The following is a 72089-nucleotide window of genomic DNA, read 5'->3' as shown; positions in this document are numbered from 1 at the left end:
ACTGTATAGTGTTATATCAGTCATCCGCTATTTCCCATAGATGCAGTATATCAGCACTCTAAGGAAATACTGCCACCTAGTGTTGACATCACATATGCCTTCACTAGACCGTAATTCGGGGGTCACAATTTTTTGTAGGTGAAAAACAAAATGGCAGTTGTGTGCCATCAATTGGAGAGGTCAGCTATTGGGGGTACAGAGGTTGCAGTCACATTTAGACCAAGGTCCACAAAGAATTCTTGACCACATAAGACACGAGTATTTTTAGTACCTCATTGCGAGGCATTTGTCCCAGGCGCAGTTGGCAGAGGGGCATCATTGTGCCGAGATGTCTCCCCAACAGTTGTTTTTTCCGTCCCCTGAGCCGGCTCAGAGAAGGTATAACATGCTAGCTCCTAGCAATCAATTGTACTCTCATCTTACAGGCACAAGTACAATTGAAGCCCTGACAGCTGACACTTCATTGCCAGGATGATATCAGCAGCATGATTAGATCATTTGATCATGCTGCTGACATCATTCTCCGGCGCCACATAAGCAAAAATAAATTTGGTGCGCTAAGCGCTCCTATAAAGCTGAAGACACCAAAGTTTATTGTATATAGGGGAGAGAAATTTGAGGACACAGTATGGGGAGCGAGGGAGGGAATTGAGGACACAATATGGGGCACGAGGGGGTGATGTGTGTGGACAAAGTATGGGAAGCGAGGGGGACGGAATGGATCTGGACACAGTATGAGAAGCGGGAGGGTTGTGTTTGAAGACCGTATGGAGAGCAACTGGGTAAATATGTGAGGAGACATTATAGTAAATAGGGGGTATGTGTAAGGAAACATTATGAGGGGGGAAATGTGTAAAGAGACTTGAGGGGAATGGTGTGATGAGGCAGTGTGGGGGAAGAAAAGTGTGAGGGGTACAGAACAAATAATGGGTAGTAGCACGGCGTGGTGGTATAGAGAGGGGGGAGCATGGAGGGACAGTGTAAGGTGGGCTTTACACGTTGCGACATCACTACCGATATATCGTCGGGGTCACGTCGTTAGTGACGCACATCTTGCGCCGGTAGCGACATCGCAATGTGTAAATACTAGGTGCGACGATGAACGAGCGCAAAAGCGTAAAAAAATCGCTGATCTGTGTCACGTCGTTCATTTCCAAAATGTCGTTACTGCTGCAAATACGATGTTGTTTGTCGTTCCTGCAGCACCACAAATCGCTATGTGTGAAACCGCAGGAATGACAAACATCTCCTTACCTGCGTCCACCGGCAATGCGGAAGGAAGGAGGTGCGCGGGATGTTATGTCCCGCTCATCTCCGCCCCTCCGCTTCTGTTGGCCGGCCGATTAGTGATGTCGCTGTGACGCTGAACGCACCTCCCCCTTGAGGGAGGAATTGTTCGGCGGTCACAGCGACGTCGCAGAGCAGGTATGTGCGTGTAACGCTGCTGTAGCGATAATGTTCGCTACGGCAGCAAGCACCAGATATCGCATGTACGATGGGGGCGGGTGCTATTGCGCTCGACATCGCTAGCAATTGCTAGCAATGTCGCAGCGTGTAAAGCCTGCCTAAGGGCACAGCAAGCCAGGGAGGAGGAGAGTGATAAGTGGGCACAGTATAGGGACCGAACAGTATAGGAAGGACACCATGTGAGAGGACAGTGTGAATAGGTGACCCACTATGGAAAGGAAAGGGCAGTCTGGGGTTCATGTACCATAAGAGGGACAGTGTGTGGGTCATATTTTGTGCATGGAAGAAAGTGAGGGGTAATTATTGAATCAGGAGCACAGTGCAGATATTTTTATTTTGGAGCATTATAATGACACTATCATTTTTAAGGGCATTGTGTTGAAATGTTCTCCAGAAAACTGGAGAAGATGAAAGTCTGCAGAGGCGAGCTGTGGATGTGAAAAGTTATCATGGCATCCGGACAAGACGAAGAAAAGATAAAGGACAACTCCAATCAGAGACCATGTCATCTATAAGGTACCTGATTGTAAATGTTGATTTGTGATACTGACTATATCTCAGTAGTGCTGTGGTTTTGGTATGGTCTGCATTATGATAATGTCTGATAACAACAACTCCCAGCATCTCCTTATCATTGCTAAAAACATACTGGCATTTCATGCGATACAAATGCATATGGGGCAGACCTGACATTACCATTGATGACCAAAAATTGTTTAAAAGAACTGATTGATGAACCAAGCATTGGTGGTGGTTTTGGTGCTGAATTCATGTACGAATAGTGGTCCTGGTGTGGCCCTTAAGATGCATTCCTGTACTGATGGTGGTTCTGGTGATGTATTCCAGTACAGGTGAGACTGGTGATTCTGTGTTTCTGTACTATTGGTTGCTGTAGTGATGTATTTCTGAACTGCTGGTGGTTCTGGTGATGTATTCCTTTAAAGATGGTGATTCTTGTGATGTATTCCTGTATTGATAAGGGTTGTGATGTAGTTTCCATACAGATGGAGGTTCTACTGACGAATTTCTGTACTGATGGTAGTTCTGGTGATGTACTCTTGTGCTGTTATTGGTTCTGATTATGTACACATGTAACAATCCATAATTTGTAAGATTACGTGACACATGGCTATATTAATAAAGTATTGTGCTATTTTACAAGTTAAGGGTTACAATTTTTTTTATTTAAGTTAGGATAATTAAAGGGGTTGTTCAAGTTTGTGACGAAAGTCTGGAGTCACTCTGGTGCCAGCAGCGAGAGTGGGAGATCACAAAACCTCAAGTATGTGATTTGTATACATGCGGTAACGTACCAACTAGACATGTGTGGCCAAGCTCAATACAAGTGAATTGAGCGAGGCTAGCCGGAAATGTGTCCGGAATATGCAAATTGCATACTTGCGCTCGCATGGCCGCCACTCTTCCTGCTGTGCGCGCTGTGATAATTTAGAATTTTATAGTCATCTACAGTGACTGCAGACTTTCAGTACAAACCTGGACAAGTCCTTTAACTATAAAATTATGTACTGTAGCAAGCTCAATCCTAACAGTGTGTAATATACTCACAGTTACTGTAACGCATGAAGAAACAATACAGGACTAATGCAGTGATACTACAGCATAAGAGTAATGCAGGGGGTAATGTGCATATTGTCATCACTATCGCCCCCTTATGTCTGGGAGGAGACGGGCCACATAGCACCTGCCGTACCGGCTATTCTAAAAGTTACATCTGTCCATGCATCTTACAACACAACTGGAAAATCTCAGCTTTAGCACAGGTATCAGGAAACAGCGCAGATGTGCACCAAATGGACAAAAACATAAGACCATGCATGACCCCTATTTACCATCATATTATTTTAATTCTTAATGAACAAAATATTACCGTCCCTCAAAAGAGATATGGGACCTTCCCAAGGGAGTTAATAGTAAAATATATTTTATACATCAGTTCCACACTATTAGAACCCTGCCCCTTTTATATCCGACAGGCAGGAATTGTAAAGAATATGAATGAGAAATGAATGTACAAAATATATTAGAAAGTGTCCCCGATAGCAGCAATTAGATGGTTAACAGCCAGAGGGGTTTCTTGACCCCTATCGGCCCCCCTCACAAGAGGATCGTGGAGTGTCAATGGCTGTCATGTCAGACATTACATGGCCCAGGGGTCTGCCAGGCCCATTGGGCACTGGCAAAGTCTGCGGAGTCTGTCAGGCCAAGTGCCAGTGTAAGGGCTCGTATATATGAGTGTGTAATATGGACGTGTGCGTGAGTAAATATCGGGCAGGACCCCGGACCAATGTTATTTAATAAGGCTGTGCAGATGACAGTTCCTTCATACAGACGAGTATCCGTGTAAAGAAAAAAATATCATAGCATGCAGTATTCTATTTTAAGTCTCGCCAATGCAAGTCTATGAGTGCGCAAAACAGAAGACGGGGATCCCATACAAAACACCCATGTTGCATCTGATTTTTAGACATGTATTGCCATTATTATCCTAGGAAATTGTATTTGATCCCCTAGTGGTGGCTGCAGACAGAACCTTATCATGTATCTCCGTATACAGGGAGCTCCCCCTAGTGGTGACTGCAGACAGAATCTTATCATGTGTCTCTGTATACAGGGAGCTCCCCCTAGTGGTGGCTGCAGACAGAATCTTATCATGTGTCTCTGTATACAGGGAGCTCCCCCTAGTGGTGGCTGCAGACAGGATATTATCTTGTATCTCTGTATACAGGAAACTCCCCCTAGTGGTGGCTGCAGACAGGATCTTATCATGTGTCTCTGTATACAGGGAGCTCCCCCTAGTGGTGGCTGCAGACAGAATCTTATCATGTGTCTCTGTATACAGGGAGCTCCCCCTAGTGGTGGCTGCAGACAGAACCTTATCATGTATCTCCGTATACAGGGAGCTCCCCCTAGTGGTGGCTGCAGACAGAACCTTATCATGTATCTCCGTATACAGGGAGCTCCCCCTAGTGGTGGCTGCAGACAGAACCTTATCATGTATCTCCGTATACAGGGAGCTCCCCCTAGTGGTGGCTGCAGACAGGATATTATCATGTGTCTCTGTATACAGGGAGCTCCCCCTAGTGGTGACTGCAGACAGAATCTTATCATGTGTCTATGTATACAGGGAACTCCACCTAGTGGTGGCTGCAGACAGGATATTATCATGTATCTCTGTATACAGGAATCTCCCCCTAGTGGTGGCTGCAGACAGAATCTTATCATGTGTCTCTGTATACAGGGAGCTCCCCCTAGTGGTGGCTGCAGACAGAATCTTATCATGTGTCTCTGTATACAGGGAGCTCCCCCTAGTGGTGACTGCAGACAGAATCTTATCATGTGTCTCTGTATACAGGGAGCTCCCCCTAGTGGTGGCTGCAGACAGAATCTTATCATGTGTCTCTGTATACAGGGAGCTCCCCCTAGTGGTGACTGCAGACAGAATCTTATCATGTGTCTCTGTATACAGGGAGCTCCCCCTAGTGGTGGCTGCAGACAGAATCTTATCATGTGTCTCTGTATACAGGGAGCTCCCCCTAGTGGTGGCTGCAGACAGGATCTTATCCTGTATCTCTGTATATAGGGAGCTCCCCCTAGTGGTGGCTGCAGACAGAATCTTATCATGTATCTTTGTATACAGGGAGCTCCCCCTAGTGGTGACTGCAGACAGAATCTTATCATGTGTCTATGTATACAGGGAACTCCACCTAGTGGTGGCTGCAGACAGGATATTATCATGTATCTCTGTATACAGGAATCTCCCCCTAGTGGTGGCTGCAGACAGAATCTTATCATGTGTCTCTGTATACAGGGAGCTCCCCCTAGTGGTGGCTGCAGACAGAATCTTATCATGTGTCTCTGTATACAGGGAGCTCCCCCTAGTGGTGACTGCAGACAGAATCTTATCATGTGTCTCTGTATACAGGGAGCTCCCCCTAGTGGTGGCTGCAGACAGAATCTTATCATGTGTCTCTGTATACAGGGAGCTCCCCCTAGTGGTGACTGCAGACAGAATCTTATCATGTGTCTCTGTATACAGGGAGCTCCCCCTAGTGGTGGCTGCAGACAGAATCTTATCATGTGTCTCTGTATACAGGGAGCTCCCCCTAGTGGTGGCTGCAGACAGGATCTTATCCTGTATCTCTGTATATAGGGAGCTCCCCCTAGTGGTGGCTGCAGACAGAATCTTATCATGTATCTTTGTATACAGGGAGCTTCCCCTAGTGTTGGCTGCAGAGAGTAGCTTATCATGCATCTTTGTATACTGGGAGCTCCTGCTAGTGGTAGCTGCAGACAGAATCTTATCATATATCTCTATATACAAGGCGCTCCCCTAGTGGTGGCTGCAGACAGGATTTTGTCTTGTATCTCTATATACTGGAAGCTCCCCCTAGTGATGGCTTCAAATATAATCTTATAATATATCTCTGTACAGGGAGCTGCCACTAGTGGTGGCTGCAGACAGAATATTATCATGTATCTTTATAAACCGAGAGCTCCCCCTAGTGGTGGCTGCAGACAGAATATTATCATGTATTTCTGTATATTGGAAGCCCCTCACCTCTTGGGCACCCAAATGACTGCACAGATTGCACCAATAATATGTCTGCCCCTGCACTGAACCAAAGGAAATATAGAAATTCTAAAGTGTCTAAGAAAAGTCCGGAGTCGATCCCGATCCTGCCGACATTATACGGTTAAGCCGACGTACCTAATATGTATGGGTGTCCTTGATCTCTAACCTGAATGCACCATCACCTGGAAAGGTGCGGCTGCTGGAGCTGCGGAGCACTGAGGGGCCTGGGGCTGAATCCATGATGCTCATCTTCTTTTCTAGATAGGACAGTCAGATAAGGTAAATACCAGCACTTAACAGGTATTATCTCCATACAAAGCGTAAAGCTTCCCCATAGAAACCCATCTGTAAAGAGAGATTTCAAGAACTGGGAACAGTAACGTGAGGATGAATGTGGAGATAAGGAGTGAAAGAGGTGACATAATGGGAAGGCAAAGAAAGGGGAATTGCTGACATTCTTCCCATTCAGCCTTCTGGTTTACCTACTTCTATTCATTTATAGACCTCCAGCTCCGAAGAGCAAACATGGAAACACTAAACTGCAAAAGGAGGATCTTTAAGATACATGACTGTTTCAGGGCGCACTATAGCAAGGAGGTATACATGTTGGCTACTTTCACACATCAGTTTTTTTCCATCAGGCACAATCCGGAAAAAAACGGATAAAACGGATCTGGCTCCGGATCCGTTTTATCCCCATTGATTTCTATTAGCGCCGGATTGTGCCTGATGGCCTTGCGTTGCATCCGGCTTTCGCCGGATCTGGCGTAATTGACTTAGGCTGATTTCACACATCCGGTTTTTGCTGAGCGGCACAATACGGAGCTCTGCAGAAAAAACGCAAACATTTTTTTTTGCCGCCGGTTGCGTTTTTTCCGCATAGACTTGCATTAGTGCCGTATTGTACCGCATGGCCTTGCGTTGCGTCTGGTTTTTGCCGGATGCGGCATATTTAGCCCATGCGGCGGCCGGATGGAACGTTGCCTGGCACGTTTTTTTTGTGCGGCGAAAAAAATGGCGTGATTTACAATACAAGCCTATGGCCGCCGGATGCGGCGTCCTGTGGCAAAAACCCCATCCGGCCGCCGGATGCGTTTTTTTGAACTGCGTATGTTCAGTATCAAGCCGCATCCATCAAAAAACGGACGAGCCGCATGGAAAAACTTATGCAACGGATCCGTTTTTTTCGCCGCATCCGTAGCATAGGTTTTTGAGCCGGATTGAGCAGCACTGCAAAAACCAGATGTGTGAAAGCAGCCTAATGCGGCGGCCGGATGGAACGTCTCTTTAACGTTTTTGTCTCTGACAAAAAAAACGCATTGCGCCGGATCCAGCACGATACGGCGTGATTTACAATGGAAGCCTATGGACGCCGGATCCAGCATAATGCGGCAAAAAATTGGATGCGGTCGCTGGATCCGTTTTTTAAACTGAGCATGCTTCCAATTCATTGAAAAAAAAAACGGATCTAGCAAAAAAATGGACAAAACAAATGCAAAAACGGATGCGCCGGATCCATTTTTTAACGAATCAGGTATACCGGAGCCGTAAAAAAAAAAAAGGATCCGGCGCATGCGTTTTTGAATATTCTGAGCCGGATCCGTTGCATCAGGCACACGCCAGATTGTGCTTAATGCCAAAAAACTGATTTTTTATGCATTCTGAACGTTTTTTTAACGCAAAAACGGATCCAGTGCAAATGTGTTTTCATTTCAATGCATTTGCGTGTGGTTTAGTCAGGATCCAGCGACTTGCAGTTTTTTTTACATTTTTCAAAAACGCTACTTGTAGCGTTTTTGAGCTGTGTCCAAATACTGCAAGTTGCTGGATCCTGACTAAACAGCATGCAAATGCATGTGACCGCTGGCATGCTGATAGACAGGATCCTGTTTGGCCAGGAACCAGCCTGGCGTGATCATAGTCTCTCTCTCTCTCTCTCTCTCTCCCTCTCTCCTCTCCTCTCTCACTCCCCTCTCCTCTCTCACTCCTCTCTTCCCCTCCCCCCTCTCTCCTCCTCTCTTCTCTCTCTCTGCTCTCTCTCCTCTCTGCTCGCTCTCTCCTCTTGCTCTCTCCTCCTCTATCCTCTCTGCTCTCTTCTCTCTCCTCCTCTCTTCTCTCTCCTCTCTTTTCCTCTCTCCTCTCTCTCTCCTCTCTCTTTTGCCCCCAGCTGCGTCTGAATTTCCAGTCTGTCACCTTCATTTTCCCTCACTCCCGATCACTTGACTCCAACGCCCACCCATAAACTTCAAGTGACAGGATCCTGTAAAATAAAGCCCGCTACACACGCTTCAATATATCTCACAATCCGTCGTTGGGGTCAAGTTGTGAGTGACGCACATCCGGCATCGTTTGTGAGGTATCTGCGTGTGACATCTACTTGCGATCAGGATTGAACGCAAAACCGTTGATCGCAAACACATCGTATCTTTGTCTAGAATTGAGCGTTTTGTTGTATGAACCTAGTCAATTGAAACGTGTGACATCCCTCATATGATTTTGATGTCTGAGGCTATGTGCGCAGGTGTACGCTCTGCACCGCAGCTTAAAAAAGGTCCGCTTCAGAGAGCAGCTGAAAAGCTGCGTTCTGAAGCGCCTCACAATGTCTGTCATTCACTAATCTCTGTCAGTCGGTCACTATCTCTGTCCCTCACTCTCTGTCCATGTCAGTCTATCCCTCTTACCCCCTCTCTCATACTCACTGATCCCCGATCTCCGGCGCGGCGCTGCACGGCATTCACACTGCTCCGGCGGCTTTCACTATTTTGAAAAAGCCGGCCGCCCATTAAACAATCTCGTATTCCCTGCTTTCCCCGCCCACCGGCGCCTATGATTGGTTGCAGTGAGACACGCCCCCACGCTGAGTGACAGGTGTCTCACTGCACCCAATCACAGCAGCCGGTGGGCGTGTCTATACTGTGCAGTGAAATAAATAATTAAATAATTAAAAAAACGGCGTGCGGTTCCCCCCCCAATTTTAAAACCAGCCAGATAAAGCCATACGGCTGAAGGCTGGTATTCTCAGGATGGGGAGCTCCACGTTATGGGGAGCCCCCCAGCCTAACAATATCAGCCAAAACCCAAATGGCAAAAACAATTCACATGTCAATTATTTTTGCCATTTGGGTTTTGCACTGCAAAGCTGAGTTTTTGACCAAAGTTCTGCAACAAAAAGGCTGCAGTTTGAACTGCATAGTGCGGGCAAGAAAACCAAATTCCCATAGACTTTGCTTGAAAAGCAGAACACAACCATTTTGGCATTAAACAGCGCAGAAGAAAAAGCAGCAAAAAAGCAGGTAAAAAGCAACGTGCGGACATAGCCTTATGGGGCATGTTAAAAAAAAACGTAGTGTGAAAGCAGCCTAAAGAGTTCACGGAGGCTCAATAAGGAAAGACCTTACATGGGGGCAGTAGAATATGTAGTGCATATTTCTATGGTCTTGGAGGAACCATTCCCTCAAAATGTCCCCTTTTGATAAGATGATCACAAGGTGTTCTGTTGCTGGGATCTTCAGCAATTAAAGCCCCCTTACACATTAGACTAATCTCAGTTGTACCTTCCAATATTGGCGGGTTCGGCCAATGTGTATTGGAAATCTGGACAATTTATTGTCAAGGGAGTTAAGGATCTGCCATGTCTTTTTCGGACCACGAATACTTTTGCTCTCTTGGAGGTAGGCTGCCATCGGGTATGTCTGGAGGTGGTTCTCTGAAAGAGAACACAGGAGCACTTGGCTGAAACAATGAACCTTTGTAAGCGATGGCCAGCTGACGTAGTTGTTGGACAAACGATTGGCCTACGTATCATTCATGAGTGGTGGGTTTAGGAGCAGTTGTACAAATTGATTTCACTGTGCAGTGCTTCAGTTCACCTGTGGGGATGCTGCAGGGAAACCTATCAATTGTCTGTATGAAGACCAGATGATTCAAATGTGACAGCTTTATAAAAACCCAGTCTCCTCTGACCTTGTGCCAAAAAACCGAGGCCATGGATTATTCTAAGCAGCTGTCTAGCACTCTGAAAATTAAAATGATGGAGGCCCACAAAGCAGAAGAAGGCTAGAAGAAAATAGCAAAGCGTTTTCATGTTGCCGTTTCCTCAGTTCAAAATGGAAATAAAAAAAGGTCACTTACCAGCAGCAACAGTGGAGGTCAAGAAAGATTTCTGTGAGAGCTGCTGGTAGGATTGCTAGAGAGGCAAATCAGAAACCCCGCCTGACTGCAAAAGACCTTCTGGAAGATTTCACAGACTTTGGAATTGTGGTGCATTTTTGGATGCCACTGTGTGTGTACTGTATATATATATCTCTTGAGAAGGGTTCCAAAAAAAACAAAACGTTGCCGAACCAAGTGGACTACTAAATAGGTCCCATTTTTGTTTCTTATATTTGAGTGCTGCCTTCTTTTTTGAGATATCTTGCAGAGCATGCAAGACGAGCCAGGAATCTCACAGAACTAGATGACGTCTCCAAGGAAGAGCAGAGCATGCAAGACGAGCCAGGAATCTCACAGAACTAGATGATGTCTCCAAGGAAGAGCAGAGCATGCAAGATGAGCCAGGAATCTCACAGAATTGGAAGACGTCTCCAAGGAAGAACAGTGCACGCAAGACGAGCCAGGAATCTCACAGAACTGGAAAACGTCTCCAAGGAGAGCAGTGCCTGCAAGATGATACAGGAATCTCATAGAAATGGAACCGGAGCCAGAAATCTCACAGAACTGAAAGGCATATCTAAGGAAGACCAGTCTGTGCAAGATGAGCCAGGAATCTCACAGAACTGAAAGGCATCTCTAAGGAACAGCAGTGCGCGCAAGATGAGCCAGAAATCTCATAGAACTGGAACACGAGCCAGGAATCTCACAGAACTAGAAGATATCTCCAAGGAAGAACAGTGCATGCAAGACAAGAGGGAAAACTCACAGAACTGAAAGACGTCTCCAAGAAAGAGCAGTGCCTGCAAGACAAGACAAGAATCTTACAGAACTGGAAGATGAGCCAGGAATCTCACAGAACTTGAATATGAGCCAGGAATCAAAGAAAAGCAGTGCATGCAAGACAAACCAGGAATCTCACAGAACTGGAGGACTTTTCCAAGGAAGAATGGATACAAATCCCTCAAACAAGAATTGAAAGACTCTTGGCTTCTACAAAAAGCTGTGATACTTGCCACAGGGGGGTGGTACTAGGTACTAACCATGCAGGGTGCACAAACTTTTGCATCGGCCCGTTTTCCTTTTTTTTATCATTTTAAAATGTAAAAGATGAAAATACATTTTTTGACATATATTACAGAGAAATAAATCGATGTGACAGCTGCAACCAATCGCTGGCCTCTCTGATGATGATAGAATGTACGGCATCAGAGCCGCATTCAAAGTTCTACTGGTCATTTACTAAACCAGCAGGGAATGCTGGGAGATTTCAGCTGCACAGCCTGCAACATTTCTGAATGCAGCTCTGGACTGGAATACAAACCATAGAAGAGCATGTTATTTCTGGTGACAGGTTCTCTTTAAGTGCAGATTAAATTCCCAAAAAATAAAACCTCATCAGATTACAGATGGCATGGCAGTACACAAAACAGAAAGCTGAACGCCCCGGGCCATGTTATGACCTTGAAAATAAAAATAAAGAAAGAGATGGGAAAAATGACTAAATAAGCACACAGGTAAATTGTTATTACTGGGTCAAAAACATTGTTTCCATGGAAACCCGGCGAGTTACATTGTCACTTTCCACAATAATATCCTCAATGATTCAGACACCACAGGCTGCAATATTTGGAAATGTCTTTATATAGACACACTGAAAAAAAAAATCTATTCTTACATACAAAATATAAAAGCTTCAGAGGAAACACAAATGTCAAAGTTTTCCACCCACGAGAAGAAAGGAGAAGAGACTTAGCGACAAAATATGGAAAGGTGAGAAGGATCCTTGTGTGGGAGACAAATCGCAAATGTATTATGGATGGAGCTAAAAACATTACTTAGTTGTGCTCTACAGGTATATATTCAACGGAGCGTCGAAAATCTGAAACTTTGAACTGTTTGGCTTCTCCAGGATTGCTTACAGTAAAAAAGATGGACATCACCAAAAGGAAGAAACAAAACACTATAATCGGAGAGAAACCCCCCCAAAGGAATGCTCAACCGACAGCGGGATGAAGCAGCCCGAAACATCAGATTTACCCTCGATCATAATCACACCCATGTTCTGATATTCCCAACAGTTGGGTTGCTGGTCGGAAATTATCTAAGTATGAAAAGATACCTGAAAAACAATACAAAGAACAGCTTCATCTCTGGTGGACTCTACTCAAATAATGGCCGCCTGATCCCTGACACTCCGCTCATTACATATCTGCACACTGTCCTTCAAGCCTGGAAACCTGTAACAATGGAAACGTCTTTTAGAAACTCACAAATGGAATTTATCTATTGCCTATTTACCCATTCATCTTCCATCTTCTCTTCCACATCCTCCCATCCTCTCCACCTAGCCATCCATCCTTTCTCTCTTCCACCTATTCACCCATCCTTCCTCTCTCATCTATCCAGCTTCCTTCCCTCTTTCACCTCTCCAGCCTTCCTTCTCTCTTCCACCTTTCCAGCCTTCCTTCTCTCTTCCACCTTTCCAGCCTTCCTTCCCTCTTTCACCTCTCCAGCCTTCCTTCTCTCTTCCACCTTTCCAGCCTTCCTTCTCTCTTCCACCTTTCCAGCCTTCCTTCCCTCTTTCACCTCTCCAGCCTTCCTTCTCTCTTCCACCTCTCCAGCCTTCCTTCTCTCTTCCACCTTTCCAGCTTTCCTTCTCTCTTCCACCTCTCCAGCCTTCCTTCTCTCTTCCACCTTTCCAGCCTTCCTTCTCTCTTCCACCTTTCCAGCCTTCCTTCTCTCTTCCACCTTTCCAGCCTTCCTTCCCTCTTTCACCTCTCCAGCCTTCCTTCTCTCTTCCACCTTTCCAGCTTTCCTTCTCTCTTCCACCTTTCCAGCCTTCCTTCCCTCTTCCACCTTTCCAGCCTTCCTTCCCTCTTTCACCTTTCCAGCCTTCCTTCTCTCTTCCACCTTTCCAGCCTTCCTTCCCTCTTCCACCTTTCCAGCCTTCCTTCCCTCTTTCACCTTTCCAGCCTTCCTTCTCTCTTCCACCTTTCCAGCCTTCCTTCTCTCTTCCACCTTTCCAGCCTTCCTTCTCTCTTCCACCTTTCCAGCTTTCCTTCTCTCTTCCACCTTTCCAGCCTTCCTTCTCTCTTCCATCTTTCCAGCCTTCCTTCTCTCTTCCACCTTTCCAGCTTTCCTTCTCTCTTCCACCTTTCCAGCCTTCCTTCTCTCTTCCACCTTTCCAGCCTTCCTTCTCTCTTCCACCTTTCCAGCCTTCCTTCTCTCTTCCACCTTTCCAGCCTTCCTTCTCTCTTCCACCTATCCATCTATTGTTTATTTTACCTATCCATCCATCCATCCTCCCCTTCTTTCATCCAGGCTTTCTTCCAACTATCCATCTATCTTTCCTCTCTTCAATCTATTAATTCATCTTTCCTCTCTTCCACCGATCCAGGCTTTCTTCTGCTTATCCACCTATCCCCACCCATCTTCCCCTTCAGATCATCCTTCCTTTCATCTTTCCATCCATTCATTCAGCAATCCATCCCAAGTCGCTCTCAAATCGGTTTTCTTAATTTATATTGAGTCATCTTCTCATCTATTTTTCAATGTATCAAAGATTCTGTTACTGTTGAGAATAGGAATTCATTTAGAGATCATGTCTGTTGCAGAACGGTTGCAAACTGAAGCAGGAGAGTCCAATTGACTATAATTAGATCTGTCTAGTTTCAATTTCGCGTCTTTTTTCTTTTTTTTTTTTTAAACCATGCAACACATTTTCTTTAAAATAAGAGACACAAACTGGAAATCAACTGATCCCTTTATATCCTTTGAGAAAATCAGGAAAACATGTTAGTTGGCATGTGACTGCATCAAAGCAAATCACAGACTGCAGACACGACAACCACTTGAGCAATATGCACACTGTCAGGATTGAGCTATCTGCAGCGCATCAGGTGCACTGTAAAGAGTTTTACCCTGAGAAATTACTTTGTTTTATAATAGTTTTTCAATGTGTTACATTTTCATTATTATTTTCATAAATATATAAATAGATGGACTTTCACGAAGGCTGCAGTCACATAAATCAGGACCTCTTTTTTCTTTTTCCTACTGTGGGCCATTTATATGTACATAATGTACCTACAGGTTTTTATCGGTTTTATATGAGCTGCAGCATTTTATGTTACTGCACGTCCTCACTTTTTGCACCATGATTTCTCCATTGACTTTTTAGAGAACCAGTTTTGCACAGCTCCTTTAAGGATGATCATGATGACACATCTGACATGACAGCTCTGACCTCGGCCGTGAAGGACTTTGGATCCTATTCTGAAATACTAGAGTAAAAGTCACCGGCCTCCAGGTGTTTATCAGAAAACTTCACCCTGTTCTGGAACATCCAGTTTTCAGAGTTACATATAAAGGATTATCTGTTAATCTGTTGCAAATTCTCTCTGTTATAGAACCAAGGAGAGTGTCCAGCAAATCCGAGCTCTGAGAGGATGCAACCCTGTAAGTCAATTTCCAACCCTCGTTGCAAGGCTGATCAATGATTTGTGAGGTAGCTTCTTCTACCGTGATTCCCTGAAAATAAGACCTACCCCAAAAATATGCCTTAGCAGGGATTTTTGGCATTTTTGGAATATGCTTACAATATAAATCCTACTAAAGAAATAAGCCCTAGTTGCCATTCTGTCACAGGTGAGAAACAGTCATGTGGTTTCTGGCCATAGAAGGTCACAGCGTTTGGCTGCGCAGAAAACTCCCTGACTTTCCATTGGTCGTGGTGTCAGTATTCATTGGTATAGGTAGCTTTCCTGCTGGGTTCATCTTTCTCCCTTTTTGGACCCAGCAATTGCTCTACTTCCACCCAGCTGCTGATCATCAGTATTCTCTTGGTGATTAAGAATCCCCTCCTTCCCTGGACTGGTGATATTATTCAGTTCCTTCAAGCCGAGGTTGCAAGCAGGTGGCTTGTACTCCTCTGTGGTTTTGTTGCTGAAAACTGTGCTGAACCTCTGAGTCATCTAATGATAAGTAGTTCATGCTGTTACCCGTGTGTCCTCCTTGTGTCTTCTATAGTGTTTAGTGGGGTTGACAAAGAGCTCAACCCATCCATTCCCTATTTAGGGACCAGCACTAGGGATACCTAGGGTCAGGTATCCAGTTTGGCGCATAAGTGCGGAACCTATTTAGGGTGGTGAAGGACCCCAGGGACCAGCAGTAAAGGGGTCAACATCTTCCCTCTCCTTAGACAAAGGGTTTCCCTTCCCTTTTGTTGTGCACTTGGTACTTCCCCGTACCTAGCGTAACAGGTTCAATCATGAAGTGTCCAGGCAGCTTAAAAAGTCAAAGAATACAGCAGGATGTCATTAAAGAAAGCAGACATCCCCCAAAAAGGAAAAAGACACACCCAAAAGAGAGAAGACAGCCCCTAAAGAAATCACACTCACCAGACCCCGAACAACTACAGCTGGCAAGTGCCAATGGTGGATGGGCTCTCACACAGAGATCTGCGTCACTGTCAGGTCCCTCGCCATTCCGCTCACACAAACACACATGGGGTGGCAGCATCGCTCTGCTCTAAATCTGAGTGTGTTATACTGCATCCGGATCTGAGACCATTCACTTGCCAGCTCTACAAGTCTGGAATCTGGTAAGAGCGATTTATGCCTTCTTTTCGGGGTAATCTTAGCAGTACATAGGGAATAGCCCTGTTTTCCCGAAAACAAGACCTAATCCAAAAATAAGCCCTAACGCTTTTTCAGAGCAAAAATAATATAAGACCCTGTCTTTTTGTCGGGGAAACACGGTAGCAGGCGCTTGTTCTTTCTGTGCATGAGATTTCTCTGAATACCATCCACTTTGCTAATACTATAAAACGCAGCATTTTGGGAGAAGCGAAAAGTAACATAAATCGTGAGACTGTACCCCTCTGGGACCCTCAGGGATCACAATAATGAAGATCTGGATCCTAAAAATGGAGTGAAATTGAAGAGCTTCACTCTCTAGTCTGCTGGTGCAGTTACTGTGCACACACAGTATATCACAAAAGTGAGTACACCCCACATTTTTTCTTGTAAATATTTTATTATATACAGTACAGACCAAAAGTTTGGACACACCTTCTCATTCAAAGAGTTTTCTTTATTTTCATGACTCTGAAAATTGTAGATTCACATTGAAGGCATCAAAACTATGAATTAAAACATGTGGAATGAAATACTTAACAAAAAAGTGTGAAACAACTGAAAATATGTCTTATATTCTAGGTTCTTCAAAGTAGCCACCTTTTGCTTTGATTACTGCTTTGCACACTCTTGGCATTCTCTTGATGAGCTTCAAGAGATAGTCACCGGAAATGGTTTCCAACAGTCTTGAAGGAGTTCCCAGAGATGCTTAGCACTTGTTGGCCCTTTTGCCTTCACTCTGCGGTCCAGCTAACCCCAAACCATCTCGATTGGGTTCAGGTCTGGTGACTGTGGAGGCCAGGTCATCTGGCGTATCACCCCATCACTCTCCCTTAGTCAAATAGCCCTTTCACAGCCTGGAGGTGTGTTTGGGGTCATTGTCCTGTTGAAAAATAAATGATGGTCCAACTAAACGCAAACCGGATGGAATAGCACGCCGCTGCAAGACGCTGTGGTAGCCATGCTGGTTCAGTATGCCTTCAATTTTGAATAAATACCTAACAGTGTCACCAGCAAAGCACCCCCACACCACACACCTCCTCCTCCATGCTTCACGGTGGGAACCAGCCATGTAGAGTCCATCCGTTCACCTTTTCTACAAAGACACGGTGGTTGGATCCAAAGATCTCAAATTTGGACTCATCAGACCAAAGCACAGATTTCCACTGGTCTAATGTCTGTTCCTTGTGTTCTTTAGCCCAAACAAGTCTTCTCTGCTTGTTGCCTGTCCTTAGCAGTGGTTTCCTAGCAGCTATTTTACCATGAAGGCCTGCTGCACAAAGTCTCCTCTTAATAGTTGTTCTAGAGATGTGTCTGCTGCTAGAACTCTGTGTGGCATTGACCTGGACTCTAATCTGAGCTGCTGTTAACCTGCGATTTCTGAGGCTGGTGACTTGGATAAACTTATCCTCCGCAGCAGAGGTGACTCTTGGTCTTCCTTTCCTGGGGCGGTCCTCATGTGAGCTAGTTTCTTTGTAGCGTTTGATGGTTTTTGCCACTGCACTTGGTGACACTTTCAAAGTTTTCTCAATTTTTCGGACTGATTGACCTTCATTTCTTAAAGTAATGATGGCCACTCGTTTTTCTTTACTTAGAATTTGTATTATGGCAAGAAACAAGCAGCTAACAGTCTATTCAGTAGGACTATCAGCTGTGTATCCACCAGACGTCTGCACAACACAACTCATGGTCCCAACCCCATTTATAAGGCAAGAAATCCCACTTATTAAACCTGACAGGGCACACCTGTGAAATAAAATCCATTTTCGGTGACTACCACTTAAAGCTCAAGAGAATGCAAAGAGTGTGCAAAGCAGTAATCAAAGCAAAAGGTGGCTACTTTGAAGAACCTAGAATATAAGACATATTTTCAGTTGTTTCACACTTTTTTGTTAAGTATTTCATTTCACATGTGTTAATTCATAGTTTTGATGCCTTCAATGTGAATCTACAATTTTCAGTCATGAAAATAAAGAAAACTCTTTGAATGAGAAGGTGTGTCCAAACTTTGGGTCTGTACTGTATTTTGATGGGACAGCACTGAAGATCTACCCCTGTGATACAATGTACAGTGTCAGTGTGCAGCTTGTATAACAGGGTAAATGGGGAGTCCTCTAAATAACTCAGCACACAGCCATTAATGTTTAAACAGCTGGCAACAAAAGTGAGTACACCCCTAAATGAAAATGAAACAATTGTGCCCTTGGTGTGAATATTTTGTGTGGCCAGCATTATTTTCTAACACTGCCTTACCTTTCTTGGGCCTGGATGTCACTAGAGCTTCACAGGAGCCGCTGGATCAAATTTGATGAGATCACAGAGGTGGTTGATGTTGGAGACCTTGCGCTTCTCCACCTTCCCTTTGAGGAGGCCCCACAGATGCTCCATAGGGTTTAGGTCTGGAGACGGTTGGCCAGTCCAGCACCTTTACCTTCAGTTTCTTTAGCGAGGCAGTGGTCGTCATTGAAGTGTTTGGAGTCGTTATGTTGGAATATCAAGGGAGGGTATCCTGGAGCGCTGCAGTATTTCACAGGACACGTTGGCATTCACGGTTCCCTCAATGATCTATAGCCCCTACAGCCAGCAGCACTCATGAGGCCCCAAACTATGACCCTCCACCACCATGCCTGATTGTAGGCGGGACACACTAGTATTTGTCCTCCTTACCTGGTTGCTCCCACACACACTTGACACCATCTGAACCAAATAAGTTTATTTTGGTCTCATCAGACCACAGAACAGCTCCAGTAATTATGTCCTTATCTTCAGCAAACTGCAGATTTCTTGTGCATCATCTTTAGAAGAGGCTTCCTTCTGGGACAACAGCCATGCAGAGCAATGTGAAGCAATGAGATGCAGTGTGAGGCGTACGACCTGACCACTGACAGGTGGACCCCCTTACCCCTGTAACCTCTGCAGCAATGCTGGCAGTACTCATATGTCTACTCTGAAAAGACAACCTCTGGATATGACGCTGAGCACGTGCACTCAACTTTTTTAGTCGATTATGACAAGGCCTGTTCTGAGTGGATCTGTCTGGTTATACTGCTGTATGGTCTTGGCCACCGTGCTGCAGCTCACTGTCAGGGTGCTGGCAATCTTCTTATAGCCTCGGCCATCTTATGTTGAGGAACAATTTTTTTTTTTCAGATCCTCAGAGAATTCTTTGCCTCAAGGAGCTATGTTGAACTTCCAGTGACCAGTATGAGAGTGTGTGTGAGCAATAACACCAAACACAACACACCTGCCCCCCCCATTCACACCTGAGACCTTGTAGAGATGAGCAGACCCCAACAGTAAACTTTAAAAACAATAAATAAATCAGAGTTCGAGTTCGGGTGCTGTAGGTATGATGACAACTTGCTTGAGCATCACTTTGCTCGGGTACCCTCAGTCTTCAGCCCAGTGTGAGCCGCTTGAAGTATTTGAATGCCTCACACTGTGTAAATACATTATATTACTGATCCTGTACTGATCCTGAGTTACATCTTGTATTATCCTCCAGAGTGGCACTCACTATTCTGCTGGTGCACTCACTGTGTACATACATTACTCATCCTGTACTGATCCTGAGTTACCTCCTGTATTATACTCCAGAGCTGTACTCACTATTCTCCTGGTGCAGTCACTGTGGACATCCATTATATTACTGATCCACAGTTACATCTTCTATTATACCCCAGAGCAGCACTCACTATTCTGCTGGTGCAGTCACTGTGTACATACATTACTGATTCGGAGTCACCTCCTGTATTATATTCCAGAGCTGCACTCACTATTCTGCTGGTGCAGTCACTATGTACATACATTACTTATCCTGTACTGATCCTGAGTTACCTCCTGTATTATAATTTAGAGCTGCACTCACTATTCTGCTGGTGAGCTTACTGTGTACATACATTACTGATTCAGAGTTACCTCCTGTATTATACTCCAGAGCAGCACTCACTATTCTGCTGGTGCAGTGACTGTGTACATACATTACTGATTCGGAGTTACCTCCTGTATTATGCTCCAGAGCAGAACTCACTATTCTGCTGGTGCAGTCACTGTGTACATACATTACATTACTGATCCTGAGTTACCTCCTGTATTATACTCCAGAGCAGCACTCACTATTCTGCTGGTGCAGTCACTGTGTACATACATTACTGATCCTGAGTTACATCCTGTATTATACTCCAGAGCTGCACTCACTATTCTGCTGGTGTGGTTACTGTGTACATACATACATGCTGAGGCAGTTATATAAAGCATCCACATGAGGCAATAAATCTACATGACCGATGAGATCACAGCGGTAAAAAGACATCATAAGCGCTCAATAGCCGGCTATAAAATGGCCAATTGAGGAGCGCAGTGACATTATCTCTGGCCATTAACCTGACTGGGCAGTAAAGTACGGCATTACCCTGCCAATAAAGACTACTACTGCCATTATGGGGACGGTTCCCCCCATCGTCGCCCCCCATGTGCACAGAACGTCCCGGCCGCGCTCCGATTTCAGCTTTAGCTGCATCTTTATAACAAATGTTGCATTATTTATAGTGAATTACATCCAGATGTTTCCCTGTCACGACGGCCGGGTATTTACAGCCGCGGTGTTTCTCCTCTCCAGTTATTGCAAAATCGTAAAGTAAAAACATCACCAGAGCCGTCACGTAAACTGGAAACAGTCAAGAAGGTGCTGATCGATCACAGCCGCGGATGAGGCAACGCTGGGGATGATCCGAGGATACCAAAAATAAACAGCCCGCACATAGGAGAGCCTGCAACATGGAAGACTGGACGGGGAGCTGGAGATCGGGGATCATAATGCACATTCTATGTTATTTGATGGATGAGAACCCTCATGATTAGTTTCTAAGCGGGGAGTAGAGCAAGCTGCTGCAAAACCCCTCTGGCAGAGCTGAAATCCTAATCCGCCTTCATTGGGGGTCCCAATGAACAAAAGATCATCAGGTGACCCAGTATAATCAGTGGTGTCTAGGACTACAAAACGTGTAACCCATTGATAGGACAGGTAACCAATTTCAGATCAATGGGGGTCTGACACCCGGCGCTCCCCACTGGTCAGCTATGACCAGATCCCGCTGCTGACGAATGTACATTGCACAGTGCCGGATCACTACAGCTCCAGTCACCATGTAGTGGCCATTTGCAGTTGCCATTCACTTCAATAAAAGCTGAGCAGCAGCTAAACTGTGTACGGAGCCGTGCTGTTCCAGCTGTTATACTGTGAACCTCTTATGGTCAATGCATGTGAGCCCGGTAACCACAGCAAGGTGATCTATTTGTAGTGCATTTCATTGTGACTGAGCACTGCCCTGTAACCAGGCTGTGTCCATCCTCCTTTATAGCTGGATCCTTTTTGCCCACATATGGAGGTTTTTAACTCAGATAGTGGCATTTCAAGTTAGGGTCCTGGTATAATGAGATCACCTTGCCATTGGTCACCGGGCTTACATACATTGGCCAACACATAAGCGAAGTATCTCTTTTTTCAAATATTCCTATAGCAGTAATGCAATACCAGAGTCCCCTTATTCATTGTTAGCATTCTAGAGTGCAGCTGTTTGTAGTTATATTGTGTTTTCAGCTAGCACCTGTTCACACCTGTTGGATGTGCGGGGTCAGTCTTTTTGATATAACAGTATGGGGATTATACTGCAAGGTAAAATATGCCTTGAGTGCTCTATATAAAATTCTATTTACCAAACTGCTTCCCTGAAAATAAGACCTACCCTGAAAATTTTTTTCAGGATTTGATGATGTTCAAAATATAAAATACAAGTTCTACTCCAAAAATAAGTCCGCTGATCAGTTCATTAAAAATAAGCCCTAGTGTGATTTTTCAGCATGCTCAAAATATAAGCCCTACCCCAAAAATGAGACCTAGTGTGATTTTTCTGCATGCTCGAAATATAAGCGCTACCCGAAAAATGAGACCTAGTGTGATTTTTCAGCATGCTCAAAATATAAGCCCTACCCCAAAAATGAGACCTAGTGTGATTTTTCTGCATGCTCGAAATATAAGCGCTACCCGAAAAATGAGGCCTAGTGTGATTTTTCTGCATGCTCGAAATATAAGCCCTACCCCAAAAATAAGCCCTAGTGTGATTTTTTTTTTCAGCATGCTCGAAATATAAGCCCTACCCAAAAAATGAGACCTAGTGTGATTTTTCTGCATGCCCGAAATATAAGCGCTACCCGAAAAATGAGGCCTAGTGTGATTTTTCTGCATGCTCGAAATATAAGCCCTACCCCAAAAATAAGCTGTAGTGTAATTTTTCTGCATGCTCGAAATATAAGCCCTACCCCAAAAATAAGCTGTAGTGTAATTTTTCTGCATGCTCAAAATATAAGCCCTAACCCAAAAATGAGACCTAGAGTGATTTTTCTGCATGCTCAAAATATAAGCCCTACCCCAAAAATGAGGCCTAGTGTGATTTTTCTGCATGCTCGAAATATAAGCCCTACCCCAAAAATAAGCCCTAGTGTGATTTTTTTTCAGCGTGCTCAAAATATAAGCCCTACCCCAAAAATAAGCCCTAGTGTGATTTTTTTTTCAGCATGCTCAAAATATAAGCCCTACCCCAAAAATGAGACCTAGTTACAGGTCATAGAAAACGAGAAAGAAAAAAAAAAAGGTATAAACCACCCGTTACACCTCTATGTGCGCCGACATGACGTGTAGAGAAGGGTCCATGGTTGTCAGACGCTGGTTGAATATTTTCTGATTTCTGCTCTATGGACAACGATCAGTGAGATTATCTGTAGCTGTAAAGACAGCATTGCATCAAAGAAAACTGTAAAGAGAAGATATATAAAGCGAAGCTTGCATAGGTCCAGATTCTGGCCGGTCGACATAGGGTTCTCCGGACAGACCCTTTAATTTTGGGGCATCTATAATGTGCACTACTAGACCCGTACAGTCCATTGATTTCAATGAGCACCATGTAATATGTTACGTCTCCTGTGATGGCGCTGCAGGGAAAAGAAACCTTCCCCACTAGGTTCCACCAGATCATTTGGTCGCGGGATTGTCCAGACTGAACAACCCCTTTAATCTTGGTAAACAGGAGACAGCACATACCTATATTATCTCATTACTTTGTAGATACGTTAATGTCCCGGATAATCTGCACGAGCGCGCACCAATAATCTCCATCGTTCACTGTGTACTGATACATCCAAGCTACAGGGGATCACCGTGATGTTTATTTCCACGCTACAAACTTGGACGCTATTTAGTTTTTCTAAAACCTCCATCCTCTTGCCAAAGTTCGGAGCTGGCTGAGGTCCTCGTAGTAAATCCTGCATGATCCAGGAAAGTCATCCTGGCTGTAGACACTGAACACAGACGAGTACAGATGGGTTATTATGAGTGTCATCAGCTTATACACACTGAGGGCATTGTTCAGCTGCTAGTAGCAGTGTGACACCTCTGCTTATCTAGGTTCAGGCAGCACAAGCAATGTTATTCCTATACAGTGGGTACGGAAAGTATTCAGACCCCTTTACATTTTTTACTCTGTTTCATTGCAGCCATTTGGTAAAATCAAAAATCTTTTTTTTTTTTCTCGTTAATGTACACTCTGCAGCCCTTCCCCCATCTTGACAGAAAAAAAAAACCAGAAATGTAGTTTTTTTTGCAAATTTTTGCTCAGACACTCATATGTAAGTCCCATGCTGTCCATTTCCTTGTGATCCTCCTTGAGATGGTTCTGCTCCTTCATTGGAGAACAGTCGTGTTTAATTAAACTGATAGGACTTGATTTGGAAAGGCGCACACCTGTCTATATAAGACCTCACAGCTCACAGTGCATGTCAGAACAAATGACAATCATGAGGTCAAAGGAACTGCCAAAGTTGCTCAGAGACAGAATTGTGGCAAGGGCAAAGATCTGGCCAAGGTTACAAAAGAATGTCTGCAGTACTCAAGGTTCATAAGAGCACAGTGGCCTCCATAATCCGTAAATGGAAGAATTGTGGGATCACCAGAACTCTTCCAAGACCTGGCCGTCCAGACAAACTGAGCAATCATGGGAGACGAGGCTTGGTGACAGAGGAAAAGAAGAACCCCAAGATCACTGTGGCTGAGCTCTAGAGATGCAGTAGGGAGATGGGAGAAAGTTTCACAAAGTTAACTATCACTGCAGCCCTCCACCAGTCGGGCCTTTATGGCAGAGTGGCCTGATGGAAGCCTCTCCTCAGTGCAAGACATATGAAAGCCCGCATAGAGTTTGCAAAAAAACACGTGAAGGACTCCCAGACTATGAGAAATAAAATTCTCTGGTCTGATGAGATAAAGATAGAACTTTTTGGTGATAATTCTAAGCAGTATGTTTGGAGAAAACCAGGCACTACTCATCACCTGCCCAATACAATCCTAACAGTGAAACATGGTGGTGGCAGCATCATGCTATGGGGGTATTTTTCAACTGCAGGAACAGGACGACTGGTTCTAATTGCAGGATAGATGAATGAGGCCAAGTACAGAGATATACTGGAATAAAACCTCTTCCAGAGTGCTCTGGACCTCAGTCTTGGCCGAATGTTCACCTTCTAACAATGACCCTAAGCACACAGCTAAAATAACAAAGGAGTGGCTTCAGAACAACTCTGTGACCTTTCTTGACCGGCCCAGTCAGAGCCCTGACCTAAACCCAATTGAGCATCTCTGGAGAAACCTGAAAATGGCGTCCACCAACGTTCACCATCCAACCTGACGGAACTGGAGAGGATCTGCAAGGAAGAATGGCAGAGGATCCCCAAATCCAGGATCCCAAGAAGACATATGGCTGTACTAGCTCAAAAGGGAGCGACTACTCAATACTGAGCAAAGGGTCTGAATACTTATGACCATGGGATATTTCAGCTTTTCTTGTTTAATAAATTTGCAAAAAATTGGGGTGATGGGGTGCAGAGTGTACATTTATGAGGAAAAAAATGAACTTTTTTGAATTTACCAAATGGCTGCAATGAAACAAAGTGAAAAATGTAAAGGAGTCTGAATACTGATCATTAGAATATAACATTCCCAACAAAAGGTAAAATAATGGCTTTTCTGGAGTAAATGCCCATTAATTACCAGATTTAGAGGAACTACTAGGAAAGGAGAAATGAGAAAAGTTAAGTTAGGTAATGTGATAGGACTGCTTATAGACATGTGGCCGTAGGGAACACTGAAAACTGGACAATCGGAAGTAACCGGATTGTCTAGGGTACATTCACAACAGCTGGTGCACTACGAGAGAAGACTTGAAGACAAAAGTAGGAGGTTTAGATGATGGAGAATTTTAGTCTTCGGGCACTAGAAGACTGGAAAGTATAGGTAGGGTAGGAGATGTAGGGTGTTACAGCACTGCAGAGGATGGGTAGGGTGGTAGATAGATGAGGAGATGTAGGGCAGTGCTGCACTGTGGAGAGGACTGGTAGGGTGGTAGACACATGAGGAGATGTAGGGCAGTGCCGCACTGTGGAGAGGACTGGTAGGGTGGTAGACACATGAGGAGATGTAGGGCAGTGCCGCACTGTGGAGAGGACAGGTAGGGTGGTAGAACGATGAGGAGATGTAGGGCAGTGGAGCACAGTTGAGTAGATGGGTAGGGTTGTAGACAGATGAGAGAGGAGATGTAGGGCTTTACAACAATGTGGAGAGCTTTGTAGGTGAGTGATAAGTTTATGTCGTATTCTGTAGTGGATGGGTAACCAGTGCAATTACTGGCACAGGGTGGAGGCATTGGACAGAAATATGAGGCTACCTGCTACACGCAAGATAGACTGAGCAGGGGAGAGATTAGGGAGGGTAAGACCAATGAGCAGAAAGTTGCAGAACTCAAGACAAGAATACACCAAAACAACAGATTTGATGGTAAGAAAAGGTCAGATTCTGGAGATGTTTGAGGTGCAGGTGATATGAGTGATTGGTTATAGGAAGTGAGGAAAAGATCTGAGTTAATTATAACCACAATCTAGGGCTAGATCAATGATCAAGAAAACCTGAGGAGCCCAGGACTGGGCATAAAATGTGAGCTTCATGGACTAAAGCATCAGACCACAGGGCACTTGCAAGAGAGACTGGCGGTGAAAGTTCTGCTTGAGAGATATGAGAGACGAGCACCTTCTTCTTGATCCATCAACTTCTGGAAAACAAGGAGGGCAACATACAAAAAAATGAACAGTACCTTACCACCAATCATACAACCCACTAACGGGCCGTCACAGAGGAGCACACCACATTGGTGGTGTAAAGGGGAATCACTAGTAGGTGCCATGCAATGGGTGGGATAATGGGTTCTCGCTTAGAGGACAATGTAGGATTGAGGTTTGGAGGTGAACATGGAGGAGATCTTCGTAAATGGTAAGATGGCTGGAGAAGGACCTGGATGTGCACAATGCAGGGTGTGCGGATTGTGGAGCTGTAGTCAGATACACAATGGATGGGGTAGAGGTACCTGATCTAGGAAGAAGGTGTACTATGAGGGTGGAGGATACTGGCAGATGAATATACAGCGGCGGATCTAGAAGACACATATGGAGGCAGTGACCATGCACAGTTGAAATGGGTGATTTAAAGCTGCTGGTAAGGGTAGGGGTACAGAGTGTAGGCATACGGGGTGCACAGTACTTGGGCTGAAGGGGGAAAGTGTTGGTTTGGAGGTGTACTGTGCAGAGGTAGAAGTCCACAGACCGCAGAGTGCATGGGCTGGAGGGTCACATGAGGATGTAAAAACACATAATGTAAAGGTGAAAGTACAAAGTGCGGCAGAGACGGTGCACAGTTTATTGGCCGGGGTACAGAGTGAGGATTTGGAATTGCATAGTGCAGTGGTAGGAGTACAGGACACGCAGAGGGGCTCCCCAGTACAAAGGCTGGGGGTGCACACTGATGACTGGGGTTACTTAGTGCAGGGGATGAGGGTGCACAGTGAATTAGAGGTGAATAAGGGGGTAAAGAGTGCAGGCAGGAGGGGGACTCAGGACATGGGCTGGTGGTCCAGGGTGATGAACAAGGAGGTACATTGTATAGAGGTAGGGTACACAGTGCAAGCAAAGGGGGTGTCCAATACTAGGGTGAGAGTGTATGGGGAGGATTTTGTGAGGGGTGCCTATAGATAGCTTGGAGGAACACAGTCCGGGGGTGGGGATATACAGTACTAGCGGGGGGTGGGAATATATAGTACTAGATGACAAAAAGATGCACAGTACAGGGAATGAGGATGCAAAGTATTATTGCTGGGGTCACACAGTGCACGATGAGGATATGAAGGTGAACATTCCTGGGGTTGCATACTAATATTGGTGGTGGGGTGCATAGTACTAGAGCTGGGGTGCATGGAGCAGGGGGAAGGGGTGCATAGTGCTGGGGGGCATTGTGCAGGGGGTGCATAGTGCTGGGGTGCACCGTGCAGAAGGTGGGGGTGCATAGCACTGGGGGCCACCGTGCAGGGGGTGGGGGTGCATAATGCTGGGGTGCACCGTGCAAGGGGTGGGGGGATGCATAGTGCTAGTACTGGGGTGCACCGTGCAGGGGGTGGGGGGATGCATAGTGCTAATAGTGCTGGGGTGCACCGTGCAGGGGGTGGGGGTGCATAGTGCTGGGGTGCACCGTGCAGGGGGTGGGGGTGCATAGTGCTGGGGTGCACCGTGCAGGGGGTGGGGGTGCATAGTGCTGGGGTGCACCGTGCAGGGAGTCGGGGGTGCATAGTGCTGGGAGGCACCGTGCAGGGGGTGGGGGTGCATAGTGCTGGGGGGCACCGTGCAGGGGGTGGGGGGTGCATAGTGCTGGGGGGCACCGTGCAGGGGGGTGGGGGGATGCATAGTGCTGGGGTGCACTGTGCAGGGGGTGGGGGTGCACTGTGCAAGGGATGGGGGTGCACTGTGCAGGGGATGGGGGTGCATAGTGCAGGGGGTGGGGGGTGCATAGTGCTGGGGGGCACCGTGCAGGGGGTGGGGGGTGCATAGTGCTGGGGGGCACCGTGCAGGGGGTGGGGGGTGCATAGTGCTGGGGGGCACCGTGTAGGGGGGTGGGGGGATGCATAGTGCTGGGGTGCACTGTGCAGGGGGTGGGGGTGCACTGTGCAGGGGGTGGGGGTGCACTGTGCAGGGGGTGGGGGTGCATAGTGCAGGGGGTGGGGGTACATAGTGCTGGGGGGCACCGTGCAGGGGGTGGGGGTGCATAGTGCTGGGGTGCACTGTGCAGGGGGGGGTGCACTGTGCAGGGGATGGGGGTGCACTGTGCAGGGGGTGGGGGTGCATAGTGCAGGGGGTGGGGGTGCATAGTGCTGGGGGGCACCGTGCAGGGGGTGGGGGGTGCATAGTGCTGGGGGGCACCGTGCAGGGGGTGGGGGGTGCATAGTGCTGGGGGGCACCGTGTAGGGGGGTGGGGGGATGCATAGTGCTGGGGTGCACTGTGCAGGGGGTGGGGGTGCACTGTGCAGGGGGTGGGGGTGCACTGTGCAGGGGGTGGGGGTACATAGTGCTGGGGGGCACCGTGCAGGGGGTGGGGGTGCATAGTGCAGGGGGTGGGGGTGCATAGTGCTGGGAGGCACCGTGCAGGGGGGTGGGGGGATGCATAGTGCTGGGGTGCACTGTGCAGGGGGTGGGGGTGCATAGTGCTGGGGGGCACCGTGCAGGGGGGTGGGGGGATGCATAGTGCTGGGGTGCACTGTGCAGGGGGTGGGGGTGCATAGTGCTGGGGGGCACCGTGCAGGGGGTGGGGGGATGCATAATGCTGGGGTGCACTGTGCAGGGGGTGGGGGTGCATAGTGCAGGGGGTGGGGGTGCATAGTGCTGGGGGGCACCGTGCAGGGGGTGGGGGTACATAGTGCTGGGGGGCACCGTGCAGGGGGTGGGGGTGCATAGTGCAGGGGGTGGGGGTGCATAGTGCTGGGAGGCACCGTGCAGGGGGGTGGGGGGATGCATAGTGCTGGGGTGCACTGTGCAGGGGGTGGGGGTGCATAGTGCTGGGGGGCACCGTGCAGGGGGGTGGGGGGATGCATAGTGCTGGGGTGCACTGTGCAGGGGGTGGGGGTGCATAGTGCTGGGGGGCACCGTGCAGGGGGTGGGGGGATGCATAATGCTGGGGTGCACTGTGCAGGGGGTGGGGGTGCATAGTGCAGGGGGTGGGGGTGCATAGTGCTGGGGGGCACCGTGCAGGGGGTGGGGGTGCATAGTGCTGGGGGGCACCGTGCAGGGGGGTGGGGGGATGCATAGTGCTGGGGTGCACTGTGCAGGGGGTGGGGGTGCATAGTGCTGGGGGGCACCGTGCAGGGGGTGGGGGTGCAGGCTCTGCTCAGCCCAGGGGCAGGTCTTATTGCATAACAGGCACAATGTGCAGCTGCCGCAGATCGCTGGGGAGGGACGAGCTGAATGAGCCGGATCGAGCCTCAGTGTTGGGGCTGTCAGGATGGGGCTGGCACGGGCCGCTTGGCTGCTGCTCCCGGCTCTGCTGCACGGGGCCCTTTCTCACCCGCAATGTCTGGACTTCAAGCCTCCGTTCCGGCCGCCGCAGGCTCTCACCTTCTGTGTGCAGTACCGGGACTTCGGCTGCTGCGACTCCTCCCGGGACAGGGAGATCATGGAGACCTTCTACCGGGTGATGGGGCACAATGATGAGGCTGGCTACGAGCTGTGCGCTGCCCATGTGCAGGACATCCTGTGCCAGGTGAGTGCCCACATCCTGGGCATAGGCTCATTCAAAAGGCAGCTGCAACCAAAACCCGCCAATGCAGAAACTGCCAGAGGTGGGAGTCACAGCGTATATATATTCCAGATGTAAGGGATGTGGGATCACATGATCTCTGCCACCTTACAGTTCACGTGATCTCTGCCAGGTGATAGAGGATATGGGGTCACATGATCTCTGCCAGGTGATAGAGGATATGGGGTCACATGATCTCTGCAAGGCGATAGAGGATATCGGTTCATGTGATCATTACTAGGTGATAGAGGATATGGGTCCATGTGATCTATGCCAGGTGATAGGGGATCATGTCATCTCTGCTTGGTGACAGGGGATCATATGATCTCTGCCATGTGATAGAGGATATGGGGTCACATGATCACTGCAAGGCGATAGAGGATATGGGTTCATGTGATCATTGCTAGGTGATATTAGGTATGGGGTCACGTGATCTGTCACTTGTTATGGAGGATATGGGATCAGGTGATCTCTGCCAACAGAGAATATATGGGGTCATGTGATATTAGGTATGGGGTCATGTGATCCCATATGATAGAGGATATGGAGTCACATGATTTCTCATAGGTGATAGAGTATATTGTGTCACGTGATCTCTGCCAGTATGAAGGGATAGGATGGGTATGATCCATTCCAGGCAATGGCACCTTCCAGTCTCAGTGAGAGAAGCCAATTCACTAAAGTATTAGAGGGTTCCTAGGTGGAAGTTGTTCAGAAAGAGAAGGATCCGACATGTTCAATTCCAACATCCCTCATCCTTTGTTCCCATGGGAAATAAGCCAATACCAGAAGGATCTGGCCATGACTTCCCTCTTCTTATGGAAAAACATGTACATGCTCGTACCATGTGAGGACATGCAAAGTCACAGCGGGATACAGCGAGTGCTGATATACAGGACTATAACCGCAGATATACGGCTGGGGCCAGGTGAACGATTACGAGTGTTATGTATTACCAGGTGACTCATGTTGCTGACATGGTTACCAAGTGAGAGATTGTCTACAATCTCAGGAGAACATCTCAGGAGATCACATTATGTTCCAGGTCTAAAGGAGAAGAAATCAACCATAAGCTACAGTTTTACAGCAACAATCTGTAAGGAAACCTGGTGGAGGCTGCTTGGAGCCCCAGCAGTAATCTGTGGGGAAACCTGGTAGAGGCTGCTTGAAGCCCCAGCAGTAATCTGTAGGGAAACCTGGTGGAGGCTGCTTGGAGCCCCAGCAGTAATCTGTGGGGAAACCTGGTAGAGGCTGCTTGAAGCCCCAGCAGTAATCTGTAGGGAAACCTGGTAGAGGCTGCTGGGAGCCCCAGCAGTAATCTGTGGGGAAACCTGGTAGAGGCTGCTTGGAGCCCCAGCAGTAATCTGTAGAGAACCCTGGTAGAGGCTGCTTGGAGCCCAACAGTAATCTGTAGGGAAACCTGGTAAAAGCTGCTTTGAGCCCCAGGAATTGTCAATAATCTATAGAGAACCCTGGTAGAGGCTACTTAGATCCCCAGCAGTAATCTGTAGAGAACCATGGTAGAGGCTGCTTGGAGCCCCAGCAGTAATCTGTAAAGAACCCTGATAGAGGCTGCTTGGAGCCCCAGCAATAATCTGTAGGGAAACCTGGTAGAGGCTGCTTGAAGCCCCAGCAGTAATCTGTAGGGAAACCTGGTAGAGGCTGCTTGGAGCCCCAGCAGTAATCTGTGGGGAAACCTGGTAGAGGCTGCTTGAAGCCCCAGCAGTAATCTGTAGGGAAACCTGGTAGAGGCTGCTGGGAGCCCCAGCAGTAATCTGTGGGGAAACCTGGTAGAGGCTGCTTGGAGCCCCAGCAGTAATCTGTAGAGAACCCTGGTAGAGGCTGCTTGGAGCCCAACAGTAATCTGTAGGGAAACCTGGTAAAAGCTGCTTTGAGCCCCAGGAATTGTCAATAATCTATAGAGAACCCTGGTAGAGGCTACTTAGATCCCCAGCAGTAATCTGTAGAGAACCATGGTAGAGGCTGCTTGGAGCCCCAGCAGTAATCTGTAAAGAACCCTGATAGAGGCTGCTTGGAGCCCCAGCAATAATCTGTAGGGAAACCTGGTAGAGGCTGCTTGGAGCCCCAGCAGTAATCTGTGGGGAAACCTGGTAGAGGCTGCTTGGGGCCCCAGCAGTAATCTGTAGAGCACCCTGGTAGAGGCTGCTTGGAGCCCCAGCAGTAATCTGTAGAGCACCCTGGTAGAGGCTGCTTGGAGCCCCATCAGTAATCTGTAGAGAACCCTGGTAGAGGCTGCTTGGAGCCCCAGCAGTAATCTGTAGAGAACCCTGGTAGAGGCTGCTTGGAGCCCCAGCAGTAATCTGTAGAGAAACCTGGTAGAGGCTGCTTGGAGCCCCAACAGTAATCTGTAGGGAAACCTGGTAAAAGCTGCTTTGAGCCCCAGGAATTGTCAATAATCTGTAGGGAAATCTGGTAGAGGCTGCTTGGAGCCCCAGCAGTAATCTGTAGAGAACCCTGGTAGAGGCTGCTTGGAGCCCCAGCAGTAATCTGTAGAGAAACCTGGTAGAGGCTGCTTGGAGCCCCAGCAGTAATCTGTGGGGAAACCTGGTAGAGGCTGTTCGCAGCCCCAGCAGTAATCTGTAGAGAACCCTGGTAGAGGCTGCTTGGAGCCCCAGCAGTAATCTGTAGAGAACCCTGGTAGAGGCTGCTTGGAGCCCCAGCAGTAATCTGTGGGGAAATCTGGTAGACGCTGCTTGGAGCCCCAGCAGTAATCTGTAGGGAAACCTGGCTAAGGCTGCTTGGAGCCCCAGCAGTAATCTGTGGGGAAACCTGGTAGAGGCTGCTTGGAGCCCCAGCAGTAATCTGTAGGGAAACCTGGTAGAAGCTGCTTGGGGCCCCAGCAGTAATCTGTAGGGAAACCTGGTAGAAGCTGCTTGGAGCCCCAGCAGTAATCTGTAGAGAAACCTGGTAGAGGCTGCTTGGAGGCCCAACAGTAATCTGTAGAGAAACCTGGTAGAGGCTGCCTGGAGCCCCAACAGTAAGCTGTAGAGAAACCTGGTAGAGGCTGCCTGGAGTCCCAACAGTAATCTGTAGGGAAACCTGGAAAAAGGCTGCTTGGAGCCCCAGGAATTGTCAATAATCTGTAGGGAAATCTGGTAGAGGCTGCTTGGAGCCCCAGCAGTAATTTGTAGAGAACCCTGGTAGAGGCTGCTTGGAGCCCCAGCAGTAATCTGTGGGGAAACCTGGTAGAGGCTGCTTGGAGCCCCAGCAGTAATCTGTGGGGAAACCTGGTAGAGGCTGCTTGGAGCCCCAGCAGTAATCTGTGGGGAAACCTGGTAGAGGCTGCTTGGGGCCCCAGCAGTAATCTGTAGGGAAACCTGGTAGAGGCTGCTTGGAGCCCCAGCAGTAATCTGTAGGGAAACCTGGTAGAGGCTGCTTGGAGCCCCAGGAATTGTCAATAATCTATAGAGAACCCTGGTAGAGGCTACTTAGATCCCCAGCAGTAATCTGTAGAGAACCATGGTAGAGGCTGCTTGGAGCCCCAGCAGTAATCTGTAAAGAACCCTGGTAGAGGCTGCTTGGAGCCCCAGCAATAATCTGTAGGGAAACCTGGTAGAGGCTGCTTGGAGCCCCAGCAGTAATCTGTGGGGAAACCTGGTAGAGGCTGTTCGCAGCCCCAGCAGTAATCTGTAGAGAACCCTGGTAGAGGCTGCTTGGAGCCCCAGCAGTAATCTGTAGAGAACCCTGGTAGAGGCTGCTTGGAGCCCCAGCAGTAATCTGTGGGGAAATCTGGTAGAGGCTGCTTGGAGCCCCAGCAGTAATCTGTAGGGAAACCTGGCTAAGGCTGCTTGGAGCCCCAGCAGTAATCTGTGGGGAAACCTGGTAGAGGCTGCTTGGAGCCCCAGCAGTAATCTGTAGGGAAACCTGGTAGAAGCTGCTTGGAGCCCCAGCAGTAATCTGTAGGGAAACCTGGTAGAAGCTGATTGGAGCCCCAGCAGTAATCTGTAGAGAAACCTGGTAGAGGCTGCTTGGGGGCCCAACAGTAATCTGTAGAGAAACCTGGTAGAGGCTGCCTGGAGCCCCAACAGTAAGCTGTAGAGAAACCTGGTAGAGGCTGCCTGGAGTCCCAACAGTAATCTGTAGGGAAACCTGGAAAAAGGCTGCTTGGAGCCCCAGGAATTGTCAATAATCTGTAGGGAAATCTGGTAGAGGCTGCTTGGAGCCCCAGCAGTAATTTGTAGAGAACCCTGGTAGAGGCTGCTTGGAGCCCCAGCAGTAATCTGTGGGGAAACCTGGTAGAGGCTGCTTGGAGCCCCAGCAGTAATCTGTGGGGAAACCTGGTAGAGGCTGCTTGGGGCCCCAGCAGTAATCTGTAGGGAAACCTGGTAGAGGCTGCTTGGAGCCCCAGCAGTAATCTGTGGGGAAACCTGGTAGAGGCTGCTTGGAGCCCCAGCAGTAATCTGTGGGGAAACCTGGTAGAGGCTGCTTGGGGCCCCAGCAGTAATCTGTAGGGAAACCTGGTAGAGGCTGCTTGGGGCCCCAGCAGTAATCTGTAGAGAAACCTGGTAGAGGCTACTTGGAGCCCCAGCAGTAATCTGTGGGGAAACCTGGTAGAGGCTGCTTGGAGCCCTAGCAGTAATCTGTGGGGAAACCTGGTAGAGGCTGCTTTGAGCCCCAGCAGTAATCTGTAGGGAAACCTGGTAGAGGCTGCTTGGAGCCCCAGCAGTAATCTGTGGAGAAACCTGGTAGAGGCTGCTTGGAGCCCCAGCAGTAATCTGTGGGGAAACCTGGTAGAGGCTGCTTGGAGCCCTAGCAGTAATCTGTGGGGAAACCTGGTAGAGGCTGCTTGGAGCCCCAGCAGTAATCTGTGGGAAACCTGGTAGAAGCTGCTTGGAGCCCCAGCAGTAATCTGTAGAGAAACCTGGTAGAGGCTGCTTAGAGCCCCAGCAGTAATCTGTAGAGAAACCTGGTAGAGGCTGCTTGGAGCCCCAGCAGTAATCTGTGGGGAAACCTGGTAGAGGCTGCTTGGGGCCCCAGCAGTAATCTGTAGGGAAACCTGGTAGAGGCTGCTTGGAGCCCCAGCAGTAATCTGTGGGGAAACCTGGTAGAGGCTGCTTGGAGCCCCAGCAGTAATCTGTGGGGAAACCTGGTAGAGGCTGCTTGGGGCCCCAGCAGTAATCTGTAGGGAAACCTGGTAGAGGCTGCTTGGAGCCCCAGCAGTAATCTGTAGAGAAACCTGGTAGAGGCTGCTTGGAGCCCCAGCAGTAATCTGTGGGGAAACCTGGTAGAGGCTGCTTGGAGCCCCAGCAGTAATCTGTGGGGAAACCTGGTAGAAGCTGCTTGGAGCCCCAGCAGTAATCTGTGGGGAAACCTGGTAGAGGCTGCTTAGAGCCCCAGCAGTAATCTGTAGAGAAACCTGGTAGAGGCTGCTTGGAGCCCCAGCAGTAATCTGTGGGGAAACCTGGTAGAGGCTGCTTGGGGCCCCAGCAGTAATCTGTAGGGAAACCTGGTAGAGGCTGCTTGGAGCCCCAGCAGTAATCTGTGGGGAAACCTGGTAGAGGCTGCTTGGAGCCCCAGCAGTAATCTGTGGGGAAACCTGGTAGAGGCTGCTTGGAGCCCCAGCAGTAATCTGTAGGGAAACCTGGTAGAGGCTGCTTGGAGCCCCAGCAGTAATCTGTAGAGAAACCTGGTAGAGGCTGCTTGGAGCCCCAGCAGTAATCTGTGGGGAAACCTGGTAGAGGCTGCTTGGAGCCCTAGCAGTAATCTGTGGGGAAACCTGGTAGAGGCTGCTTGGAGCCCCAGCAGTAATCTGTGGGGAAACCTGGTAGAAGCTGCTTGGAGCCCCAGCAGTAATCTGTAGAGAAACCTGGTAGAGGCTGCTTAGAGCCCCAGCAGTAATCTGTAGAGAAACCTGGTAGAGGCTGCTTGGAGCCCCAGCAGTAATCTGTGGGGAAACCTGGTAGAGGCTGCTTGGGGCCCCAGCAGTAATCTGTAGGGAAACCTGGTAGAGGCTGCTTGGAGCCCCAGCAGTAATCTGTGGGGAAACCTGGTAGAGGCTGCTTGGAGCCCCAGCAGTAATCTGTGGGGAAACCTGGTAGAGGCTGCTTGGGGCCCCAGCAGTAATCTGTAGGGAAACCTGGTAGAGGCTGCTTGGAGCCCCAACAGTAATCTGTAGAGAAACCTGGCAGAGGCTGCTTGGAGCCCCAGCAGTAATCTGTAGGGAAACCTTGTAGATGCTGCTTGGGGCCCCAGGAACTATCAATAATCTGTAAGGAAATCTGGCAGGAGTTTATGATATGCAACAAAATGGGGTCCTCTGAAACAAAAGGTACACTTTGTAGCCGAAATCTGTTCTTGCGAATTATTGAGGGTCATGTTGGGGGAATTACCCTTTACCCCTTGTATAGCTCAAAAACTCCCTGAAGGCTATGCTAATAAAGAGCCCATTGATACCCACCAAAATCAGGTCCTCCAGAACAAAAGACACTTCGAAGTCAACATCGCTTTATTTAATATTCGAGGGCTTTAGAGAGGGATTACCCTGTCCCTTTTTGTAACAAAAAAATGCCCTATGGAAGGTTGTACTGCTACCTGTAACTCGCACTTCTGGCCGGACCACTATGTCACCTTGATTGATAAAAATGTCGATGGGACAAGACAGAGGCTGCCAGCATCTCCAGGTAAAGAATCATTGTTGACCTCCCTGAACAGCTTCTGGTTCTGGTTACATTTTTGGCTGCAGATTATGCATTTTAGCTCATTTTGTGACTTTTTCTTCATGATTTATAAATAAGTTTAATGGATTAACTTGGACGCCCTAAATCATTGACTTAAGCCATCCACATAACTGCCCCATAAGCCATGGGTTTAGCCTGGTATGGGATTTCACCCAACTTTCAGGCTAATTTGTCGGAATAACCTTACACCACTCAAGTGGATCCATTACTTGTGTCTGTATTATGTGACTTAGTCTGTCCACAGAATGGCGCAGCTTATTTTTCCTCTTTTTTTCTGCCATCGTAGGAGTGCTCACCATATGCCGCTCACTTATTCGATGCTGAGGACCCCAGCACCCCCGTGCGCTCAGTGGCTGGCCTCTGTGAGGATTATTGCTCGGATGTCTGGAAAAAATGCAGATCGCTTTTCAGATACATGACGTCTGACAAGGAATTATTGGCCTTGGAAGGGAATATGGCCAAATTCTGCCGCCACTTGGCGCTAGATGATCCTGATTACTGTTTTCCTCGTCTGTTAGTGAACACGAAACTCAACCAGAACTTGGGCTTGGTGACGGCTGACTCAGAGGGCTGTCTGCAGCTATGCCTGGAAGAAGTGGCGAATGGTCTCCAGAATCCCGTGGCCATGGTCCATGCCAACGACGGCACGCATCGCTTCTTTGTGGCGGAGCAGGTCGGCCTAGTATGGACCTATCTCCCCGATCGCTCCAGACTGGAAAAGCCGTTTTTAAATATCTCCCAAGCCGTCCTGACCTCACCCTGGGAAGGTGACGAGCGAGGTTTTCTAGGAATTGTTTTCCATCCAAACTTCAGACATAACGGCAAAGTCTATGTTTATTACTCGGTGGAAATTGGCTTTGATGAAATCATACGAATCAGCGAGTTCAGAGTTTCCGCTCATGACATGAACATGGTCGATCACAGCTCAGAGAGGTAATTTTCCGCCAGCGTTCATCAGCCCGGTGTGCGTCTCTTTCAGTCATTAACGAGCGCTGCTCCTCTGGGCACGGCGCCATTTGTCTGAAACCTCCGCAGTATAATAAAAACATAGAATTTCAATGCCATTTTTAAGAGGTCGCCTCCCTTTACATAACTCTCATGCCAGGAATATAATGGTTATGTGATTTCGGGGTGGGGGAGCAATTGTTTTTTTAATTACGAGACTCTGTGTGTGTTCGTTTTGTGTAGAAGGGTTGAGCATATGGCCATGGTATTCCACCGCTAAGTATAGGAGCATAGGACAGTTCAAAAACAGATGTTTAGTAAAGAAAAACATATGTATCACTAAAAAAGTGGCCCGGGACCCCAAGCGGTCTTGAGAACGTGGCTCTACGAGTCCTATTTTCAATAGGGCAGAGGTCCCCATGGTTGACTTTCACTTAATTCATTGTTTATGGGACTGCCAGAAAAAGTCAAGTACAGCATTCTGAAATTTCTCCCATTTTTAAACATTGTGACTATAGGCACCTCTACCAATTTCTGGATCCAGAGAAATATTTTTAGGATCACTGGGAATATCAGCAGATGGACCGCCAGAGATCAGTAAGCTGTTCCCTATCCTGTGGGTAAGGGACAACTTTCAATTGTGGGAATACCTCTAAGAAATACCCCCTGGTTGTGTTCCGCATGGGCAGGGCTACGATAGCTATTGTAAGAGGTTTCAGACCGCGGCCGACCATGATTCTTAGACACTGTATACCCATTCTAAATCATCATGTAAGAAATGGACAATGCTGACAAGTGATTGGCTCCAATGTCATCTCATTGTCTCCTGCTTTACGCTTGGATCCACTAAGGTGTTAGAACCTGGACCTACTAGAGGATCCTCTTGCTTTCTGGTGGGCCAGTCTGAGCAACTGCTCTTAAATAATGAGAATAAACATGTGAATTACTTAGTCTTCGCTCATGTTTTTAGGATAATCTTAGAAGTGGAGGAACCGGCCTCCAATCACAATGGCGGAGAGGTGCTCTTTGGAGATGACGGATATCTCTACATATTTATTGGCGATGGAGGCATGGCTGGAGATCCGTTTGGAAAGTTTGGAAATGCACAAAACAAGTAAGAACATTCACATATATCCTGGGGGAATTTGAGTTGTGTTCTGTTTCTAATCATTTAGTAGCCATGTGTCCTCCAGATACATAATACATTCAAGAAAAACTTGGAAAGCAAGATAGCGTACCGGTATATAGCATATTCAGCTTTACCCACTACTAAACATTTTGGTTCTTTTTTTCAGTCTAAATAGACTCTTTTTCAGTTTTTGTGCCAGTATTGCCCCTTTCTTAGTTCCGCTTCACCAAAGTTTTGCTTGCATTGAGCCTTCTGGAAGACAAGAACCTATCACCATTATCAAAAGGAACCCAAACTACTTATATTATTTTGCTTAAGGCCACTTTACACGCTACGATATCGTGACCGATATCGCTAGTGTGGGTACCCGCCCCCATCGGTTATGCAACATGGGCAAATCGCTGCCCGTGGCGCACATCGCCCAGACCTGTCACACTATACTTACCTGCCCTGCGACGTCGCTGTGACCGGCGAACCGTCTTCTTTCTAAGGGGGCGGTTCGTTCAGCGTTACAGCGATGTCACAGCTGCGTCACTGAACCGCCGCCCAATAGAAGTGGAGGGGCGGAGATGAGCGGGACGAACATCCCGCCAACCTCCTTCCTTCCACATTGCGGGCGGGAGGCAGGTAAGGTGAGGTTCCTCGTTCCTGCTGTGTCACACGTACCAATGTGTGCTGTCGCAGGAACGAGGAACAACATCGTTACTGCTGCAGCAACGATATTCGAGAATGGACCCCCATGAAACCGATGAGCGATTTTGCACGTTTTTGCAACGATGCAAAATTGCTCAAAGGTGTCACACGCAACGACATCACTAAAGCGACCGGATGTGCGTGACAAATTCCGTGACCCCGACGAGATCGCTTGAGCAATGTCGCAGTGTGTGAAGCAGCCTTAAGTCCAAAGAGGTTTAGAAAAGTACAACTACTTGCCACGCTAGGTACAGTGGAGTACCAAGCGAAAGGGAAGGGAAGAGGAACCCTGCGTATAGGGAAGGGAGAGATGGTGACCCCTGACCAAACCTACCACTGGTCCCTAGTGCTGGGCCCTAAATAGGGAATGGATGGGATGAGGTCTTCATCAATCCCATTAAACACTATAGAAGGCACAAGCAGGACACACGGGAAAATAAAATAACTACTTATCCATAGATGACACCAGTAGAAGTTAATTAAAGCTTCAGTAACTATACCACAGATGAGTACAAGCCACCTGCTTGCAACCAGAGCTTGAATGAACTGAATAATATCACTAGCACTAGTCCAGGGGAGTATTTAAGCACAAAGGGAATACTGATGCTCTGCTGGGTCCTAAAGGGAAAGAGATGAAAAGCCAGCAGGAAAGGCACCCAATGGAAAGAATATCAACAGCAGGAACAATAGAAAGTCAGGGAGCGTTTTGCGCAGCCAAACGCTGTGACCTTCTACTGCCAAAAACCACATGACTGTCTGTCATCTGTGATACCACTTTTCTCTATAAAATATCTACACAATTGTTCATGCTCTCCATCTGGTATTTTATCTCAGCTTCATTGATAGCTAATTTTTGCCAATTCATTTTCTTCCTTCGCTATTTCCAAAAGCCATAGCTTGTTTATTTTTCCATTGATTGTTTGTTTTTTTTTTTGTATTTTAAAAACGGATATTTCAGCTTTTATTTTTTTCCTATTTTTTTTTTTTTATTGTGCAGTTTAAATAATTTAATATTTTGATACATCTAACTATTACTATAACAAATGATACCAAGTATAGTTTACTGATTACTTTTTTGCATTTGTTTAATTTTTTTTAAAAGGAATAAGGAGGCGATTTAAATTTCAGGGTTTTTTTTTATGTTTTACTTTATTTTTTTGATCCCCTTCTTGAGCCCATTCCATACAATTATACCCAGTTACTTAAGAGGGTGAAAAGGGGTTATACTGAAGGAGAACTGCAGTACCACGCAAAACCTGCAATTTTTGCAAAAAGACTGCCATATTTTTCTAATCCTGGACAACCCTTTAGGCCGGGTTCACACATGCGTTATTTCATGGTATGGACAGCAAAGCCCCAGACTGACCGCGACTGACTTGACCTGAACTTACAACCTCATAGACATGTATGAGGCTGTAGGCTTGGGTTGGGAGACCCATCACCAGATCAGGCATTGCAGTATATATGGGGGCCGCGTATTAAACTTGTGTGAACCCGGCCTTAAACGGAACCTGTCACCTGATTTTTACCTATTAAACTAAAAGCATCCCCTTCTGCAGCTCCTGGGCTGCATTCTATGAAGGTGCACCTTGGCCCTGACTCCCCGTCCAGACCCCAAAAATAACTTTATAAAACTTGGCCCTTAGGTATGCTAATTACATGTGTTGGCCAGATGGGTGGGCTCATTTTCTGCTCCTTTCCTTCCTCCTGCCAATGATCGCCATCCTCCTGTCTTGATTGACAGGATAACGCCCTCTGTCATCCTCCTCGTCGCATTTTCAAATCTCGCGCCTGTACAGTTATGTCGGCTCGCACAGACGCAGTTCGCTCTGCCATATCGCGGGCAGAGCAGAAAACATAGCTGCCCTCGCTCGCGCTGGTGAGCTAAATGCGCAAGCGCGAGATTATGAGCGGGTACGAGCATGGCACTCGTGAGGTCATGCACAGCGCCGACCTCACCAGCGCCATGCTCGCACCCGCCCATAATCTCGACTCTGCGCATTTAGCTCACCAGCGCGAGCGAGGGCAGCTGTGTTTTCTGCTCTGCCCGCAATATGGCAGTGCAAACTGTGCCTGCGCGAGCCGACCTAACTGCACAGGCGCGAGATATGAAAATGCGACGAGGAGGAGGACGTCATCCCGTCAATCAAGACAGGAGGACGGCGATCATCGGCAGGAGGAAGGAAAGGAGCAGAAAATGAGCCCACCCAACTGGTCAACCAAGGTAATTAGCATACCTAAGGGCCAAGTTTTATAAAGTTATTTTAGGGCCTGGAAGGGGAGTCAGGGCCAAGGTGCACCTTCATAGGATGCAGCCCAGGAGCTGCAGAAGGGGATTCTTTTAGGAAAAAATCTGGTGTCAGGTTCCCTTTAAAGAGAACATTATTCAAATACACTGGTATAAGAGAACATGGAGGTCTTCACATCTCAAAACCCAAGATAGGTAAGTAAGACAGGGGGATGATAGAGTGGGCCATCTCGGGTCCAAAACTATTTTTTTTGCCTGGATATTTCTCTTTTGTTTATTGTGTTATATCTTCTTTCTCCTCTCAATTTCAGATCAACATTATTAGGCAAAGTCCTCCGTATTGATGTGAATCATAACAACCATGGACCTCTTTACCGAATCCCACCAGACAACCCGTTTGTCAATGAGCCATTGGCCAGGCCCGAAATTTATGCTTATGGGGTGAGGAACATGTGGCGCTGCTCATTTGATAGGGGAGACCCCCATACAAAGGAAGGGAAAGGACGCCTGTTCTGTGGAGATGTAGGACAGAATAAATTCGAAGAAGTCGACATTGTAGAGAAAGGAAAAAATTATGGCTGGAGAGCCAGGGAAGGCTTCAGCTGCTATGATAAAAAGCTGTGCGCCAATTCTTCTCTAGGTAATGACTGCCGATTGTGTGGCCACACGTCTGCGAATCATGAGTATATGACCATTCTATAGAGGGGAAATCCAATATAACGGTCACAAAAGGTTTTATTTTGATAATTTAGAAGTAAAAAGGAGTTTCCTAGGAATTGTGTAATGCTTAATTTATCCTGTGGGGGGTGCTGCAGGGGAATTGAACACTTTCTGCCTGGTTTCCACACCGATTTCTACTACGTCAAACTGCACCCTAAGGCCATTTTGTTATTGAGGCCTACTCCATAGCAACCAGTCAGACTGTGCCCTTCATGTTTTATAGACACTGAAACTTGAATGGTTGCTATGGATAACTACACTCTGTCTACACAATGTCCATAGCAACCAATCAGAGCTCAGCTTTCATTTTTTAAATTGCCCTTGTAGAATTAAAGCCGCACTATAATTGGTTGCTATGTGTAACTGCTTTACTCTGTGTGTACATATGAGGCCCAGTCGGTTTAATGGGAAAACCTGTCCCTGTTGCCTATGGCAACCAATAAGAGCGAAGTTAAATTGATTTAGTAAAATGAAAGCTGCATTCTCATTGGTTACTATGGGCACAAAATTTGCAACAACCCTCTTTCCCGGTTTAAAAATAATAATAATAATAATAATAATTAATTAATAAAAATATGAAAGTAATAACAGAAATAATACCATTTATCAAAATGTAAAAATGACTTAAAGGGGTATTCCCATCTCCAAGATCCTATCCCAATATGTAGTAAGTATAATAATACTAGCAAATCCCTACATTTAGAAGTGTAGTATAATTCTCCTCATTCACTATGTCTCTTACCTCATGTGCAGGATATTGTAGGACCTTAGGTATCCATGGTTACGTCTACTCATCTAAGCTGCAATGCCCTGAGGTAAGAGACATGGCTTTATCAGAACTATACTACATTTCTTACTGGAGATATTTGCTAATATTATTAGCTTATGTGCAGAACATTGCAGGACCTTAGGTATCCATGGATACGACCACAAGCAACTAACTTTGATGCATGGTTGTAACCATTGGATACCTAAGGTCCTGCTATGCCCTGAACATGAGGTAAGTGACATAGCTAATCAGGAGAACTATACTATATTTCTAATTGGAGTAATTTGCTAATAATAATATTATTATTCTTATTATTATTATTACACCCACTAAATATTAGGATACGATCTTAGAGTTGGGAATACCCCTCTAACTGTAGGCTAAGTGGCATAAAGAAAAAATTATCGAAATGACAGAATTCTTGGTTTTGTTTTACTGCACATACACTTAAAAATGTCCTAAAAGTGATTAAAAATGAATATTTTTGCTATGCAAAAAAAAACAACAACTCATATATATTTCTATTAGCGCTAGGATAAAAAAAAATACGGATTTCAGAAAATAATGATAAACTACGTTTTGGGATTTTGTTGCACCACTGGAAAAAAAAACTATACAAAGAAAAAATACTTGGTGCCACCACCATGGTACTGACATGAAGAACATGTCCGCAGAATGGGTGCCATGGCGGAATTACATATTTATTTTTTTATTTTTTTTTGGGGGGGGGTTGTTGTCACCACTTTACTGCACTTGGTCTATTTGATAAAAGATTTTTTTTCAGGTTTTCAACGCACTATTTCAGAGATTGAATAGCGTCATTCAGAAGTACAATTTGTTAAAAATGTCAACAGAACACTTAAAAAAAAAAGTTATGGTTTTTGGAAGAAAGGAGGAAGAGAAAAAACAAAAATGTATAAAATGTAATATTGCCAGGTCGCGAATGGGTTAAAGAGCTGCGGTACATGCTACTGTTCAATGAGAAGCTGTGATATATGAGGCTGTGTACAGTGGTATAAATCACCCAGAGGTTGCATTGCAGAAACAGAGTAGATCGCAGAGTACACGACGGGGTGGAAAGTTTACCAGGAGCCTCAGATTCACATTGTGGAATGTTTTATTCATGTCAGGCCGTGACGGATTCTCTTTAAGAAATCTGCAGATTCCAGGTTCTGTGTCTTGTACGCTCCTTAGCAACTCCCACCATTTCTGTAAGACTGAGGTCACATCTTGGAGTATGCATGCAAAGTGCAGCAGTTTACTGCCAGATTCTCGGCATGGCTCTCCAGTGCACTACGGGTCTGCAGAGCCCAAATGGCCAAAATCTTACCCTTTTTGGAATCTGGTTGCAGACTGGACTTATAATGTTCCTTTTTATTTTTTGACTTAAAGAGGACTTATCACTTGCCATAAATACATAGTTTATTAAAAGGAATCTGTCAGCAGGTTTTTGCCACCTAATCTGAGAGCAGCGTAACATAGGGGCAGAGATTCTAATTCCAGTGTTGTCACTTGCTGAGCTGCTTAGTGTAGTTTTGATAAAATCGCTGTTTAATCAGCAATAGATTATCATTACAGGACTAGTTGGCGTGCTGCAGGTAGTCCAGTATATTCTTGTGCTCTGTATAACTGCTAGATCTGCAGCAGAGAAAACATTGATCTTATCAAAATAAGATTAACCAGCTCAGTAAGTGACACATTGCTGGAATCAGGTTCTCTGTCTCTACATTATGCAGATCTCAGATGGGGGAGCAAAAACCTGGTGACAGATTCCCTTTAACTGGTGTAAATGTCACTGTTCTCCTAAATCTGATGTTGTTTTTCTTTGGTTACCGCACCCCTTTGTTCCTAACATATGGCGTCTTCATCCAATTTTATCCAAGGGAGTGTGGTCTTTGTGGAAATTTTTCAAAATCACACCCAGTTGCCTAACAACACTAGATTGATAGTAAAGGGTGCTTTACCCGCTGCGACATCGCTACCAATATATTGTCGAGGTCACGCCGTTAGTGACACACATCCGGCGCCGGTAGCGACATCGCAGCGTGTGACACCAACGATCAACGATCGAAAAAGGGTGATCGTTGACACGTCGCTCCTTTCCTTAATATCGTTGCTGCAGGAACGACGAACATCTCCTTACCTGCGTCCACCGGCAATGAGGAAGGAAGGAGGTGGGTGGGATGTTACATCCCGCTCATCTCCGCTCCTCCGCTTCTATTGGACGGCCGCTTAGTGGCGCCGCAGTGACGTCGCTATGACGCCCAACGCACCTCCCTCTTGAGGGAGGGATTGTTCGGTGGTCACAGCGACGCCGCTGACAAGGTATGTGCGTGTGACACTGCCGTAGCGATAATGTTCACTACGGCAGCGAGCACCAAATGTCGCACGAACGACGGGGGCGGGTGCTATCGCACACGACATCGCTAGCAATCGCTAGCGATGTCGCAGCGTGTAAAGTACCCTTAAGGCCACATCTCAGGAACAAAAGATAAACAATGCTGGATTCCGGAAAACAGCGTAAGGTAAAACATTACAAATTTATTGCAACTGAAAGACCCTCTCATGCTCTAAGCTTTCAAAACTACCGCCATAACATATTCATATTCTGCACCTTTTATGCATCTTTAATATGCTTCTGATGAGGTTTCTGTCAGGATTACCTTTTTGCCCCAAATCATGGTAGTTGTTAACCCTCTAATAATTACACTCCTCTATTAATCATCCATGCAGCGCCTCCTTCAGGACGAGTCTGGCAAGCAGCAGTGTACCTTGGCGTGATTGGCATTTTCCACCCAACCCTTATGTGGGCTTTACACGAGATGACCGATTGTGCGATGCATCGTCGAGATCACGGTTTTCGTGACGCACATCCGGCATACTGCACAACGTCGTCTCGTGTGACACCTCCTAGCGACGCAGTATCGCTCACAAATCGTGAGTCGTGTACTCCTCGCTAGGTTTTATAAAATTGCTTAATTAAAATGGCGACGATTGTTCATCGTTTCCGTGGCATCACACGTTGCTCCGTGTGACACCACGGGAACGATGAACACAGCTTACCTGCCTCCCGCGGCTCCCGCCGGCTATGTGGAAAAAAGGAGGTGGGCGGGATGTTTACGTCCCGCTCATCTCCGCCCCTCCGCTTCTATTGGCCGGCTGCCGTGTGACGTCGCTGTGACGCCGAACGTCCCTCCCACTTCAGGAAGTGGACGTTCGTCGCCCACAGCGAGGTCGTCCGGAAGGTAAGTGCGTGTGACGGGGGTTAACCGAGTTTGTGCGCCACGGGCAGCGATTTGCCTGTGACGCAAAAACGACGGGGGCGGGTACGATCGCTCGTGCTATCGCACGATAGATCGACTGGTGTAAAGCAGGCTTTAGTCATGCATGCAACGTGCTGTTTTCTCAGGCTGGGTGACAGATGCGTGGAGGACATCACTCATGCCCATGGGGAAAAGATTACAGTGCCTACAGCTAAACTCTTTCTGGATGAAGCTCCACCAAGATGACCATTTGAGGCTAATTAGTGTTCACCACTGTTCTTAAAGCTAATTAAAGCATATGAGAAATTAAAGGGGTATTCCCATCTCCAAGATCCTATCCCAATATATAGTAGTAATAATAATATTAATATTAGCAAATACCTCCAATAAGAAATGTAGTATAGTTCTCCTGATTAGCTATGTCACTTGCCTCATGTTCAGAGCATTGCAGGAACTTAGGTATCCATGGTTACGACCACACATAAAGTCACAGTTAGTTAGTTGCTCATAGTCATAACCATGGATACCTAAGGTCCTGCAATGCCCTGAACATGAGGTAAGTGACATAGTGGATCAGAAGAACTATACTACATTGCTAATTGGAGGTATTTGCTATTATTATACCTACTGCATACTGGAATAGGATCTTGGAGATGGGAATACCCCTTTAAGAAAAGTGAAGGGATATCGCCATGGACTCTTCGTGGATGAGGCTCCGCCCAGATGACTGGCAGAGGATAATTAGTGTTTTTGACTGTTCTAAAAGCTAATGAAAGGCATATTAGAAATGAAGGAAAGGGCAGGCATATCGCCATGGACTCTTCGTGGATGAGGCTCCGCCCAGATGACTGGCAGAGGATAATTAGTGTTCACGACTGTTCTAAAAGCTAATCAAAGGCATATTAGAAATGAAGGAAAGGGCAGGCATATCGCCATTGTGGTAGTTTGGGAGTCTCGAGTGGTCGAATCAACTATATTTGCTAACTATGCCCTAAAACACACAACTCATGGGCTGTTTAATATGGACTTCCCCTTTAAGATGCTTTCATTTATAATTCTGTGTGTAGTTACTTAGCACTTTAGATTTAGTAACTATTAGGCCTTTTCCAGATGGCAGCATTGGGGGCCACATTCTGGGATGTCCATTATACAGTGCAACCAATCACAGCTCAGCTTTCATCTTATATTCTGTTCTTCATAAACGTAAGCTATGCTGTGATTGGTTGCTATGGACAACACAGATACTATAACGCAGCTGCAGTTTGAATGAGGCCTAATGGTTACCAATTATAAGAAGTAACTACATATTTAGAAATTAGAGCATGTTAAAAAGGGAACTTAAATTATTAATATGTGAATGTTGTATTTGGTAACCACTAGGCTTCATTCAGACATCAGGAATGGGAGCTACATTACAGCCCATAGCAACCAATCACAGTGCATCTTTCATTTTTTAAGAGCAGAATTTGAAATGAGAGCTGAGCAGTGATTGGTTATTATGGTCAGCTTAAGCAATTATGTTTTTTATACACTATTATGTATGCTGGACACCCCTAAATTACCAAATATTCTTCTGTGCAGATGACGTTCTTCCGATATATGCCTACCCCCATAAAGTTGGGAAATCCGTCACTGGCGGATACGTGTACCGAGGATGCGAGTATCCAAACCTAAATGGACTTTATATATTTGGAGATTTTATGAGCGGGTATGTTTTTTGTTTTTTTTCATTATCAAGTGCTCTAAGCGTCAGTAATGCAGCGGTAATCTGCTTTACCATAATCTGAAAAAGTCTCAGCTCAACTTCAGCACAATGTGGGATCTCACAGGACCAGAAACAGGAGATTATCAATAAGGAGATAGCGATGGGAAGAATCAGTGATACTAGCAGATTTAAAGGGATCGTCTTATCACACGAACCTCCTTTATTTATTTGAGATGCGACCACATTGTTCAGCTGATTGGGGAAAAAATGTGGCAAAACATGTATAGTTTACTCCGCGATTTTCCTGCTAAAACTCCAATATTTGGAGAAGATTTTGCTGCTACAAATACTGAACATGTGGACATACCCTTAAGGCCACTTTACACGCAACGACATCGCTAATGAGATGTCGTTGGGGTCACGGAATTCATGACGCCCATCCGGCCTCGTTAGCGAAGTTGTTGCATGTGAAATGCAGGAACAACCGTTAACAATCCAAAATACTCACCATATATTTGCTCGTTGACACGTCATTCTAATCACAAATATCGTTGCTGCTGCAGGTACGATGTTGTTCGTCGTTCCTGCGGCAGCACACATCGCTATGTGTGACACCGCAGGAACGAGGAACATCACCGTCCCTGCGGCCACCGGCAATTAGGAAGGAAGGAGGTGGGCGGGATGTTAGGCCGCTCATCTCCGCCCCTCCGCTTCTATTGGGCGGCCGCTTACTGACGTCGCTTTGACGCTGCACGGACTGCGCCCTTAGAAAGGAGGTGGTTCGCCGGCCACAGCGACGTCGCTAGGCAGGTAAGTCCGTGTGACAGCTGTTAGCGATGTTGTGCGCCACGGGCAGCGATTTGCCCGTGACGCACAACCGACGGGGGCGGGTGATTTCACCAGCGCCATCGCTAGCGATGTCGCTGTGTGTAAAGTGGCCTTTAGGGTGCGCGCCCTTTTTGGATGCAGTATGTTTTCACTGCATCCAACATGCTGCATTGTACAATACAAGCACAGTGGATGGATTTATAGAAATCTCATTCTCACTGTGTTTCTTTTCTCTTCAGCATAAACTGACCTGCTGCGCAACGTTCCGAGCCGCAGCATGTCAATTTATACTGTGGAGATGCGAGTGTTCTCAGCTGAGAGAACAGAGTGAAAGTCCGCAGCGACCCGAACCCTAATCGTGAGCATGGGCTGCTGTGGTCTCCTGCGGAGAACACTCATGAGTCCGGATCATGTGCACCCACCCTTAGGCCCCCCTCACACATCCGTGTCTCCGGTACATATGATGTCCATTTTCACACGTACTGAAGAAAAGTAGACCCATTAAATCAATAGGCTTGCGCACACCTCCGTGTTTTGACACGGACCGTGTGTCTGTGTGGAGCACACGCGCGTCCATGTGCTCCACACAGTGACATGTCTGTTTTGTGCCGGCAGCACGGATGTCACACGGACCACGCACTGATGTGATCCGTGTGATATCAGTGTGATCGGTACTGGAAGAAACTCAGGTCAGGGAGAAATAAATGTATTTTTACACTTACCTATCTGTGTGTGTGTGTTCCATGTGCTGGTCTTGTGACATACAGATAGCACACGGACAGCACAAACATGTTTACTTACCTGTTTCCAGCGCTGTTGCTGCTTCCTGTCCCGCTCATTATGCCTCATGAATATTCACTGCACTGACTGCAGACCCGGAATCAAGTGTGTCAGCAGCACCGGAGACAGGTAAGTATACAAGATCATGCTGTCCATGTGCTATCCGGATAACACACGGACAGCACACGGAACACAAACATGGATGGACATACCTACCTACACCATGGACTGTGCAAAACGTAAGTTTTTTGCATGGATGTGTGAGGTAGGCCTTATATGGTGACTATTCAGGCCATAAGAGAGGTGATAAGTTGTTGATCAATGTCGTCCAATCACTGCCAAAAATGCGGCTTTGTGGAGCTAGACATGTGCTCCCGCGCTCTATTTAGGCTCTATACAACTGGCAAAGATTATTGAGTACTATGCTCAAGATTGGTGTCATTGTGGTCGGACCCCACCGATCAGCATATTACCTATCCCAAGGGTAGGTGATATATTCTTAAAATGGGAATAACCCTTTAACATGAACAGGCCAAGTAAGAGCCATTAGACTTTCCTTTTCACGTAATTGAAGACGAACACATGATTTTATAAAAGTTTGTGCAAATCTTAACCCTAAAAAAAAGCATAAAAGAACCAAAAAAAATCAGCTTTGATGTTGCACAAAATTCATCTACCAATGTGTGCCATTTTGATACAATTGGCACAAAATACACGTGAGAAGAGCAGGCAAAAAAAGACTTAAAAAAAGAATGGGAACACAATGTCTCTTACCTAGCTATCGGTGGTCAAGTGTTGGATTAAAATAAAAATATATTAAAAATAAAATAATTTTTGGGTTTAATTTCCTTCTTTTTCATTACAACAGAAGACTGATGGCCTTAAAGGAAGATCCGAATACGGGGGAATGGCAGTACCATGAGATCTGCATGGGGATGGGGCAGACGTGCATGTTTCCTGGCCTCATCAATAACTATTACCAGTACATCATCTCTTTTGCGGAGGATGAAGCAGGTAAATGGCATGAAATATGGTAATCCTCGGGATAGTTCTATGGCCTTAAGGCGGTGTCACACACAGTGACGACGACGACAACGTCGCTGCTTCGTCACCATTTTCTGTGACGTAGCAGCAACGTCTCGTCGCTGTCGCTGTGTGTGACATCCAGCAACGAGCTGGTCCCTGCTGTGAGGTCGCCGGTCGTTGCTGAATGTCCAGCTTCATTTTTTGCTCGTCGCTCTCCCGCTGTGAAGCACACATCGCTGTGTGTGACAGCGAGAGAGCGACGAACTGAAGCGAGCAGGGAGCAGGAGCCGGCGTCTGGCAGCCTGCGGTAAGCTGTAACCAAGGTAAACATTGGGTAACCAAGGGAAGCCCTTTCCATGGTTACCCGATATTTACCTTCGTAACCAGCGTCCACCGCTCTCACGCTGCCTGTGCTTCCGGCTCCCTGCTCCCTGCACGCCAGAGTACACATCGGGTAAATAAGCAAGGGTTTGCTTATTAACCCGATGTGTACTCTGGCGTGCAGGGAGCCAGCGCTAAGCGGTGTGCGCTGGTAACCAATGTAAATATCGGGTAACCAAGCCCTTGGTTACCCGATATTTACCTTAGTTACCAAGCGCAGCACCGCTTCCACCCGTCGCTGCTGGCTGGGGGCTGGTCGCTGGTGAGATCTGCCTGTTTGACAGCTCACCAGCGACCATGTAACGACGCAGCAGCGATCCTGATAAGGTCAGGTCCCCGTCGTGATCGCTGCTGCGTCGCTATGTGTGAACCCAGCATTAGAGAAGGATGAGACCGGGTCACAGTCCTTGGGTTAGCCAATCTTTTTTTTCAGCACATGCTAAAGTGGATTATCTGCATTTAGGCCCAAATAGGTTTTACAAAACTTATTCCAGTATTGATAGTCTATCTTTAGGCTTGGTCGTCAATATCAGACCTGACTTAAAGGGGTTACGTTAATGTTAAAGTTCATTTTAATCAATAGATCTTGGAATAATAATAATTTCCACAATTGAATGTGTTTATAAAAAAAAAAATGTTCCTGTGCTGAGATCTTATCTATGTGTCCCTGCTGTGTACTGTGTAATGGCCGTGTCTGACCACACAGGGACATGGTCTCATCATACCACATCTCCTGGGCAGGGGAGGACGCAAAAGAGAGTATACAGACATTACAGCACAGGATCATATATAATTCTTTCTGTGAGGTAAAACATCTCCTGCCTCTTTTTAAAAAAATGTTTTAACTCAATGAAATAATTATTTGCGATCCTGTTCTGTAATATCTGTATACTTTTTTTGCCTCCTCCCCTGCCCAGGAGATGTGGTATGGTCAGACCATGTCCCTGTACGGTCAGACACGGCCATTATACAGTACACAGCAGGGACACATATATAACATTATCTCAGCACAGGAACATTTTTTTTAATCACATCCAATTGTGTAAATTATTAATATTCCAATTGATTAAATTGATTAAAATTAACTTTAAAATTAACTTTGTTCATGGGGAAACCCCTTTAAGGCCATGTGCACGCACTGCGTTTTTTGCCACGGATTTGCTGCGGTTTTGCTGCATGAATTGCTGCAGAAAATGTTCATAACCTTTCTGCAGTCCTTCCCCAGCAAAACCTATGGGAAAAAAAATGCTGTGCGCACACTGTTTTTTTTAGCTACAGGTTTTCTGCAGCAAAAAGAATGTGCATGTCACTTCTTTTCCGCAGGCACCTGCGGTTTTGCGGTTTTTGCCATAGATAATGGTAAAAAAACGCAGATTCCAACCCGCAGGTGCGTTATCGCGTTTTTTCCACAGGTGCGGTATTCTGCCAGAGGGTGCGGATTTTTCTTAAGAAAAAGTAATTTCCCAGTGCCCACAGGGCCTAAGGCTATGTGCGCACTGAATGTTTTACGGGTGCGTTTTTGGGCTCAAAACTGCATGACTTTGCTTCCTCAGCAAAGTCCATCACTTTTCATTTTTGTTGTCTGCACACAACTTTTTTTTTTTTTTTTTTCAGCTGCTTTTTTGAGCAAAAAAACAAAATGGTCATGTCAATTCTCTCCTGCGTTTTTCACCCATGCAATGCATTGGAGAAACGCAGCAAAACGCACCGAAATGCGGTAAAAACGCAAGTGTTTTTGCCGTCGGTGCATTTTTTTGCGGCCAAAAACGCAGCATCAAAAAAAGCTGTGTGCGCACATAGCCTAAAGGGCACTTTACACACAGCGACATCGATATCGCTAGCGAGCGTACCCGACCCCCGTCGGTTATGCGTCACGGGCAAATTGCTGCCCGTGGCGCACAACATCGCTTACACCCGTCACACAGGCTTACCTTCCCTGTGACGTCACTGTGGCCAGCGAACCGCCTCATTTCTAAGGGGGCGGTTCGTGCGGTGTCACACGGCAGCTGTCCAATAGCAGATGAGCGGCAGAGATGAGCGGGCGGAATATCCCGCCCACCTCTTTCCTTCCTCATTGCCGGTGGACGCAGGTAAGGAGATGTTCGTCGTTCCTGCGGTGTCACACGTAGCGATGTGTGCTGCCGCAGGAACGACGATCAACCAGCGGCATGCACCACCAACGATATTATGAAAAGGAGCGACGTGTCAACGATGGACAGTTTTTGACGTTTTTGCGATCGTTGATCATCGCTCCTAGGTGTCACACGCTGCGATGTCGCTAACGGCGCCGGATGTGCGTCACTAACGACGTGACCCCGACGATATATCGTTAGCGATGTCGCAGCGTGTAAAGCACCCTTTAGGGTTCCCAACATGGCTTTTTAGAGTTTCTGTTCATGTTATTACACAAGACCCTTAGATTTCTACCATGAAAGTTTCAACTGCCGCAGATCCTTTTGAGCATTTGTCAGTTATTTTTTTTTTTTTTGTGATGACTTTTGGAAATTGCATATTAATAGTAATGCAAAAATACCATTCACATGCAACCCATGAATGCATGCCAAAATTCATGTCAAATCCCCTAAGGCCATGTTTACACGTTGCTTTTTTTTGCTGTTACTGTTACTTGAAGCTGCTCACTATTAGCAGGTTGTGCTGCATTTTTTTTCTTGTTGAGTTTTTGCTGCATTCCTTGCTGAAAGAATGCATGGTTTGTGTTCTTCACAGCTTTTTTGCACTTCCCCATTGCTTTCCATGGTGAAAAACCGCTGAAAGAATTGACATGCTGCAGATTACAAATTCAGACAGAAAAAAAAGCAATCCTGTGTATAAGATTTTTGAAATAGGTTTTGATGGCAATTTAAAAGAAGCTTATATATTGCAAAAAAAACTGCATAAACTCAATGTGTGAACATAGCCTTATTCTGATTCCTTTTCTTCTTTCAGGAGAATTGTACTTCATGTCTACCGGTATACCCAGCGCCACATCTGCGACAGGTGTCGTTTACAAGTTCATAGATACATCAAGGTGAAACTAACCTGCACTTATTAAAATGTATACATTGATATTCCTTTAATCCAGCATCCGATGTCACAAAAAGCCTGGGAGGTAATTCAGCGTCCAATAAAATAGAAAGTCAATAGTTTTTGGGGTTTTTTTTGCAATGCTCTGTGACCTATACCGGAAATAAGTACAGAAAAATATATATAAGTTTTCCCTAAGATAAGACCTACCCCAAAAATAAGCCCTAGTGATTTTTTTTTTTTTTAGGGGGGGGGGCATTTTGGAGCATGCTTAAAATATAAAAAATATAAGCCCTACTCCAAAAATAAGCCCTATACGTTTTCTTGCAATCTTCTGTGACCTATAACGGAAATAAGTAAAAAAATATATATATATAAATAAGACCTACCCAGAAAGTAAGCCCTAGTGTTAATTTTTTTTTATTTTTTTTGGGGGGGGGAGGCATTTTGGAATATGCTTAAAATATAAGCTCCACTCTAAAAATAAGCCCTATACTGCTTTTTGGAATCTTCTGTGACCTATATCGGAAATGAGTAAAATAAAAATATATGTATTGTTTCCCCAAAAATATAAAACCTACCCTAAAAATAAGCCCTATTATTTTTGGGGGCTTTTTGGAGTATGCTTGAAATAAAAGTCCTACTCCAAAAATAAGCCTTTTACTTTGGTAAAAGAAAAAAAAAGGGTTTTTTTTGCCAATCTTCTGTGACCTATTCCGAAAATAAGTAAAAAAAAATGTATGTGTGTGTGTGTGTGTATGTATGTGTAATATATAATATGTATATATATATATATATATATATATATATATATATATATATATATTTGTGTGTGTGTATATGTATGTATGTATGTATGTGTATATATATATATATATATATAATATATATATATATAATATAATTAATGTCCCCAAAAATAAGACCTCTGAGAACAAGCCCTATGATTCTTTTTTGGGGCTCTTTGGAGAGTATGCTTAAAATATAAGCCCCACTCCAAAAATAAGCCCTAGAATTTTTTTTTTTGCTAAACTTCTGTGACCCATGTCTGAAATAAGTAACAATATATATATATTAGTTTCCTCCAAAATAAGACCTACTCTGAAAATAAGGCCTCTGATTTTTTGGGGGGGCTTTTTGGAGTATGCTTAAAACATAAGCCCTACTCCAAAATTAAGCCTTGTACTGTTTTGGGGGTTTGTTTTATTTATTTATTTTATTTTTTTTAAATCTTCCATTACCTGAATCGAAAATAAGTAAACTAACATACATATATATTGTATATAGTATGTTTCCCTGAATATAGGCACTAATATGATTTTTCAGGGGGCTTTTTGGAGTATGCTTCAAATATAAGCCCTACTCCGAAAATAAGCCGTAGTTGCATAAGGAAGGACCCAAACAGTTAAAAAAAAAATACAGCAGGACCTTTCATTAAAGAAATTAGACTATATAAGTCATCCCCTGAAAATAAGCCCTAGCGCATCTTTCAAAGAAAAAAAATAATGTAAGTCCCTGTCTTATTTTCGGGGAAACCCGGTGTATATACAGTGTGAACTGATTGATACATTGTAGCAAACTATCAGGACAGACGAGAGATCCGTGCAGCTGCTATGTTGAACTTGCAGAGAATCATTGTAACAAACTCCAATGTGATGTATGCAGGAATGTTCTTATTGATTGACAATAAGAAGTGATTTTGGAATATCTGTAAGAAATTGCGTGACTTAAGGTTATGTTCCCAGATGAGGAAACAGACTTTTTTTTCTGCAGGTGATCGCACAGAATCTGCAGTTTTAATCTATCTACCCTGAATATTGCGCCTTTGTTACCTTTTCTAATATCTTGTTTTTTAAGTGTATAAATCCTGGAATTCTGTAAAAATTACGTTTTTCAAGTGCATTTATTTTCAGGCTTCTCAGACTCATTCACTAGATCTAAATGGACCTGTAACTGGCTTGTTTAGCAGCTATTTTGGAATCTTTCTTAATTCATGCCATAACATAATATGCGGATCTATAAATGTCCCGTGTCATACTTAAGGTTTCAAAATGCCAATGTGCTGTCTGCGCTAATTATCTCTGATTGGCAGGACCGCAACATTAAAATACCAAATGTGCCATCTCGTTGCACAGGGACGTGTCTCATGATGTATTCGGTAATGATCACACTGATTATCCGATGAGCCGGGTTGTGATCAGCCCTCGAGGACGCTCTTCAGCTCGCCGGATGATGAATCTATGGCTCAGATTTTCTGTTGAGATGAATCATTACTATCCTGTAATTAGGAATACAGATCAGATGGATAGTCCTCATGGGCAGCCTCTCGGGGCCTCGGATCGTTGCATGCAGAAGCTGGAGGCGCTCTCCTAGGCTCTGAACTTCACCGCTTGATAAGTTCTCTCTTTTGCCACAGGAGGGCCCCGCCAGGCAAGTGCAGCTTTCATCCCTTACCAGTGAAGACGAGAAGTGCCGCTATACCACTAGTATCTAAAGAAAGTAAGTGCAGAAACTCTCCACTATATTTTTGGAAAAAAGAGTGCAGGCTGTGAGGGAGAATGATATGGCTTATCTGCTGCCAGACTGCCTTCCCAGCAACCTCAGATCTTCAGATTGTCAGCATTGCTGCAGGATTGAGGGCTCAGGTGCACAGAAGCATGGCAATATTAATCTGTGTTTTAAGAACATATTTATGTACTCGGTGACTCCAGCAGCAGAATAGTGAGTGCAGCTCTGGAGGATAATACAGGATATAAATCAGAATCAATACAGGGTATGTAATGTATGTACACAGTGACTGCACCAACAGAATAGTGAGTACAGCTCTGGAGTATAATACAGAAATACAGGATGTAACTCTGGATCAGTACAGGATCAGTAATGTATGTACACAGTGACTGCACCAGCAGAATAGTGAGTGCAGCTCTGGAGTATAATACAGGATATAAATTAGAATCAATACAGGATATGAAATGTATGTACACAGTGACTGCACCAACAGAATAGTGAGTACAGCTCTGGAGTATAATACAGAAATACAGGATGTAACTCTGGATCAGTACAGGATTAGTAATGTATGTTCACAGTGACTGCACCAGCAGAATAGTGAGTGCAGCTCTGGAGTATAATACAGGAGGTAACTCAGGATCAGTACAGGGTCAGTAAGGTATGTAGACAGTGACTGCACCAGCAGAATAGTGAGTGCAGCTCTGGAGTATAATACAGGAGGTAACTCGGGATCAGTACAGGGTCAGTAATGTATGTACACAGTGACTGCACCAGCAGAATAGTGAGTGCAGCTCTGGAGTATAAGGCTATGTCCGCACGTTGCTTTTTACCTGCTTTTTACCTGCTTTTTTGCTGCTTTTTCAACTGCAGCGTTTAATGGCACAATGGTTGTGTTCTGCTTTTCAAGCAAAGTCTATGGGAATTTGGGTTTCTTGTCCGCACTATGCAGTTCAAACTGCAGCCTTTTTGTGGCAGAACTTTGGTCAAAAACTCAGCTTTGCAGTGCAAAACCCAAATGGCAAAAACAATTGACATGTCAATTGTTTTTGCCATTTGGGTTTTGCAGTGCAAAGCTGAGTTTTTGACCAAAGTTCTGCAACAAAAAGGCTGCAGTTTGAACTGCATAGTGCGGACAAGAAACCCAAATTCCCATAGACTTTGCTTGAAAAGCAGAACACAACCATTGTGCCATTAAACGCTGCAGTTGAAAAAGCAGCAAAAAAGCAGGTAAAAAGCAGGTAAAAAGCAACGTGCGGACATAGCCTAATACAGGATGTCACTCAGGATCAGTAATATTCTGTATGTTGTCTCTGGGATACTTCCAGTATTACTTTTGTGTGTGTAGATTGTGTAATGTGAATTATGCCCGCTCCCTCGGTCAGGTTTTTGTTCTCGGACAGCCCTGCAGACTGTTGCTCAGAGAATGTGGCGCTGCTCCTCTGGCCATCGGCGTATGTAGGTCAGCGCCGCTCGGAGAATAGAACTTCAGCTGTGTTGGTTGTCTTGGCAACAAACATCTTTTCCATGGAATCGTCTCTATACAAGTAACATGCAGAAAACCCTATCGGGGGCTTGTGTGAGGCTGTGACGCAGGTCTGCCCTCACATCAGCGCATCATAGGCACTATAAATAGTACAGATCGCGGGGTCGGCCAGGAAGGCCTCCGCTGCACAACTCGCTGAAGTACCTAAACCTTTCACTTTATACATGTTTTTTTTTTTTTCTTGCTGCAATTCATCTACAAGGGTAAAAAATAAAGACAACTTTGCAAAAAGTCTTGATTACAAATATGGTACTGTTCGTGTATACAGCTCCTATGAGAACATATGTGTCTCCAGGTCCAAGTTTAGACGTATTGTGAAAAATTAAACATGCGAAGGTATTAAAACATTTACATTGCATTAACACTGATGATTTTAGACCACCAATTGAGCGCTGAATGTCTGAATGCTCATTCAGTGGACTGTTCTCACGGGACGAGGAGTAGTGACGGGGAGACAACGATCACCAATATGACTGTTCTGTCCCTATGTACTGTGCAGGTAACTTTTATCCAGCATAAATTATCCAGACTGTATATACTATATATACCCACACTATATAGTGTAGCGTACCCACCAGTCTATTTCCTTGTCTTCAGCCTCTCCAGACTCCCACAGAGGAAAGGAGCTTTGGTCACGGAACCATGAAGTCACCAAAGGTCCTTCTAACCTTGGAAACTGTACTGTTAACGCAGGCCTGGCATTATAAGGGAAAATGTTGGTTTTTGAAGGCAAATGGCCCACCAAACTTGCAGCTAAGCATGGATTCCCTTTGGGGAGGGGGGCAGTGGTCATTTGCACAGTTTGCTCCCTCCCTACGTTGGTTCTGTATGACTCCATAGACTAAACAAACTGTGTAGTCAAAGCCTTTGGTGGCAAATAACCTACAGACAATAAAGAAGATGGTAGGGAGTTATGTGTAGGATATATGGATATGGTTTTTCATGACTGCAGTATCAGACTACACAGGTTTCTTTTGTAGTCTGTAACCATGGAGACACAAATAGAATGTGTATACACAGAACCGTAGAATTTTATCAAGATACTAGTGCTAAAATTTGTTTTCTGGAACTTTAGCAAACCTGTTCTTTACTTAGGATATGTTGTCAAGATTTAATCAGTTTGGCCCCACTCTTGGGATTGGACCCTCGCTTATCGGCAGATTGAACGAGTGGCGGTGCTCTAGTCCCTTAAAAGGGTTGTCCACTACTACAAAAACCCCTTCTGGTTCTGCATGTTTCTCCCAGGTAAAATAATAAAGCCAATACTCACCTCCTGTACTGGTGTCCTTCCAGCGGGCGCCGGGATCGCGTTGCCGAGGCTCATGTGGGGTTGTGATGTTACGCAAGTTCCACGTCCAATCAGCACTAGCTTCCTTCTCCCCGCCTTTGGACCAAACGAACAATCAATAGGAAGTGAGCGTCAGCCGTTACACTCACTTCCTGTTGATTAACTAGTTTGGTTCGAAGACGTGGAGACAGAAGCCAACACTGATTGGACGTGGGTCTTGCATGATGTCACAACCCCACGTGAGCCTCGGCACCACGATCCTGGACACCGCTGGAAGGATGCCTCTATAAGAGGTGAGTAGAAGCTTTATGTTACTTGGGGGAAGCATGTGGAATCAAAAGGGATTGCCCTAGTAGTGGACAACCCCTTTAATTTTCCTGATGGCCCAAACACCCATGTATCCCAGGAAGTGGTCTTCAATATCAAAGTCTTGAATAAAGTCACGTAGGACTAGTGAAACAGTATCATGAGATGTTAATAAATCATATATATTCATATTTTCAGCTGGTGTTTTTTTTTCTTCTTCCATAGAGTTGATAATAAAAACAACTCCAACAAAACGTCCAAAGGTGAAAACCACATCCAAATCTTCCGGAAAAACCAAGGTCACTGCACAACCTCCTGTCAATTCAACACCCGATTGGGTAGAGCAGCTCCTAAAATTGATGCAAGGTCCAGGAGATAAACCAAAGACTCAAACTACGGCCAGACCCGCCACAACGCGACCACCAAAACCAAGGAAAGGTACTAAGAGCAACGAAAGGAGAGGCCACAAGAAGAAAAATAAAGCACAAGGTGGCGCCGATTCTAAAGCGTCCTCCACAGAGCTGCGCAACGGCGCCGTGCGCTTGGCAAACAGCCAGAGATCAGACCGCGGACGGGTGGAGATCTACATCAATGGAGAATGGGGAACAGTATGCGACGACTTGTGGAACACCAAGGCTGGAAGCGTGGTGTGTCGCCAGATGGGATTCCCATATGTTATAAAAGCCGCCAAACAGGGCGAGTTTGGGGAAGGACGGAACCTCCGCATCCTCCTTGATGATGTCGAATGCACTGGAAAGGAGAAGACTCTGCTGGACTGCAAACACAAGGAGATCGGCAAACACAACTGCAATCACCAGGAAGATGCCGGAGTTATATGCAGCCACATAGAATATGCCGAAAGTTGATGATTTTAAAGCTTTCACATTCCACCGCCTTTTCCAAATCGGAATGTACCCTAGTGACACACATCAAAGCCAAAAATAGACCAATTTTTTCAAAAGGGAATTCTAAATGATTAAAATTTTGAAATACACCGGTGTAACATCGTCTTCATGATTACACAATTTATCACCAATTATTTTATTGTATATAAACTAATCTGTTTCATCAATATATTGCCCATAGTCACAAATCGGAGCTTTAAATGGTTTGTCCACTACGAAAACAATCCCTTCAGATTCCACATGTCCTCTAGGTAAAATATAAAGCCTACACTCCCCTCCTGCGCCAGCGCCGTTCCAGTGGTGCCGCGGCTCGTGGGGCTGTGACGTCATGCAAGCCCCACATTCAATCAGCGCCGGCTTCTGTCTTCCCACTCATTTCTTGTTGATCAACTCATTTGGTCCAAAGGCAGGGAGAAGGAAACCAGCACTAAGTGGACGCGGGGCTTGCGTAACATCACAACCCCACGTGAGCCACGGCACCGCTGGCAAGGGAAGGGAGTATAGGCTTTATTATTTTTTCTGTGGGAGACGTGGCCTTAGAAGGGGTTGTCCTAGTTGTGGACAATCCCTTTAATTGGTTCAATGCATGAGAACTGGATACGTTAATAAGAGGTAAACGCTTGTACCACTTTAAATGTGTAAACACTTACTCTAAAGGAGCAGCCATTATTTTGTAGATCAGCTCCAAAATCAGTAAAAAAAAATTATTACAATTGAAAAAGGGTCAAACATTCACGTGCATTTTTTTAAATTCAGTCACTGTGATGAGCTCTGTGTCCAAACACTGAAAGAAGCAGCTCTCTCTTTCTCTTACAAAGCGGAACATCTCAGCATTACATGAAGCACCAACCAGCAGTATACACTGGAATGTCCCTCAGGATCTCACACTTAATCCTCTATTTAAAGAAAACTTGCATTCGGATTAGCAGGTGTACAAAAAATATAATTACTTGGCACTTCATTTTTACTTGCATCTTTCTATCTTGCAGCAGTTGATTGACACAGGGGAGTCTGTGATATTCTTTAAATTCCTGGGTCCCTCTCTGCCCCCTCAGGTCTTCACTAGGCATAACAAATTATCACTTTTTCCATGAAGTGTTCCTTTAAAGAGGACCTGTCACTTGCTATAAAGATATCATTTTTTTTGCATAATATAAATGCTCCTGTTCTCCTGAATCAGGCTTTGTTTTTTTGTTCCTGCACCTCTCCATTCTTGAGATATGGCCCTCTTTACCTTGTATATAAAGCAAATCTTGTTAGCCAAGTGGGCGTGATCAGCGGCTATATAAATTCTGCTGTTCTCCTGAATCCATCATTGTTTTTCTTTTGTTCCTGCACTTCTCCATTCCTGAGATATGGCCTTCCTTTCCCTGTGTATATATAGAAAATCTTGTTAGCCAAGTGGGAGTGATCAGCAACTATATAAATGCTGCTGTTCTCCTGCATCCATCGATGTTTTTCTTTTGTTCCTGCACTTCTCCATTCCTGAGAAATGGCCGTCTTGTTTCCTGTATATAAAGCAAATTTTGTTTGCCAAGTGGGTGTGATCAACAACGATATAAATGCTGCTATTCTCCTGAATCGAGCGATGATTTTCTATTGTTCCTGCACTTATTCTGTCCTGAGATATAGCCCCTCTCTTCCCTGTATACAAAGCAAACATGATCAGCAACTATGTAAATGCCGCTGTTCTCCTGGATCCTGCAATGGTTTTCTTTTATTCCTGAGCTTATCCTTTCCTGAGATATAGCCCTCTCTTCCGTGTATATAAAGCAAATCTTGTTAGCCAAGTGGGTGTGATCAGCAACTATATAAATCCCGCAATTCTCCTGAATTCAGCAATGTTTTTCTTTTGTTCATGCACCCCTCCATTCCTGAGCTATGACCCCCTCTTCCCTGTATATAAAGCAAACCTTGTTAGCCAAGTGGGCGTGATCAGCAATTCTCTGTGGATGTCTTTTTGAGGACCACACCCACATGACTATCAAGACCAGATTTTTATGTATGGAAGAAAGGGCTATATCTCAAGAATGGAAAGGCGCAGGAACTAAAGAAACACATCGCTGGATTTAGGAGAACAGCGGCATTTACACCAAGTATATATTTCTGATAAATGATAGGTTCTCTTTAAATATAGAAATTCATTATATCTGTCATTTTCTAATAATTTCTATATAAAAAAAAATTATATAAAATACATTCAAGGAGCATGATGACTTCCCAGCATTTTCATGTATACTGATGGTAAATCTTAAAACTTTTTATAATTGTATATTTGGATTTATGGTTTCAGAATTGTAATTTTGATATTTTTTTTTTTTCTAATAAACACAAATGCTCCGTTTTGTTTTTCTCTTTTATCGACTTCATGTTTAAAGACTGTGATAAGGTTACTCACTCAGGTTGCTTCTTAGCGGTAACAACAGGAACACTTTTCATTTAAAAGTCCAGTTAGTTTATTCACACCACAAAAAAAAACCAGTCCTGGTCACCTAACACAAGCCTTTATCTGGCTTCCAGCACGGTTTTCACAGCACTTCACGGGCGGCACACACGCTCAGGTTCGGATGCACTTCTTGGAAGTATCCCAATGGAGGTATCTCCCTCTTCACTTACTAACCCCACTCAGCGCACACAACCCCTCTCTCAGAGGTATAACCTCCATCCAGTGTCCAGTGTCAAATAATCAGTCTCCATTTTGACACATGAGATACACCCATGGGCGGAGGTGTGTGGATAGCCAGACCCAGCTATTCATAAAACCTGTCCCTAGAATGCCCTAATAAGCCTCGTGGCACTACCAGTACCAGAGCGGACATTCAGGTTTACACAACCTGCTCAATTATGGAGACAGAGAGGTGCCATATGTGGCTCCATGTTATAGAGGTGTTCTCTATTGGAAACACTAGTTCAAGTGGAGAAAAAAAGTATATCAGGTGCACCATATAGCGGCACAATGAGCTCTATAATGCAAACCCATGGGAAGTCCAAGCCTCTGATGGGGTCTGTGTGTATTAGTCCTGGGTTGCACATGCTTTAGCTTATTAGTGCTCACTCGGCACATAATTTAATGAAATAATTGGATTATTTTTTATGCAGCAGAGTTGGATTAGTCACATTTGCTGTTGGGAAGTGTAGAGATTTGTGCGGACCCTGTGTTAAACTCGCAGAGCATTTTACAGATGGGATATAATTGTATCCACCTCTAAGCTGAGAGCAGGACTAGGTACAGACCGGACTTTGTACTGTATTACATGGCAGACACATAACGACACCTAGTGGTGAATGGATGGGATTGCACATTGTAACCTTAGACTCCTGATTACTTACTTTACCTACTAAGATTTTTTTTTCCTAGGTTTCAGGGGGTTTATTTTTTTTCTCTCTTTGCCATAACATTTAATTAGAAAAATAATGAATCAATCAGCGAAGCCATAAGTCACGTGCCCAATGAATGCTCGCCGGCGGGAGGAATAGAGACAGTCAGCTTTGACAGTCGTTTGATTCCCCAGCTGAGCCAGTGCCCGGGGGTTATATTTATTGAAAAGCTTTAACATATAAGTCAATGTACCCCAACACACATTGGCCAATCTTATCACTCTCGCATAATAATTGGTTACACCCTTGATTATCATTTATACTGATTGGTTCATCTGGAATATCTCGTAAATCAGAGACCGCCTGATCCAAATGGACGCTAGGATAATATTCTTGGCATGCTGCATGTGCCAAGATGGTCTTTATCTTCTTCTTACAGAGCCTAGGGACTTTCTAATATCAACTTATGTAATGTGGAAGATGCAGAGTCAGGCCTAATCATTCTATGTGCATCAGGGGCCAATCTCAGAGATAAGGTCTGATACTTTTTGCAATGTCCCAGCACTAATATATCATTTTATACTTAAAGGCACATTACACTGAAGATGGCCTTCACACAATATTCAGACTTAGGTGTAGCAAATTCAAACAATAATAATAGCAACAATCTGATCTTGTAAACCAGATTATTTACTTAACATAAGCAATTGATGCCAAAAGCAGCTACATACGGTGGCTGTGTGCCTCTTCGGCAATTTTACCTGAGCGAGTGCACAGGGCAGTTGCTCATCTGGTGGTAGAATCAGCCCTGGCACCAACTTTACTATAGGAGGTCACGATGTAAGAATCCTATGTATAAGGTCCAAAATATCCCGATACTTGGGCACTGCTCTTTGTTCAGAATATCGATGGACTAGGAAGAGACTGTTAATGTACGGGAGACAGACGGTCATATGGTTTTTGGCAATAGAAGGTCACAGGGTCTGGCTGCGCAGAATGCTCCCAGAAGTTTTGTAGTTCCTGCTGTCAGTATTCATTGTACTAGACCGCTTTCCTTCTGGATATTCATCTCTTCCTCTTTAGGACCCAGCAGGTGCTCTCCTTCCACCCAGCTGCTGATTATCAGTATTCCCCTTGTGCTTAAATACTCCCTTCTTCCCTGGACTGGTGCTGGTGATATTATTCAGTTCACTCAAGCTTTGGTTGCAAGCAGGTGGCTTGTACTCCTGTGATATCATTGCTGAAACTTTGCTGACCTTCTACCTGAGTCATCTCTAGATAAGTAGTTCATGCATTTTCCCCTGTGTGCCCCCTTGTGTCTTCTTTTTGTGTTTAGTGGGGTTGACATAGAGCTCATCCCACCCGTTCCCTATTTAGGGTACAGCACTAGGGATACCTAGGATCAGGTATCCGGCTCGGCGCATAGGTGAGGAACCTATCTAGGGTGGTGAGGGATCCCAGTGACCAACAGTAGGTCTTGCCAGGGGTCCCCTTCCCTTTCGCCGCTCGCTTGATACTTCCCCGTACCAAGCGTGACAGTTAAAAGAACAACTTCCATTCTATGGATTTAACACATTGAAAGTATGGTTAGGCTAACCCCAAGGAAGAGTGACCTGACCCATGAACTTAAAGGAGTATTCCAGTTTATTTTCATAGTTCATTAAAAAAAAAAAAAACAAGCCTCTGCTTTACTCCCCCTCCCCAGCACTGAGTCTCAACCGCTGCTCCTGGTGTCCGTTGTTGTCTACAGTACTGCAGCCAATCACTGAGCTCAGCGGCTCTGCCAAAGTAGATGGCACAAGCCGCTAAGAGTACTAAAGGGCCACAGCAGTGGAGACTCAGCGCTGGACCCAGGGAGGGTGAGTAGGGCTCAGTTTATTTGTTTTTTTTAAAAACTGCACCCGGGAAGCAGGAGGACTGAAGAGAAAACCGAGTCCCTTGGTTATATTACAGTATCACAAGGTGTAATCGTGGAATCACAATTATTTTTGGGGGCATTTTTAGTAGGTCAGAGAAAAAAAGTAAGAATAGGCTACTGCTACATGGCACATGGGTCCTGCAACAGCGATTCTCTGAAAAGTCATGCTACGAACACATTTGTGCAACATTTCTAACGTTTGCTGTCACGCAGTTTTTTGTGGCTGTGATTTTGCTCTAAAAAAAAATAAAAACAACCAAGTTACAGACCAGTCCCATGTCACGGGCGACTTGCATTGACATCTGTGGTAATTGTGTCGTGTGCGTTTTGTGACCATCAGAAAATCCAACACATTTGGAAACATTTTCGGCTCTTTGTTGCTGTCGCGATATGAGACCATAGGAAAGCATTACATCCAATGTTGCATTGTGTCGCTGCGATTTCAGTGTTGTGTAGCTTTAGGATTACACAGATATGTACATTCCTTATTAGTAGTAAGTGATTCTTTTCTGATATACACTACTCTAAAAAGTTAGGAATATTTGGCTTTCGGATGAAATTTATTGTAAAATGTAAAAAGTTCACTCTTAACCTTATTATTATTATAGCACCATTTATTCCATGGTGGTTTCCATTTGAAAGGGTTCCACATAATAGGGACAAGTACAATAATCATAAACAATACAAGGCACAGACTGGTGTGGTTTATCATGAAAGTAGAAGCATGCAATGGAGATTTCCTCATCGCAAACAATTTATTGATACAAAAGCCAACACCAGTGGTGATTATACCCCACAAAACATCAATATCTCAATAACTAGTCATGTGGCATGAGCATTAATTACAGCTGACAACGACACCTCCCGCTGGTCACAAGTGGACTTATTGTCTGCGGAGGCATGGTGTTCCACTCCTCTTGAAGGGCACCCCTCAGGTCATTGAGGTTCTGCATGGTGACACAGGTGATCCCATAGGTTTTCTATGGGATTCAGGTCTGGGGAAAGTGCAGTCGCTCTATAAGAGATGCCCCGGTCTTCAGCAGCCGTTCCACAATGATGCGACCTCGATAACCTAGAGCAATGTCGTGAAGATTAAATTAGGCCAGAGTTGTTCATGAAGAAGCAGAATGACTGGATTAATGATGTTATTCCAGTAATAGGGGCTGTCACTGTACAATTCACAAAGTGTAGGGCCTTTTTGTATTGACTAGACACACCGGCCCACACTGTAACACCACCACCACCAAAGGCTCGTCTGGTGACAGCAGTCGCTGATGTATAGTGCTCTCCTTGATGTCTCTAACATCCTTGATGGCCATCATTTCTGCTCAGCGTGAATTAGTTTTCATCAGTGAACAGCACTGAGGCCTACTGTACCTCTTCCAGCATAGATAACGCCTATGCCTGATGGTGTGGTCAGCGATCTTGCAGGTTGCCTAGCACACAGATCATGCTGATGTAAACAGTTTTGAATGGTTCACCTGACACTTGGGGGCCTCTCATCTCCCTTAAATGTGCCTGGAGTTGTGTGGCATTTATCATCCAGTTCTGCAGGTCATTGTTCACAATCAAACAGTAATCAGTGTGGGATGTGGTCAAAGGACTTTCACTTCTCTGACGTTCTGTGACTCTTCCAGTCTCTCTGTATCTCTGTACAACCTGCTGGTGATACTCTGTGATGCTCTAAGTCCACTTCCATCTGAGAGCATCCTGCTTGAAGCCTCGCAATGGCACGGTGCTGATGATCATTTGTTAGATGTTGTCTCAGTCTCATGATGGCACAATGTGAACAACGTGATAAGGAGGACTGTTTAACACCAATTCTAATTGACCCCCGAAATTTATTGGGCAATTCATGGATCAAACTCCTGTTGTGAATTTTGCCATTAAATCCTTGTTAGAGAACAGCAAGTTGAACAAAAAGTACTGAAATATTGAACAGTTGGACATGAGCATCCAAAGGTTTAGAGAAGGTCACATTAAGTTCACAAGAAAAGGTTGGAGAGCATTTTAAAATCGTCCTGAAATTTCCCAGGAAAGAAAAATATCCCTAACTTTTTGTAGTGTAAATGCATATGATGGGTTACTTGCTGCTGGTGACAGATATAGGACTGTTCTTTGCTTGGATCATTAGGGTAAAGAAGAACCTCATTTATCTTTTAAAACCAAAACATAAAACACGTTTAGGCTCCGATACATGAGTCTTCATCTGGTACATAAATAGACACCACTAGGTGACGGGTCATTTTCAACTTTACCACCAAATCAGGTAATCTTTAGGTTTTACCGTACAGTAAAGTGTGACACTGTTCAAGAGACAACTGATGGATTGACCACAAAGATCTGTGACATTTTGAGAGGAAACCTCTTATATATGGCTTTAGGTGCCCTTGTGGCACTAATATATTTTTGCACTGTAGTGCACTTTTATTGTTATAATGGTGTAGGTATTTATGCAGTGTCTAACGGTACGCCACATGGAGGTTTACCGATCCGGGCATCGTCCAACATAAGACCGAGTTTGGCTGTGAAAAATCGAAAGCTGACAGTAAGTAATGGTGGAGTTTAAATATGTTGTCCAGATTTGGTCACTTCCACATTGCCCCCAATATGTTCATCCATATGCCTGCCAAGACACAATCATGATTGACAGGTATCACACGTGTCCTGTTCTTCAGAATGTTGGTGCATTACATCATCGGCCTCGCTCACCTCCAATGTGAAAGTGACAACCGTTGCATTTTCCAAAGTCTGCACCATCAAATCACTGCCCTTATCATACTTTACTGGGTGTAAGAGCCAAGTTGTCAAATAGCTCTGACTAATCATTATTATCCAGGAGACTTAGTCATCATGACTAAGCATGCCATGTGCATTTGAAAAGCGCTGATGGACACGCTGCCCATGCGTTATTGATCTGTTCATAATTCAATTCATTGGAAATGTTAAAGAAGAAAATTGCATGTTCAAGAGCCGGATTCTTTTCTTTTCTTTCTTTAAAGTCCAGTGACACAGAGCTGATCCCATAAGACTTCCCACTCTTCTTGAAAGGCGTCACTAAGGTCATTGAAGTTCTACGGTACAGAGTTACGAGCCTCTACATGGCGATTCAGCTAATTCCATAGGTTTTCTATGGTATTCAGGTCTGGAAAAAGTTCCGGCCACTCAACTTGAGGTACTACAGTCTCCAGCAGCTATTCCATAATGAATGTGACCTCGATAAGCTAGAACATTGTCATCCATGAAGATGACATAAGGACTGTGTTGTTAATGCAGAGGCACAATGACTGGATTAACAATGTTATTCCAGTAGTAGGGGCTGTCACTGTACAAATCATATAGTGTAGGGCCGTTCTGTACTGTCTAGACACACCAGTCCACACTCCAACTCCACCACCACCAAAGGCTTGTCTGGTGACAACAGTGGCTGATGCATAGCTCTCTCCTTGACATTTTGTTGGCACTCATCATCTCTGCTCAGTGTGAATCTACTTTCATCAGTGACCAGCACTGAAGCCCTCTGTCCCTCGTTTGGCGTAGATCACGCATGTGCCTGGTGGTGTGGTCAGGTACGTAGATGATGCCTGTGCCTGTTGGTGCGGTCAGGTACCTTGCAGGTCATTTAGCACACAGGCCACGCTGATGTAAACAGTTTTGAATGGCCTGACGTGACACTTAGACACCTCTCACTTCCTTTAAACGTGCCTGGAGTGGTGTGGCATTCATCATCTAGTTCCGAAGAGAATTGTTCACAATGAAGCAGTTATCAGCATGGCATGTGGCCAAAGGGCGTCCACTTCTATGCCTTTCTGTGACTCTTCCAATCTCTCTGTACAACCTGCTAGTGACACTCTGTGACCCTCTAAACTCAATGGCCACTTCCGTCTGAGAACATCCTGCTTGAAGCCTCACAGTGGCGCAGTCCTGCTGATCAATTGTTAGGTGTCGTCTTGGTTTCGTGATGTCAAAATCTGAACAGCATAATGAGGACGATGGTTTAATACCAATTCTAATTGAACCCTGAAATTTTCTGGGTGATTCGTGGATCATACACCTGTATGCAAGTTGTGCAAAAAGTCCTGAAACATTGAACAGTTGAACATGCACATCTAAAGTGTAGAGAAGATCGCATTAAGTTCACTTGAAAACGTTGGAGAGCATTTTAGGATCATCCTGAAATTTCACCAGAAAGCCAAATATCCCCAACTTTTTGTGAATAGTGTAAACACATGTGATGGGTTACCTGCTGATGGGGACAGACAGAGGACTGTTTTTTGGTCGAATCATTAGGGTAAAGAAGAATCTCATTTACAGTATCTTTTAAAACCAAAATATACAACACGTTTTGACTCCGATACACGAGCCTTCATCTGGTACATTAATAGACATCCGCTTAGAGTTAATATACACCACTAGGTAATGGGTCATTTCCAACTTTACCGCCAAACCAGGGAATCTGTAGGTTTTATCGTTTGGTAAAGCGTGATACTGTTTGACCACTAATGGTTTGACACAAAGATCTGCGTCATTTTAAGAGGAAAACTCTTATATATGACATTACGTGCCCTTGCAGCACTAAGATATGTTTGCACTGTAGTACACTTTTATTGTTATAATGGTGTAGGTATTTGTGCAGCGTCTAACGGTAGGCCACATGGAGGTTTACCGAACCGGGCATCGTCCAACATAAAACCGAGTCTGGCTGTGAGAAATAGAAAGCTGGCAGTAACTAATGGTGGAGTCCAAAGATGTGGTCCAGATTTGGTCACTTCCATGTTGGAGGGGATCTGTCTCAGTGCCCCCATATGTCTGCCGAGACACATTCATGATTGACAGGTATCACACACCTGTCCTGTTCTTCAGAATGTTGGGTTGCAACATCATTGGCCCCGCTCACCTCCAATGCAAAACTGTCAAATCACTGCCCTTATCACACTTTACTGGGTGAAAGAGCCAAGTTGCCAAATAGTCCTGACTTCTGATTTCTCTGGTTGAACATTGACTAGAGAGCAATAAACGTATTCGGAAAGACTAGACATGAGACGGGGAAATAGCTCAGACAAGAAGGTGTACGTTTTACAATCTAGGACAACTTGATAATGGAGTACAATGTATAAGACATAGTAAATAAGTGAAGAATATTACAAATAATCATTATTATGCACGAGACTTAATCATCATGATTAAGCATGCCATGTGCACTTGAAAGGCATTGATGGACACGCTGCCCATGTGTTATTGATCTCTTTGTAATGCAATTCATTTGAAATATTAAAGAAGAAAATTGCATTTTCTAGAGCTGGATACGTTTCCTTTCTTTCTTTAAAGTCCAGTGATACAAAGCTGATCCCATAAGAGTTAATGTTTATTCCATCATGGGTTAAAATAAGGTTCCAAAAAATACAGGAGCCCATGAAGTGGCCCACAGGTTATGCCTAAGGCTATGTGCGCACGTGTGCGCTCTGCACCGCACCGAAAAGGTGCGCTTCAGAGCGCAGCTGAAAAGCTGCGTTCTGAAGCACATGGTGCCGGCGAGAACGTGCGCTCTGCCTGCAGCTCCTGCCATAGACAGAGCAGGAGTTGCCGGCAAAGCGTACGGAAGAAGTGACATGTCACTTCTTGAACGCAGCGCTTTGGGCAGCAGCCGAAGCGCTGCGCTCTAAGACGCCACGTGCGCACGGCCCCTGCACAATCTCCATAGATTATGCAGGGGACGCTGGACGCATGCAGTTACGCTGCGCTACAAAGCGCAAAGTAACTGCATGTATTTACGCAACGTGGGCACATAGCCTTATAGTCATGGCCAACACCAAATTCCTGTCCTTATCTGCATCTTTTATGGTGCTCTATGGGAGATCGGACCACCCTCCCCCTGCTCACACCTGGCTATCACACCAATTATCTCAGAGAAGGGAGAGAAAGAGGTAAAACAATTATACAAAATAATATAATACCTGCATCTACATAAAATTACACAAATAATGAGACAAATGAGGATAGTGCCCGAAGAGCATCAACATCAAAAATATCTCCCGGAATCGTGCATTCCTTCACCAAGAATCAGCAAAAACACTAGTGCATGCCCTCATCATCTCCTGCCTCAACTACTGCAACCTTCTGCTCTCTGGCCTCCTTTCTAACACTCTTGCACCCATCCAATCTATTCTAAACTCTGCGGCCCGATTAATCCTCCTCTCCCCTCGCTATTCCCCAGCATCTCCTTTCTACTAATCCCTACACGAGCTTCCCATTGCTGAAAGACTTCAGTTCAAAACACTAACCATGACATACAAATCCATCCACAACCTGTCTCCTCCTTACATCTGTGACCTAGTCTCCCGGTACCTACCTGCACGCAACCTCGATCCTCACCAGATCTCCTTCTCTTCTCCCCTCTTATCTTCTCTTCCCACAATCGCATAGAAGATTTCTCCTGTGCCTCCCCCATACTCTGTAATGCTCTACCCCAGCATATCAGACTCTCAACTACCGTGGAAAGCTTCAAGAGGAATCTGAAGACCCACCTCTTCCGACAAG

The 72089-nt window shown here is 45.5% G+C and overlaps 1 protein-coding gene across 1 annotated transcript; it reads left to right on the top strand.

Moving 5' to 3' along the window:
- Positions 1 to 29197: 29197 nt before the first annotated feature.
- HHIPL1 (HHIP like 1) lies at positions 29198 to 62660 on the top strand. Its single transcript, XM_075330991.1, has 9 exons — positions 29198 to 29521; positions 36542 to 37188; positions 38171 to 38314; positions 41582 to 41910; positions 47604 to 47730; positions 50204 to 50349; positions 53689 to 53770; positions 56183 to 56265; positions 59637 to 62660. Exons 1-9 carry the CDS (start codon positions 29264 to 29266, stop codon positions 60275 to 60277), a joined length of 2457 nt encoding a protein of 818 aa, XP_075187106.1. The 5' UTR covers positions 29198 to 29263; the 3' UTR covers positions 60278 to 62660.
- The last annotated feature ends 9429 nt before the right edge of the window (positions 62661 to 72089 follow it).

This window comes from Anomaloglossus baeobatrachus, chromosome 12 (genome assembly GCF_048569485.1).
Source record: "Anomaloglossus baeobatrachus isolate aAnoBae1 chromosome 12, aAnoBae1.hap1, whole genome shotgun sequence".
Lineage (NCBI taxonomy): Eukaryota > Metazoa > Chordata > Amphibia > Anura > Aromobatidae > Anomaloglossus > Anomaloglossus baeobatrachus.
This window is presented reverse-complemented; position numbering and strand designations above follow the sequence as displayed.

Excerpts from the sequence above, each read along its gene's own strand:
- HHIPL1 (XM_075330991.1), top strand. The coding sequence starts at position 29,264 with ATGGGGCTGGCACGGGCCGCTTGGCTGCTGCTCCCGGCTCTGCTGCAC. Across the intron at positions 41,911-47,603 it reads GTGCGCCAATTCTTCTCTAG|ATGACGTTCTTCCGATATAT; the intron begins GTAATGACTGCC and ends TCTTCTGTGCAG. Across the intron at positions 56,266-59,636 it reads ACCACTAGTATCTAAAGAAA|AGTTGATAATAAAAACAACT; the intron begins GTAAGTGCAGAA and ends CTTCTTCCATAG.